General features: G+C 39.8%; 1 long non-coding RNA gene across 3 annotated transcripts; it reads right to left on the bottom strand.

The window, feature by feature from the left end:
* Nucleotides 1–13,043: 13,043 nt before the first annotated feature.
* LOC128875296 (uncharacterized) lies at nucleotides 13,044–38,947 on the bottom strand. Of its 3 annotated transcripts, none has more exons than XR_008456780.1 (3): nucleotides 38,844–38,947; nucleotides 25,703–25,971; nucleotides 13,044–14,052 (listed from the first exon to the last, which is right to left on the bottom strand). It is a non-coding gene; the product is annotated as an uncharacterized LOC128875296 (long non-coding RNA). The 3 variants fall into 3 exon arrangements; XR_008456779.1 differs by lacking the exon at nucleotides 38,844–38,947 and adding an exon at nucleotides 26,332–26,862; XR_008456781.1 differs by lacking the exon at nucleotides 38,844–38,947 and having other exon boundaries at nucleotides 13,044–13,821; nucleotides 13,918–14,052; nucleotides 25,703–26,857.
* Nucleotides 38,948–60,948: the final 22,001 nt, after the last annotated feature.

Raw genomic sequence — 60,948 nt, 5'->3', positions numbered from 1 at the left:
ATTTTCTTGTAACTTAAGCTTTAATGGGATGCAAAATTGAAGTATTAATTTTTAAGTATGAATTATAAGTCTCCTTCCATACAAAATAAGAGATTCTATTAAATAAAAATTCAAGGTCTTTCTGTTCGATATTTCCCTGTAACTATTGTTTTGTATAAAAACAATTTTCCAGCCGTTTCTTGTCAGTCGATTGAAATATTAATTACACTTTAATGTTTCCTGGAATGCTGCATATGAATTTAGCGATTCGTTGAAACGCGTGGGATGCGTAGTAATAAATGAAAGGTTATCAATATCTGAAGTAATAACGTTAATTAGAAAAAATATGCTTTGTTGCCCGTCGATGTCTATAATAAGCTGTAACGAAGCGCCTGCATTTTATTTGTCAATTCTCCGCATTATTGCACATACCATTTCAATTACTCTTCTCATTAAGGCTTGAGAGTTACTCATCTAAAACATATGAACCAATTAATACAGCCTGTCATGGAGCGTAACGGCAATAATTTCGCCGAATTCATTTTATACATCCATATAGAACAATTGAACCCGTACGAATAAAAAGGAGTGGAAATTCAGAGTCCTCATTGTTGGGAATACCACGCGAGATTCCTTTAATATTTTTCACATAAAATCGAAACTCTAGAAATCAGAATATACGCGAAACACAATTTTTTCATTAACGTGATAGAATTTTTATTAGCATAGCGATCGCCATTTGACACATATTAATTTAAGAGGTTTGACTAATTTAGATTTATTCTGAAAACATTATGACGATTGTTATGTGTTAATGATTATAATTTAAGCAGCTAGATAATCATAATATAATTTTGATATCCTCGACTTCACTGTAATTCTTCATTTAACGCTTAACCTATTTCATTTTCTCAAATTCAGTAAAAAATTGCAGATTTCTAGAATACAATCATCAAGTATTTAGCCCGCGGCGTCGCCACTGTGACTCGCCCGCAGCGCCATTAATTCCTCAGCTCGCCGTGCACTCTGAGAACAACAACGCTCACCTTTGCACTCCTCCAAGATACTTTTCAATAGGATGTTTCCATACGCAGACGAGTAGCATCGTACATACAGCAATAATAATTGAAGAGTCATGCCGAGGATAATGAAAATTAATTAATTAAACATTTCGACGGAGCACACTCGGTCGCGTTCCTAGATTGGCTGCACGTCATTCGGGATAAACGTCAAGGTTTGTAAATGCGTATCGCCCGGGGGCGTTTCGCCTTTTCATTTCCAAGAATTACAAGAAATTCGTAAAAAGCACGGCGACGGGAACCCGCATCCACTTCTTACGTTCAGCCGGCTTATCGTTTGGGAGAAAAAGGGGCGAGCCGTCAGCGTGCCGCGTAACGGCGCGGCTCACGTTTCAATTAAGTAAATGAAAATGCTCGGAATCTGTAATTTTCTGTCGGCTGTCAACGAGATCTCGGCGTTCGAATCACGGAATAAACGAGCTTGCAGACGCATGGTGAAACATGAACATTCGAAAAAAGCTGACCAAATCTAAAAACATATTTCAGATTTGCGTAGGAACTCATATTCCAATTTTCTATACATCATTTTCGACGTACCGGCTACACTAAGTTTATTATGAATTTTGTAATGGAACATCGAGTAATGTAAGCCTTAACAAAACACTGTTTACTTAGACGAAAGAAATATTTACAGTTTCAAAGTAACTTCAAACGTGTTTAATATCGATATTTAATCATTTTGGCTGAATTTATACCGTACCCAAGAATCTTTAATTTCCAGAATTTTCTTTTCCCACCAAACGTTTTACGAGTTCGAATATAGTTGCTAGATTCCGGCTCGGATTTTTCCGGCGTAGAAAAGTCTCTTTCCTTTCCATCCAACCTCGAGGCTTCACGATCGATCGAAAATATCGCGGTACGCGCTCGCGTAGCTCATCTAAAATGGTCCTCGATATCCGACATCGGTATGCAATAAACATTGGCCGACGGATACCGAAGAGGCGGCCAACTATTCTCGCAATGTCGACGTAAATCGGCGCTCCGTGCGCTTCGAAGGACGCTTCCAAGGCACGCGAGGGTGTTAGGACGTTTTGGAGATTGGGTGAATATCTCAAAGATGTGTTGGGAATACTCGCGTCTCGCTGGTCGTCTAATTGGACGAGGGATTAAGGTCCTGAGACGGTGGTTCATTGTCAGAAATTGTCTACTCTTCTGCAGACCACGCGCACTTGTAGTGTCTCGCGACGTAGTCGAGCTTCGAGCACGCCGCTACGACTCGATTCAGTAAATTATATGTTGTTGAGTCGTTTGGGGTATGAATCTTTATGCCGTTGTTCCACTTGAACGATCGAAGGAATCGTCGTTCAATACCGTGCAATATGTTGGACCATTATGTCATTGCTCTGTCTGATTAAAGCAAAGTAATGATCACTGAACAGTTGTATGTGGGTTGAACAGTTATGCCCTTATCGCACCTAAAGAATTTGATTTAATATACATATTTTTCATTTGGAGTAATTTGCACGTTGAAACTTTAAGTCATTTTCCTCATTGAAAGATAGCAGAAATATGACAGTTGTCTGAATATTGAACCACGTTTCTCCCACATAACGCGTCAGAGACCATTACCACTCAACAGTCCGTTGCACTTTGAACCTTTACACCCTTATCCCACCTGAAAGATACTTTTATGAAACCTATCACTTGAACGTCATGTATCGACATCGAAACCTTAAGCCCTTCTACTACCTAACTATTGGGTTCATGCACTGATTACCATAACCAGTAACCGTTACTAAAAGAAACGTCTCTAGGCGCTCTTATACATTGAGTGCACGACGACGACGTAAAACACATCTGAAACACTTAGATAAGGTCGCTGTTGTGAAGCATCGAAACAAAGGTGCTCCTTAGCCCACCAAGTGCCAACTTCCAGCCTCGGAAGATACGAAGCAGTCTGTTCTCCAAGGTGTTGTGACTTTTAAACGGATTATGTCTGAGCGAAGTGTGCTGAAAGAATAGGCACACGCGGCGCCTAGCGCGCTGCCTTCGAGCGATAAGGTTTCATTCATAAACACAAAAATATACTCCGCCGACGCGTACCGCCAGCGATGGTTCGTGAGTCGTTGGGCTGCACGGACGTCGGACTTGAGAGGTTAAGTGGGTTCTATGCCGCGAGTTGTGCATACAGGGTGAGACGTTTAAAAAAGGCCACATAAAAATACCAGAATAGTTATGGCACTCCATAACACCTCTATTGGCGGAATTAAACGAATATAACACAATATTTCTAGATAGATGGAAATATTCTGATATTTTCATTGATTTCTACTTTATAATTTACTATATTATAAATTTAATACTTTATTAAATTTATTTAAGTAATTTCTTTTAGCGTTTTCAAATATCGAGTATGTATTAGAAAAACAATAAATTAACAATTTGGAGACTGATTAAAGAAAGACATAATTTTATTTAAAAAACGAAGTGTCTATCGCTCATTTCTCAGATAATTTGTTCCAAAGAGCCTCACCCTGTACACGAGAGCGCGGCTTAACGCGCAAGTAAGAGTATGCGACAATGGCATGAGAATCGTTTACAGCCAACTGTTGCAACGTAACGTGGAACATACTCAAGAAACTTGAAGCGAGTCACTTTTAATAGGACATCGCGTCTAGCAAGTAAACAGAGAAATTTCTGGCCGAAACGGAGGCACGCGTGCGAGAGACCGAATAAAAAACATTTAAACAGCAAATTAACGCACGTACAATAATATAGGATACTTCGGGAGTAGAACGATATTTCAAAGTGGTTAGAATATGCTCAAGGATTTTCAAAGAATTGGAACAATCACTGAATGGATACGATATGCGCTAAATAATAGAATAACGTGGAAGATTGCCGGTAGATTGATACGCTGATTTACTCAAATATTTGTTTTATGTCACGTAAATTTGTACATGATGTTTTACCATCGTTGATTGGGTTTTGAATACATTTCCGTTCAAGCACTTCGTTGCTAAATGTGATCACGACTACTGTTTGCATTGAAATCAATGTAATCAATTTGTCCAAATTTACAAGCTCATCGTTGGCGTTTGATTGCGTTCTAGAAAGATATATATAAAACTTTTTCATTAAATAAACAATATGTCGAACCCGTTGAGACAAATTTAGGAAGTTTATAGTAATCAGTGTTCTGATAATTATAGAATTTTCTACGAGTCGAGCAGGTTTTGATGACAAGAGTGAAAGAAATTACATTTATATTTTCAAAGGCGCAGTAGAATTTGATTTCGTGGATTCATGTGTAACGCATCGAGGGTTTAATTGAACATTAATCATATAACGAGCCGCACTGATGACATCGGAATTCTATTGAATATTATCCATCTATTTCGTAAATTGCTCAATTAATTTCCGAGTTGCATATCGGTTAGGTAAATTTCTGTATACGGTTATTATTTCTAAATTAAACCAGTAATTTGCGAACAATTGAGGTTGCGCTACTATCGCCGTAATAATTCGTGATGATCCACTAGAAACAGAACACCTTAATGTATTTGCTAATGTATAAAATAACGGGTGTCATCAACGAAAATGATATAGTTTTTAGGAATACGTAACATAATAGAAAATAGTTTTTATTTTTTTTTTAAAGAAACATCCTAGCCTCCTTCACAACGCACACCTACGATACTCATACACCAGTACGCGAAGACATGTTGCTAGCGTAGTTACGGTATCATACTAAATTCGACGGTTATTGTTCGAGCCTTAAACGTCGAGGAAGACGTTTAATGTAATATCCAAGCAGTTTCCCTTGCCAAAAGGTAGCGCAACGGAGTATCTCACAGTCGCATTCTATTGCATGACCGACGGAGCTGGCTAACAAGGCGAATACTCTGCAAAGTTGAAATCGAAATTTCATCGAATTCCTGGCGAGGTTAGGTTTCCTATTGCGTTTGATCTGAAACCTCCACCGTTACGGTTATGTTCGAAACGATTGGATGAAACTCGCTTCGCACTATCTGTTGCTACAGCACACAGAGTGTCTCGAAATTGTATATCATAAACTGTATATGGTACTAGAAATTACATAATACTGTTATATCATACACAAATTATCGTCTGATTGGTTGAGTTGTTTTCAGGAAATTTTGACCATTTGTAATTTGAAATCAACGGTGCTGGTTATTTATTTTTATTAAGTAATTATGAATGATTCCCGTTCTGAAAAAACGAACAGTATCTTGAAACCAGTATTTGTTCCTGAGATATCGATTGCGGAAGTTTGCCTGGCAGAGTTGCGACCGAGTACTTGTTTGGCATGTCTGACCATTCTTCCCTGTTTCTACTTACCCTTGTGTTTGCAAACATCTATGGTGTTATGGATCATGTACTTTCCGTCAATTTTGTATCTACTAGTTGGAGCCAGTTGAAATATGATACTGTAACATCAGTTACGTTACCAAACAACGCAAGTAGAAACTACATGACATGATCAGACACGGTAGTCAAATTTTACTGAATCCCAGACGTAACAGACAAATCTTCAAAAATCATTTTCTTGAAAACATACCATCGTATGATACAATTTTATTACATCTGAATCACTTTTATTTTAAAAGCTGGATACAAAATTAATTTTAGATGAGAATTAGGAGTGGCGTGGCAAGGCAAATGGTTCTAGGATATATTACTAGAATTAGCGCCACTTGTATCCAGATAGATTAAGTACTCGGTTAGGTGGAATTATCCGAGGAGACGAAAATTATTTTGCAATTAGTATGCTGTATCAGGCCGCGCTAACAATGTTACCTTACGTTTATTCTTTGTTTAGCTGGCCAATTTATGGCGAATTTATCATTTTTGTTGTAATTTCAAACAGTCGCCGTTCCACATACGTGTTTATTTTCATGTAAAGTAGCAATAAATTAACGAACATTGTTGATCAATAAACTGCGGTAAAATTCATGAAAGGGTTAAATATCAGACAAATTTGAATATTCGATTGCTCTGCTTTAATACAACGTTAATTATTCAGTTAAATGTTATAAAACAATTTTAACTTTTCCTTGTCATGTATTACACAACAATTAATTAGAGGTAGAAACATTTGAAGAAATTTATTTTACTACTTCCAAAGTTTTTTCTTATTAAATTAAACAAATTAAGAAAAAATGAATAATTCCTATGAAAAATATTCACAAAACTACAATCACGGTCTCCTGTGTAAATCGTATGCGGACTGTTAAACGAATGCCTCTAAGAGCCTGTACTTTGCATTTAGATTTCTCCTTCTATTTCTAAACGCCCTGTATATTCCACTGCACACCGCTGCATCCTGCGAACCATTGAGTTCTTGCGCATTTCGCGTTTCCCCTCCGTGTTGTCGTTTCAACGTACGCCCGTTTACATATCTGCTCGGCGTCAAACCTATCGCCAACATCCGTGCTCACCTGAGACAGTATGTTCCACTTCCACGAGAAAACGCATTTTCTCTCGCGGCCACTATCTCCTAACACGTGCTTCCTTACGGACGATAAAAGTGCTTTACGTTGGGGCAGACATTTCAGCAGGACCCGCGACGCCAATAAGTATCACGACTTTATTGATACGTTTATAAGCGCGAGCTTCCAGCCACGCTGGATGCGAGGAAGTGAGATCAGCGTTGCTAATGATAGTAAAGATTCACTGAGTCTATCGTAGTATACCGACAGAGCCTAAGAATCCAAGAGCTTGAGAAATTGAAGAATTGTACAATTGGAAAATTGGATATTTGAAAAATTGGCATCAGTAAGAAGACATCAATATTTCTTTTTACCGTAAATTAACGAACAAAATTCCTGTTCCAAAAATTCTATTCGAGCTAACTTGCTCCCCTTTAAGAGCGACAACGTGAACATTTTTTCATAAATTCCGAGACGGTGCAAAGTCACAGAATGCACGTATAAAGAGTAATTTCTTTTCACTTAATTATCGATGCCCTTATGCGCCCCGAGTGTGACGAATCGATATCTCCAAGGGTGGAATACCGAGGATCTCACTTTTTCATCAAGCGTATCTGATTTGACGGCGCAGTGGAAGCGGCCGCCTTTGATCAGACATCGAGTAGGCACTAATCCCACGCTCTTCCACACTTTTCCGTTAATTAATTCAGGTAATCTACTTTGTTGCTATAAGTACGCCGGGGGAGTTGGAATTCGTTGCAAACGATAAAATAATTTTTTTTTTCCAAAGACCCTACGGAAGAACGTAACGGAGGTTAAATTATAAGTGGCCAGTGGATGTCAAAGGTCGAGATACTTCACCGAAGAGCTAATATAAGTCACCATCGAATTTCACTCAAAGAGATTGCTGTACTATTTCGAATGGCACGGGACGGAAGATCAGAAGTTAATTTGAGCCGACGGGAATATCGGTAAGATATCGAGGACTACTTCACTCAACCATTATTATCCCTTTTTCGGTGGATGCACATAGAACAATGAATATTTTGCTAATGGAAGCTATCATAGGAAACGACGTGGCGTCACGTATTTAAGAATTGTCCTATGACACCTTGAACGTCCTCTTTATTAATCGTGATGACCTTCATATATAATAAATTAACGTGCAGATGTTTTATAGCCAATGAATTTTTGTAAAGTTTATTTATGAAGATGATTTTTTCGTCTTATTTTTGGTCAGAAATATTATAGCTTCACATGTTTTATAGATAGATAAATCAATAAATAAAATACTTGTTACATATCCGGTATTGGCAATCGCCTTATATCGTATTTGGAGTTTATGTTGTCAATAACAGCTTAAAATCCATCAAGACGGCTTAAACTCTGACGTGCATTGTGTCGAGATACTGTTGTCGGCATATACTATATTATTAAAATGTAATCGATCGATGCTGCTGTTGCTTGTCTCCGGCAACCTGTGGTTTATTTGTACCATACACAGTGCTTGTATTATTATTATTATCGTAATAATACGCGCCATTAAAAATTGACGTTGGAATTCCATATGTGCCTTCAATACTGATGACATCTCTGAAATTTAAATGGGTTAGAAGATATTTGGTACAGATATTTAAGATATTCCGGAAACTATTATAGAAATCTTGAATAATTGAAATACTGGAATATTTTATAAAATTCAAATAGTTCTCAAACTCATATCTTTCAAATACGTATTCAACACGTATGTAGACTCTGAAATAATTTATTCGACTTTGTCTCCTTTTTAGACTCTTTAATATTTTTAAAATCTTGAAAGTTTTATAACATTGACAGTTCCTTAAGCCACTGTTGACAGTAAAATTCATTCTTTAGTCTCTATCGTTTTAGAAAGACCTGTAATCATTTCGAGACATTCGATACGTTTAAGAAGATTCAAGACCGTCAAGAGTCTCAAAGAATTCAAGACTCCCAGGAATTTGTTTGAACATTCAATTATGAAAGTTTCGAAATTACTCGAGTCTCGCCACTCGACTCAAGATGTCTTGAAACGGTTTCCACCGCATCGCTAGTCACGGAAACTAATCGAAATTGAGAAATATGGACGTGGTACTCTTTGTTTATTTACGTCGTAGAGCGGGTATAGTGTTTCGCATACGGTCTATTAGAGGTAGTTTGCGCTCGATACAAACAAAGGCGGTAGCGCGAAAAAGTTGCTCGAGCGCATGCAACCGTTAAATTATCGATTGAAATATTTGTGTATCAGCGGAACTTGATGCCCACTGATGCGTGCAGAAACACGGTAACGTCAGCACGTGGTTAGCGCGTGTGGTATACTGATTAACATCTTTTTAGATAACGTGCTCTCAGTGTTCGGATTTATTGACGTAATAATATAAATTTTTATCGGTACAATCATCTAGAGTATCCCACGTATGATTAAACATGCTACATATTTTCCTATGGAAAATTACTACGATAATTTCACATCAAAATATATATTTAAAAAAAATGTAGCGAGAGAATTCAATTTATTTTAACAGAATTAAGAAAATGATTAATAAATTCAAGACTTCCAAGAGTTTCACATTAAAATGCATATTCAACAAAAATGTAGGAAGAGGATTTAATTCATTTTAAATAAAAGTAGAATGTAATTAATAAGACTTTCAGTCACTTAGTGACTGCCAATGAAAGAATATTTTCCAACCAACCTAAAATATGTAACACTCTGCTCTCGTTAATTAAAATGAAAATACTCCTATATACCCAAACGTCTATCAATATTAAAAATATCATTTCGTTTGAGTTGGCTAGGATCCATCATTTAAAACACCATCGGAAATATTATTTTCTTCGAACGCAATCCAGCTCTGTAGACTTACTGCGTATCGGCGATAAGGCAGACCGGACACGCGCGATACGTTATTGCAAATGCCGTAATTGCAAATTCCCCGTCAATCAGCTCGCCAAAAGTGAGCACACGCGCTGCAACGCGGGGCTGGTTGCATCGAGCACGCAATAATTTTATAAAATTTCGTACGTCTCGTTGATTGACGCGCAGTTGAATCGCGAATTACCAACGGGAATATTGCTTCCGATATCGCGCTCGGCCAAAAGCGGGAGCGATATTGAATTCAGACGCGAGGTAAGCGACTTTTTACAACCGAGAATTCCGTTCGATTTATTTGCACTTAAGTTGCGCGAACCGAAACGCCGGCGACGTATTTTCCGCGCGCACCGCGAACAATTTGAATACCTGGAACCGGGCCGGACCGTTTGGAAAAAATGTATTATTTCGGGCTCGCCAGCTCGTAACCGTGTACGGAAAGAACTATTTACGAATGCCGCATACGATATGAAGCGAACAAATGCAAAATAAAAACGTAAAATCAACTTTAATTTAATTCTCATTTGAATACGCCACGGTCGCGCAAGGAATTCCCATTCCACCCATGAGCACTGGCCGATAATTTTAATTAAGTTATGCATAATTTACTTCACCCCGGTACAAGGAAAGAGAATCGTTTCCGTCGGTGTTATTAATGGCGCGGTCAACAACGGTGATTTGCCTTGCTGTGGAACAGGTTAGAAGAAAAATAAGAAGCATTTCTTCTGGAATCTCTGTTCGCTAGGTGTCGAGGCGCTCGAAAATGAAGAGTGCCGCTAGTTCAACGCTGCTTTTAACACATTAACATTTCGAAATTAGGTGGGTTAAAAACTATCCCACCTTTTGCTTGGCTTTATTATTTTATTTAAAGTTTTTCATTCATGTGGCGATACTACTGATGAACTAACGCTAAAAGTACGATAAGTGGAATCAGTCTTCTGTTCACAGACACAGTTCTTCTGTGCAGCTTGAATTTTATATTTCTTTTATAATCGCGTGCCTCAAAGAGTTGATGCATAACTGAACAAATATATTCAAATGTTTTAAGATAGGCCCGAACATTGTCCATAAGGAAAATGTTTAGACTTCAACTCAATTCCTTGCAATTAATTCCTATAATATAATTTTGGAGCAATTCATGCCCTAAAGGATGCAGTTAATTCACTGATTTACCGCGACCTTGTTATTTAGCACAATAATGTTTCTCACTTTACCTGCGATAGCCTAATGCACCCGCAGCAGAACTTATGGCACTAGGGGAGCTGGTTATCAACGCGTTTTTCACATCCAACGGAACCGAAGGACGGCGTAGCCCCGAACAACGGCCACCGATCATTTTCCACTTTCGTTTCGTATTACTGGGCCCGTCTACCGGTTATAAAAAATGATAAGGAAGAACGTCAGCCAGGGTCAGATACAAATTACCGTTGCGTTGGCCGGAGTTGGGTGGAAACTCGTGTTGGGAATTGAGGGCAGCGCGCAGGGAAATTGCTATACGCCTTCTCTCCTCCCACCTACTCCGTCCACCTTACCAAACATTTATCCTCTCTATTTCGGTCCACTACCGTCTCAGGCCGTGCAATAATGTTGCCTGTCTAAATAATATTGGCCGTCGTTAAATACCACAAATAGTGGTCACTTCCTCGCTGAATATTTACGAAGCCATCAAATTCGTTTCAGTACGACGCCGGATAGTTGGTGAAATAATATTGATAGGGGACGCTTTAACCCTGGAACGACAATGAGTGGAAGCATGAGAAGGGACTTCGTCGAGTCCAGCAGTCGGAAAAGTTTTGAAAATACGACAAGAATCGATTTATGCAAAAATATGCACGCTACTATACGAAAGACAAGTGTGCACGTGCAATATCCACGCTTTGTTGATAAATCACTAAACAGCCAGAAATTAATAAGATTCCGAGGCAAATAAGACGTATAGAAATTGAATGCCGAAATAGTTCGATATCATCTAAATTTAAATACTCAATTTTACGTAGCATTGTAAAATATTATATATGGCACGATAAAACGATTGAAAAAATTAATATTAATTCGCATAAAAATAGTATACACCCACGTAATTCGAATGAACCGAATGCATCAATTGCACGAAATATAAACTATAATAAATTCAATCGAAATATTAATTTCCAATACAAGCATACACAAACAAAGATATAAATATTAAATTGTTACGAACTTGTTTCCTCCGAAAATGATAATCTAACGCAATGCATTGCAACGCGTTGCATATTACACCGGCGGTATTGCACCAAAAGGAAAAATGATATCATCAAACGAGAGTCCTCTAGCTGCGGGATCCAACTTTATCCGGTATCAATTTTTTGCATCTACGCTTGGAAGTGAGCTAAAGCTTGACCCAGTTTCTAGAGTCACCCTGTACACGGGGCGTGTTTGCCCGTGTAATAGTATTTGACCAGTGTGTGTTCTCGGGCATCTGACTGTTTGTTTCTGACTCACTGACTGTAACTGATGCGTTCCCAGAGAGTCTCTCCTATGTCTACTTGGCTAACGTGTAGATTTCCTGATTGCTCCATTGAAGATATCGGTAACTGTGCTTCTACCTGATTAATTCCTTATTTCTGCTTCCTTTCGTTCTACCTCTAAATGCTCGTAGAAATCTGATGACTTGGTTCTTTAAAAAAGTTTGAAATACCTTGGAAATATCGAGAAGTTCTTCTATTCAATTCATACACATTTCAAATTAATCCATTTACTGTCAACGACTTTATGACTAAAAAGTTTTTAGTCGAGATTATATTTAATAGCCTAGAGGTTAGGCTTCATAAGACGAAATTACGAACCTTTTTGTTCCTACAGAAATGTTATTAATATATTATCGTATAATATTATTGGAATAAAGGGTTTCTTGAAAGTAGCTGTAATTTTGTTTTCAAGTAATAACGAGCAAACTCCACTCGTGTTTTATTAGAAATAAAAATTCTAAACTTCTTTTTGAACACCTTTTATGATTGAAATTTAATACTCGTGGTGCATACAGGCTTACCGACGCTCCATAAAAATCCCTCGAGCCGCAACACTGGGAATCGCCGCCAATATGGAGGGCACGTCCCGTCACACGTAAGGGTTGAGAAGACAGTCCCAGGGAAGAAGTTCGAAAACTTTCCAACGAAGTCAACCTCACGCGTATAAGTACACAGACATCTCGACAAACACTCATCGCACCCGTCTCAGACACCCACACTTCCCATCCGCACGGTAAATAAAGTTAGTCTATCCGCCACCCTTCATAACTACCCGCACAAGATTAATTTGGCGCGTCAAGTGCACGTAGGAAGTTCGCCAAAGATCGACGCGAATATTGCACGTACCTACAGCGTACATACTTCACGTGCCTTTGCGTTTTTCATTTTTATTTCGTTACGTAAATAGTGTACCGGGAGAAACTACGTACGCGCGCGTGTGGTGGAGAAAAACATTAATCATCCACCGGTGGGGTCATCATTTTGGACTTTTTCTTCCCATGCGGTAAATTAAATTACGGAGACGTCGGTTGGTTTCGTCCAGTTTCGCGAAGCTTTGATTATTTACGGAATGTCGTCTGGCGTCGGCTTCCAAGATATCCGAAGGTCTTAAATGGATAATTTTACTCAATTATGATGGGGACAGGAGTGCATAATTATTCAATCAAATTCAATTTTTCGTTTAGTAATTTAATTATACCGTACATTTGGATTCTAGATTTTTAGAGGCTGTGAATTCTATACTTTATGCAAGGTGGTCTATCAGAATATACATTGATAGCTCGACTTTAATGTTGCGCCTTTTACTTGTTTTTTTTCTATTTTGTTAACATGCCAAGCTATTGGAAAATTTGTCTTGGAACAGTGTGTTGTTAAATGCAATAAAATAAACTTGCTCTACTAAATAACTAACGATACATTTCAAACACAAATCCACCCATAAATTCCAATCTCACAAAGAAGAGCTCCTTCAATAATAATTAAGATGAATCGTAGAAGTGAAAAGTATCACAAAATCTTAAACCTCTCCACAGTTTCGTCAGACAATACTAACGATCGAAATCACGAACAGGCGACTCCTCGGTAAAAGTGGTGGTTACTTCTCCGTTATGAAGTAAGTTCTGAAAAGTATTTTTCAGCACAATAGACTGCTTGAGGATATCTTTAAAGGCGGATAGTTAAAAAGTGCGCCTCGTAGATAAGATGAAAATAGTAATGTGTGCCGCCGTAACGGAACTACCCCCGGCCAACTTTACGTATTGATACTGCAACACCGAGGAAAGTAGGGTGTAACCCTTGGGTTCCTCTGCTGGCTTGGTGTCTCTCCTGCTACCCCATCCTTCTTCCTTCCTTGCGGAGGCTCGACTGCTTCCACTCGCGGCCTTTCCCTTCCTCTCACCCTCGATACCCACCCTCTAGACGGCCTTGTGCTCGGTGTTTACGAGGGTCGAAGATTCGCGATGTAACACCTGGGGCTTATGATTCCGGGCATTATTGCCCGAGTAAATTAACGGTGCGATATTGTTCGCCTCACTCGATGTCTTTGGTTATATCTGACAAATTCCTCTTACCCAGCTTTTCGATTTCAGCCACTCCGTCCGCGCTGCATTTTAACGAAGCGTTCGCCTCTCGGGGTTGCGTCGTCTTCCCTGTTCAACTTGCTACTTAAGCTTCGGTGCTTGAAACGTACGGCTGCCTCGGCTCTCCTGGAACAGAATTTTTAGAACGTAACTTGGAAATATGAATTTTTGATGTATGGATGCATTTACTTCGAAAGATGTATTTAGTGAAATTTCCGTTGAAAAATATTGGGAGAATGGCGAACGACATCAAATTTTTAATTTTTCGTTTGCATGTACCTTTCGCAACAGGATCTTGCATATTATCTCGAACAATACGCGCTGCAATTATTAGTTTCTTTTAAATTAATTGCTCGCGGTGATTTTATGTTGACGTTTGCTTTCTGTTGTTTTTCTTTTTTCACGAGTAACTTTTGTGAAACTGAATTCGAATATACATACATCCACGTCGTTTACATAGTGATACGAAGGCATGCTGAGTTATTGCGTTTCGAGGTAGGTACGCAGCAGAAAGTAAATGTTGCATAATCAGTTTTAAACAAAAGAATAAATAAAAACGGCGAAATATCGCCTGCCGTGGGCGATCCGTATCCATAAAACCGTCAACCGAAACAATGTTTCCCAAACAAAACGTGCAAAACTGTTTACGATCTCGATTCCCTTGCTTTTCTTTCGAACGGAACCCTCGGTTATAATTACGGTAGGATTGAAATATTAACATCTAACAAATACAACCAATTTAACCCTTAAATGACCCAAGTTTCAAATTTTATACCGGACTTCTAAATCGAATTGTACATTTGCAATTGGTTACCATGTTACCATTGCAAATGTACAATTCCAACCTTCATTCCAACAAAAGTTTAAAAAAAAACAAAAATCAGCTGTTAAAATTGTTCAAATAATAAATACATTGATATTTTTCTAAATTTAATTTTGAAAAATCAGACATCTAAGGGTTAAGGTCTAAAATCTTCTTTTTCCCGTGTCTGACACCCATTCATATCGAAAGACAATTCCTGCTTCAAAATTGTCTTAAAATTCGTAATTCTATTACAGAAGTAATCAATTCTTAGACACCGTTGAAGATCACGAACCATATTGTTCCGAACGACTCTAAATTAAACTGTTTGGAAGGCTCCCACGCATTAATTACTTTTTCTCCGAGCCACCGCTGCAACTATTAATACAAAAATTGACACTGATTACACTTCGCAAATTACGTAATCTGCGCGCGCATAGTGTACACGGACATATAGAAATGGTTCGAACGTAGTCAAAAGCGTTGGCTAGAGAGCGTATCGGTTGTCGTTTCCATGAAATTAATTTCCTGCTCCGAGGATGTTCCTGCTCTCTGGAGGACTGTATATATGTATACATATATATATATATGTAGGTAGGTACCGCAGCGAGCTCTGCAAGCACTCAAGATCGCCGTCTAGTTCGCGGTTGAACCGGTAAAGTCAGTGTCTTACGACTCCAACTTGAACTCCCGGATAAAGGGAGGTAAAAGGTGAAGCATGGAAAGAGAGAAGTACTATAATTGAGTACACTTTATTCGTTTGTAATGCACCGTGGTTGGTCGCCAACTCGGACGCGATATGAAAAGAGACCACGAAACAGGGATTTCTACGAACTCGTTTTATTTCCGAACAAAGAAACTCCCGGTACCTTTGCAATCGCGCCTTGCTGTTCCCCGCAGAAATGACGGAATCTGTTATCCGATTGTGTCGCGCCGTCCTTCTCAAAGGGACTATCGTCGTAACCGTGGCGATATAAAAATGTCAGAATGAGGAAACGTTTCGTTTAGAATAGTTTACTTGGTTTTGATCATCCTTTGTTCTCGAGACTGAGTCTTGATTGACCGAATAAGAACAAATTTTTTAACGGCGCTCACGATTCTCGCGAAAAAATGAACAAAAAATGTATAAAACAAAAAGATTTTCATTATTTTTTCATAATCACGAATAGAATTCGATTGTATTAAGACAAAAAGACTAAAATATCCTTAAAAATAATGTACCAATACTTATTGGCCTATAACTTTCAATCCCCGGAATGTTTTCAAACACGTTATCCTACGGACTTCAACATTTTCAATGTTCCAGCCCGAAGACTTCACGCTCCCGCCACATTTGCTCCACCGGTTAGTTGGAATATCCAACTTTGACAGAAAGAATTTATCGACGACCCGAATAACTTAATTCTGAGCTGCCGAACATAAGCCCCGCAGCTTAGGAAGATTCCCCTACTCCGCCTCTATTACCGCAGTACAACACCGGCTGATGTTCTGTTGTGTGTACGCTTCTCACACAAACATAATAGGGGAGAACAAAGCCGCGTAAATGGCTTCACTCGTAAACAGTGCTGTCAGTGGTAACTGATTAAGCAGGTTAAGGCAGTTGTCCGGTAAACAGAAGCTTCAACCTTCCATCCCTCAGTTCGGACAACAAACTCCTCTTCCTAAAATTGCCAACATTTTTGCGGTGTTGATCTTTGTAAAGCACACGATGGGTGTGCCTTCGAATAAAATAGACAAAAGCCTTGAGAATAAAATATCGACCACTCTAGCAGCTCACATGTCTACATCGGTTATCTGATAAGCGAAAGTCCCGCTTCCGAGGGTCCAAATCCAGTAAATCGATCGATTAACTTCCCAACGGAATTAACATCCCGCTTCCCGTCGAATCTAGGAGCGGTTCCAATAATTTCCACGGATGAAGAAGCGGGTGTTAAGGTGGGAACAGATTCGACGTTATCCAGCAAAGCCGCCATTACGAAGTGCTAGGGGAACCCGTAGGTCTGAGGCTTCTCGATCATTGCTAAAAGAAACTTGGCAGACGGGAGCAGCGTCTTCCTCCTCATTTCATTAAATGCTTCTCGAGCGATTTAGCACAACGAGTATCCGAGGCATTTCTGGATTATTCTGGCGGGGGTGGCTACACTCTCTTAAACTTAAGTGGCTCACTTTTCTCGACTTCCCCGCGAACGTGGCACCTCGGATCCTTCTTCTCTCTGTAAACCATCCGAATCCCTGGCGAACCTCATAGGCTGCCTTCGGTGGGTCTCCTTCGTTCATTAGAAATATTGCGTCGCCATCGCTCACCTGGATGGACGCAATCCTTTCCACTTAATCTTCTGTTACAAGCAACCCCTTTGGATCCTGGACCAAATGAAACGAAAGAATATCGTCCACTGGCCAAGCTTCGGCTGAAGATGAAAGTGAGCCATCGTATTTAAACTTGAAATAATTTTTAATAAGTTCAGGACGTGTATCTTGGTGTTTACTGGCTTCTTCAAGTTGAAGCGAGTGAAGATTGATATGGAGTCTTGGATGCTAATTGAAATTTAGTTAGAAAAGCAGAAATGAAAGTGTCGTTTCTGATAGTTTTGAAGAGCACCAGTTTTTATGGCTATACCAAGAGAATTTTCACCAAATAATAATTCGTTAATTAATAACAAAGACATGAATTAATACTCTCCCCCTATATTTCACATTCAAGACGTCGTTTGAACTTTTAACAAAGACACTGAACCATGAAAAACTTTACCAGTATTCAACATAACTCCACTCTATTGTTAATACTATTTCACGATAATCTCGCTTCGGTATCGTCTAACTTTCGCGACTCGGAATTGTAGAGTTTTGCGCTGCGCTTCGAATGCTCAATTACCGAAGTTAATAAGATTCCGAGTTTAAAGTTTCCTTAGCTTTTCGTCGGACATCTGCTATGTGACGCAAATACTAACACAAGGGCATCGAGTGGGGAAACGTCCGACTAGAAATTCGCGCGAACAGTCGTTACATCTTGCTCGTTGAAAGACGTAAATTTATGCTTCCGGTCCGCGAGGTGCTTAGAGGAGTTCGGAAACTTAAGCAATTTTAACTTCGGTAACGCCACCCCGCTCTGTTATCCTCCCGAGCTAATATTGCCCGCTAACTGACCACGAGTATTTTTCGTTGGTGGAAGTGTTACTGCCAGCCTCTCGGATTTATTTCGGCGCCAACTCAGGAAATTGAAATTAATGCACGTCAGAGAAAAGTGTATTCACGCTTTTCGTAAATTTAAAATTGATACCGTCAGTTCCGTAAGTATTCGTACTGTGTCTTTTGAAGAAATTTCTCTAAATTAAATGATAGATTTCGTGTTTCCAAATAAATGTTCTTTTTTTATTAATATATACATGAATAAACTTTACGCTTGCATGTATCCATAATGAAAAATTTATTTGGAAACATCAAAACTATTGTTTAATTTACCAAAACATAGAGGGTATGAATACTTATGGGACTGATTGTAGATCGACTTTAATTTAAAAGTAGAATTCTGAACAATGATGATATCGTAATTTATTAAAAGATATTCAAACCTACTCCTCGTATCCGTTCCAAAATTATCCCAGACACTGAAGTTCCAGGACGATTCGAACTCGAAGCTTCAGAATTCATTTGCATTGCTCTTTGGTACGTTGCTAACGAAGTCATCCATCATGATTAGAGGAAGCCCGCAATCAAAACTGGATCTGTAAGCCCCAGCGACTGTTGTCATGGATACACGCTGGTGTCTATCAAAACCTGAGAATTAAAACCCGAGACCCGTACCTTCCCATCGCTGTTCCAGAATCGATATGGACACAGGTGATCCATGTCTAGGATTCAGCTGATTTAACGTTGAAATTAGAGGACGATTGGAATTCGAAGACCTGAAACTCATTTGCAGTACTCTTTGGTACGACGTTAACAAAATCATCCATCATGATTCGAGGAAGCCCGCAATCAAAACTGGATTTGTAAGCCGTGGTAACCGTTGTCATGAACCTACATCACAATCAACGGAGTCCTATCGCCTCAAGCTCATTACGTCCCGCAGATCGCATCTACAGACTGGAAAAGCACAACCCATTAGGCCTACTAAATAGACACTTCACGAGCAATCTCCCGTCATAGCGGGGCCATTCATGTCGCATTGCATATTCGGCGCAGATATATCGTTGCGCCGCTACAGATACGCGCAAATGGGTCCCTGAAGAATGAATGGTGTGAATTACAAGCCCAGGATGGACCTCATCGTAGACGTCCCGTGGGCATCTATAAAGAATTTATATTATTGCGCTGACTGGATTGTTGGGAACTGAGAAGAGTGCAGAAGAAATACGGGATAGAACTTCCTCTATGGAAGCACTGTTAAAATGTAACTTGTAACTGAACTCGGTTTGCAACTTTGTTGATTTTTACGTTTTTGAGAATTGTGGTCGGATATTCGGGCCAAAACTGATTATCACGAGCCTGGCCCGTGGCGTACCGTTTGGTTCACTGAGACGTCGAGGCCTCTGGTGAGACCTCGATCATCATAGATTATTCATCAGATCACGACCAAGGGGGATTTCCATTCCCCGTTCTTTAATAGTGATAAAATGTTCTCCATGTGAGTGGACAATGTACGCGCTCCTAACTCAACAAACCTATTCGGCGGCGATATCACGAGGATTAACAGTCAGTCCCATTCTAACTTCGTTTAGTAGCAAATAGCCTCGTCTCAACTTCGCGTAATAATAGTAATCCCACTTAAAACTTGGTTTGATAGCATTAGACCCCGCAGTAACATGATTCTTCATACAGAGTCGTTACCACCGAGCACGCAGAATGCTTCCCTTCGAAGAATCAACGTTTAATCCTCTATGAATAATCGAGGTCTAGGGCACTCGAGCAATTCGAAGGATCGCTCAAAATAATTAGAAAACTCGCGGTCAGTGGACGCGTGTGTTTTATCGGTTTAGTGATCAGGATTATGCGAATGGGCCAGGTGTTGACTGAAAGACCGATTAGTTGGCCTCGGGTAGCCTAAGCTCTTTCTGAGATGTTAAGTGAGAACTGATTAACTTAGGGGAATCTGATTGCTCGCGATGGCTTCGGTGATCGACTGCTAATTTAAATCGCACTCCTGGAAACCTAATTGCTTCCAGAGGTTCCGGATTAACGACTGGTTAGAGACTGATTAAAGGCTCGTTACTTTCCAAGTTTCTAACTGATGACTGCTACGACTGAACGCCAATGATACTTCGATTCTAATTCTATCTATGCTCTTCACGAATTCTCCAGTCTTCGATAGAAGTTTGCACTATGAATTTCATTCAGATCCATTCCTAAAGATTGTTCATAATCAATTCCTTCTTTATGTTTTTGGAAACTCGGCGAACAAAAACGTAGAAAACATAAATCTTGTTAATTAAAGATAAACCTCACCAGCAACAGCTTCTGTAAAGGACAGTCATCTATTACACTTTATTAGTAGAGTTTTAGAGATTGAGGTATATCAATAAGTAATATCCCTTTCAGACCTGAATTATTTTCTTTTCTCCTACTAATGTAATTTCATTTTTAGGATTAACTTGGACTGAAATCAGTATAGACAAAATTAAAAATAAAATCTTAATCGTGTAGTTTTCGAGAAAAACTGGCCCTTCTTCATCTCCACAAGTGGCATTAGCCCTAAACGATAGTGTCGGCAATTGTTCGATTTTGTTTCCTCAATTGTGGACGCCAGGCCTGAAAGGGATATTAACCCGTGTATCCTTTTGATCCAAACGTGTGAGGAATGATAGCTGAACATCTTCGAAGAGTTATCCCCGAGGAGGGTCTTTTACTTTCAGTGAGTGACTATCAGACGCCAAGACCCTTAAAAAATGAACCCACGGTTAGTAACTCGATACTCGATGACATGGACCAACCTAGACTGATCCCCTTAACGCGCTCAGGCTCTTAACGTACTGGTGTACAAAAAATATACAGAACCATCTCCGGTTTCTTGGCTCCCGCCATCAGGTCTTGGTTTCGTGGTGCGTGTCAGCAGGTATCAAAATCACAAGGTCCTAGGCCTAGTTTTGGGGATCTTTTCACCTGAAGATCAGGTGAAATTAGATTGTCCATTCCCTTCATTCAGTCGTAATCGCCAAAGGAGCAGCATGGTCAGCGACTGCGGACACGTTAAAGCAGTAAGATCAAAGGTTTCGTGCATCAGCCCCAAGCGCGAACAATCCTTAAGTCTCAGTCAGGTTTCCCAGAATGGGAGAATTAAACAGTTCGCGAGTACATTCGACGCTGAATTAGATCCCAGCCACGCTTACAAACGACGTCCTCGAATTTCGAATGGATTTTTTGCCGGTACCTCGTGCCGTTGGAAATTAGACTGCTTATTCCCTTATGGCTGTAATTGTCAAAGGAGTAACGCGACGTCTGGGTTGAAATAGACCTCGAACCGTCTTCGTATCAAATGCGTACAGTAACTACATGGTTTTGCTGGAGATTGTGTCAAGTAAACAAGAACAATACAGAGTAATACCGACATACTGTTATTAATTATAAACAGCTTGCAGTGCTGAATAAGGAGGGTTGGAGAAAGCGGATAAAATTGAAATCGTGGTGAAATGCAGTCGCTGCATGTTCCGGATGTATTGTAATACTGCTTTCAGTTGAAGGAAGGAATCGATTATTTATATACAGTATATGTACTATTATAATCTTATACAGTAACATTTATTCTTATTTCTAAAAATTTTATTACTATTTCACAGCCGGTCACTCGCGACGAAGGATTCTTCGAAGATGAGCGAGTTCCTTTCAAATATGATACAATCGATCACGGAAGGCTTACAAAAGAAATCACGAATCAATTTTAAGCGGCAACCAGAACTTTCATTTCACCAGCGGAAACTGATTTGAAAATTTAATTTTATCTCGAAATGTTTACCCCAGGTCGCGCAACACTCGCGTGCAAAATTATGCGCTGTTGATTTCCGGGGCTCGTTACTGGTTTTATGCGCCATCATTAATCCCTCTGCGGATAATTAACGTTACGCGGCAGATTCGCGCGTGGTGAACCGAAAAAAATAGTAAACTCTATGGAATTCTCAGCAGTTTGCGGTATTTTCATAGAGTGATCAAGAATTACAAACGATTCAATTTACATCGACAGCGGGGGCTTAAGGGGACTTGATTAAATAGAGAATGATTCCGTGATGCCTCGATTGTCAGATATGTTATTATTCAACATTTCCATTAATCGATTCATCAAAAATATATTTAATGACAACGAGCTCCGACAGAATGCAATTATGATTTTCGTTTGACTGTTTATAAATACAAGATAAATCGCACAACTCATGGCGTACGAATATTTTTGAAGTTAATGTAATAGCATCACTTAAATGAAACAGTTTAAATATTATTAAGACTGCAACCGTTGCATTTTTAAATTTTATATGTAAATATAAGTAGATACAAGAAGTAAGTTTATAAATACAAGATAAATCGTATAATTCATGATGCATCAATTTTCTTGAAATTAATGTAATTATATCGCTTAAATTATAAAGTTTAAATGTCATTAAAACTGCAACCGTTACTTTTGAAAATATATAGAACCGCCTAACATACACAGAAGCAATTGAAACCATACCAATACCCTTAAAAACAGTCTAAAAACATATCCAGATTAATAACAATTTATTCCTTTGGTGAGGTGTTCTCCAAGAGATTTATTTATAGAGGGGCTCCGCGAAAGGGTGAAGTTCAAGAACCGCAGCGCCAACAGCATCAAAGGTTTCGCGCAACAGCCCCGAGCGCGAACAATCCTTAAGTTTCCGGCGCAGTCAGTGCTCGCAGAATGGTAGAATTGAACAGTTCGCAAGTAGATTTGACACTGAATTATATTCCAAACTTCGGGTGCAAACGATTCGCCGCGATTCCGAAGTTTTCCACTGTTTTCGTTTAGAATTCTACGTAGTAACGATACCCCCCACCGGTCGGAAAAGTTGTCATAAATTGCAGACAATTTCCTCCGAGCCTGTGACCATCTCCCCTATCGCTACCCGTGTTACCATTGCGCCACGGTGCTAGGAAAAGAGGCGAGAAGAGAACAGCGAGGAAGATAAACGCCGAGACAAAGACGAACAGAGAAACAACAGCGTTGGTAAACAGAGAGGGACGGAATAAAAATATGAGAGAGAATAATACCGAGTCGGGGGAAGTGGTCACAGCGTAAGAGAAAATTGTCTGCGACTTATGACCCTTCCCGCGACGCCATAACTACGCGGCGTAACTGTACAGTGTTACGCAAGAATGATATCCAGGAAGACTGTCATAAGTTATACACCGTTGTCCCGCGGTTCTTCGATAAATCCTCCTATCCGTGTCTTTTAATGGGGAGATAAATAGAATTCCAGGAATCGGCCGCGAGACAAAGACGAAGCGAAAAGAACCCGCGGTAATCTGACGAGTGATTGTTCGTGTAAGTGATAATGATGATTCCGCGCGATACCATAACTCTCTTCAGGTTGGCTGAGTACTTTATATGGGAGGGTGACGTCGATACGCTTTGTGTTTTCTTGCGTCTTTCAGGGAGATGAGTTGTCAGGGATTAATCTTTCAAGGATTAACTGTAGATATTTAAGGATGGAAGAGAATAATGCTGATCGTGCTGAGCACGTTTTCTAACAAATACGAGGTATCATTCATGAAGTCTAGCAACTTCTTGTGAATGAAGGCTTGCAAATGCTTGCCTTTGTAGGGATGCGGTCTTGCAGAGTCTGCAAAGGTGTTGCTCAGGTGCGCTAGAGGTCTGTTTAAGATGAACACTTTCTGTAACCACCTCGCTTAAGGCTTTCATTGGCGGTTTTCCTTGGAACAGGGACTGAGCACTATAGTTTCTGTGTCCCCCACAAATCCTTCTAACCCTTGCCTCATTCCACCACTTCTTCTATTAAAATCACAAACCTTCAAAGCAACTGCATGCACTTCTACACACCGTTGGAGAAATTTGGTAGGTTCTTAAGTCTGATCTAGCGAATAATTAGGCATTCCTCCTAGTTAGCAACATCGCTTTACAGGAACAGCCTATAGCTCAAACCTCAAGAGAGTTCCTCCTACATCATATTACTTGGACCTAAAACTCGAAGATGGAACGTGGTTAGTTTAACGAGAGGATTCCTTCAGCGATGCTGGCGATATTTAAATAAGCTTGTCGATAATAACAGAGTTTGAAGCGCTAAAGATAATACTCGACATTAGAATTTCTACCTGATTAACCTCTGTGTTTCTGAGCCAGTATTAGTTGGTCGCGAGTATAAGCTGATAAAATCGTCAAAGTTTCTGGAGTGATCGCGCGGCAAGTCTTTTCTCAAGAAGAGGACGTTTCATCGACGAAGTAGAGAACCCGCAAGAGAAGACTGCAAGAAAGAGATTCTCAAGACACAGGAATGAAATCAGGCGGAAGAGCGACGGTTTGTCATGGCCAACTCTATTTCTATGATGGAAAAGGCGACGGTCTTTCCAAATGGGTGAACATCGCGGTGGCGTGACGATTAATACCTGGGACAGATGTCATGAAGATAAACGTGTACGGTTACTTTGAAGGATCATTCTTCGGGACCCTCTCCTTGGAACCCTACCTTTTATAGATTTTTCTTCAGTACCGATTTTTAAACCTGGACCCTGCAAAATTTCATGTTCCTACAGAAAAGTATATATAGTAGAAATCGTTACATCACACTGGTCATTACGTAATGAACCGGAATGAGGGGTAGCTGAGACGACTCTGAACCACAATTTCCTTCGCAGAAATGTCGAATGGTGCTTCGTTTTTGCAAAGGAAATTGTGGTTCAGAATCGTCTCGGCTATCCCCTATTTGCGGTTCTTACACTAATTCTGGGACACCCTCTATACATATACCGTGCGGCTACTCGCCTCGAGACGAAAGGAGGAAACATAAGGTCAAACTCGTGTCGACTGAACGATGCAAGAATACAAATTCTATATATGGAGAACGAAAAGAAGACGAATAGAGTCCGTGACGTTTTATTTTTTCGAAGTTGTCCGATTCACGTACACGCTGTTGTAGATCGTGTGCTCTACCTCTAACTCGAAGCTTAACCGCGATAGAGAGTTCCTCCACCTAACTGGGCAAATATGCTAATAGAAATCTGAACAGTCTCCGTAATGAGGAAAATTCAAATCTAGGCCAGAAGGCCATAATTTAGCACGTCCTCGCACCCAACAGAACTCTGCTGGAATCAACAAACTCGCCAATTTGAATACAGTCTATATCCAGCGCGATATGTCTCAATCCTTCACCCCCTGCGACCCATTATTCTGCAATACTAATAGCGTTCGACCGATACAGTGGACGTCTGGCGGAATTACGTCGGAGTCCATACGTTAACTGATGAAAAAGTTTTAATACCCGTCCCGACTCCCGACGGCGCACTATATTTCCATGAACTTATTGTCGAGCCGCGAAACTCCGCTTTTTGCGGGACACGTGTTGCCTGATGTATTCCAGGAGCTCGGAAACTTATTTGCCCCGGAGACTACGCGCCGCATTTCATAATGCGTCGGTATATTCCCGGCGGATCCGTAACGTCGCCGGAGAATCAAAATAAAGGCGGTCGCCGGGTTCCCGACCTCGCCAGCCCCATCCACCCACTTTGCATCCCTTGTTCTTTGAGCTTTCCAACGATTCGGTATACATAAATCTGCCATTTCGTTGGCGGGTTCGAGTATCCTCCATCTTTGCCAGCCTTTTACTTGAAGCTGGAACTCGAAGATGGAACGTGGTTAGCCTAACGAGAGGATTCCTCCAACGACGCAGGCGATATTTAAATAAGCTTGTGGATAATGATGAAGTTCGAAGTGGCGAAGATGATAAATAGGTTTCAGTGATTGTCTACCCTCTCTTCCTTTAGGTTAGCCGTACATTGATTTCGTTTATAAAAATTCACCTTTCCTAGGAGCTCCCCGTGTTGTGAATCGGTTCGTCCATGACTCTCCACTTTATATAGTAGCTCTTGATGTCAGCAATACTCCACTTCGTCAACGAAACTCTAATAACAAAATATTCTGTGCTTCGTATCCGCTCAGAACCCCCCTTGGGACATCGTTCTCGCGTACTCTATTCGCAGTATCCTTTCCCCTTGTTTACAGTTCGGTCCATCAATGACGGAGGCTGATCCGAGCCTGAAGGCGGAAGGGGATGGTGGATAGTCTGGATCTGGAACAGCATTATTAAAACTTCAGAAAAAAACCTCCTACCTAACGCGTAAGGGTTAGAACGACGTTGTATTAAACTTGGACAGTAGAGAAAATTTTGTTTTTATACATATTTAATTTTCCTCTATTATTTTTGTTTTTTTTTACTTTCATTTATAACAGCACTATAATCTGGCCCAGTTACAAGGATCATCCTGTATAGCGTTTCGCCATGAATATTTCTATTCAGCTCGTAGCGTGCTTGGGTTGCAAATTAGTATTCCTAAATTTGCCACTTCGATGGGAACGGGAAACAAGGGATGACAGTGGATAGTTTGTTTCAGAGAGAGCGTAATCAAAAGCTACGGAAAGTCGTTTCTACCTTAATATTGACGTGTGGTTAGAAATCCATATTGGATTGTGATGTTTCTGCCAGATGCCCCCTCTCGTTGCCTGTCCCTTTGATAAGAATTGTTTAATGGTCGTCGCGAGTTTGCATTGGAGCTGGGTCTGCGTTACGATATTGATTAAAATTGTATTGACAGTGCTAAATAAATGTGTCGTTTCGTTCGACGTTATCGGTCGTAATGTAGATTTCAAATGGAAAATGATTTACGAGCGATGGTGGAAGTTCTGTGATTTTCACCGTTTGCGTTTCAGTATACAGGAATGATTACTTCGACGCCGTATTGGTAAAAAAATTTATGATTTACATATTATTGCTGGAGTAACATTAAGCAATGTATATTTTAATAATTTTTGGGAGAAATAAGAGGTGCCCAATCCCAGGAATATCTGCCTGCCTTTCAAGTTCCGACAGTTTGGGTTCGACAAGCAACTTCAAGAGTCCAAAAGAATTACTTTAAGAGAAACTGAATGAAAATGTACACAAACAAAAACTTGCCACAGTGTGTATATGTGTCATTGTACAACTGAATTCTATGAAAATGGATAGATACAGCTGAGGAAATATTTAAAACTTCGAGCACAATAAAATGTATTTTCTTGCAATTCCATTGAAAACTACAGCAGTATATTTAATTACCGTGAAAAAGATCAGTCAGGTCAAAACGACCTAGTTGTAATTTCGGAGAAATGAATGAATTATTAACATTTCGGGGGCTTTAGCGGAAATGAAGAATAGTAACCTTTCATTACTCGAACTCATTCTGAATGATTGAAAGCTTTAGAACGAAAATAATACGTTTTCAGTTACACAGTTGCAAATGGGTCAGTTCGCCCCCTCTAGCCTTCTAGAATTAAAGAGTCATTAGTAAAGGGAAATGATGAAAGTGCGCCTGAGAAAATTAAGTGGGCGAGTAGAAATGAGGCAAGAGAGATGCTAAAAGACACAAAGAGTACTTGGAACTTTTTAAGAGAAAGGAAACGTAATCGCAATCATTCCAGATGATGTATAGAAATTTTTAAATAATTCAGTTAACTGAATATTAATGCTAACAAAAAAATATTAAAAACATTTTGATAAAATACTAAAATGTTATTTTTTAATATATTGGAGTTTATTTTGTTTTTGAATTTATTTAATTTGAGGGACTGTAATGGATTAACATATTAAATATGAAATTAATTAACATTCAAAACATTATTATTAATTATTACCATTATTATAATTAGACAATTATGAAATAATATAATAAAGATAGACCTGAAAATGATTATTTTAGAATATCAATTTTCCCGATGGTATAATTTACCGACGTTAAACTAACAATTTGTTTGGTCGGCGCAGTTCCAGCTCCGCGTTCCGCGTCCCTAGCAAATCATCGGTTAGTTGCGTTTGGGAAGATGGAAGCGACCATGGTTATTTCGCTTTGTGCCTCTTATTAATCACATTTGCCACGGATCTCACGGTACTGTGCATAAATGTACGATTCAGCACGCGTGTATATTTCCCACAATGTGATACCACACCGGTTCGCGGTTACTTCATATTCACGCACCTAGTGTCGAAATGTGAGTAGAGTTAGCGCTCGCGCGCGCAAGTTCCTCTGCCTACGTATACGTACATGTATGAAGAGAGAACGGACTGAAAGTAATTTTATGGTGTGAGTGGACAACTTATTATTAAAATTAACAAACCGTACGTATTGATGATTAATTCGTAACCAGACTGCACGCTTCACGGATTCATGTTTTCTGAAGTATTCATATTTATGGAGTAAATACGTATTGTTAGATGTAATCCGAAAAATGAAAATTTGTATTTTATCATACGTCCTTTCATTTAAATTTATCTTCTTTTTTTGGTGTTCTGTGTAACATGAATAAATGTCTGAATAGTATTCTTTGGTGATATTATGCAATCCTTGAGTACAAACAGGTATTTAAAAGGCTAAAATTAATTTTCTAAAAAAGACTTTTGAATACATTTCACACGCATGCATTTATTAGGCAAGAAAATTGCATAAAACAGTAATAAGAATAATTTGAAAGAATGATACGAGAGAAAATAATATTTCGTTTTTGTGTTAATTCCAACAACTGTATCAAAGGGTTGAACGTTACGAGAGGAAGACTCGCACGTATGCTCTGTGACTAATTTAATTTTAAATACGTCGAATCGATACGATTTATATTTTTTCTCTATAGAAGTAAAAAGCGTACTTCCTACAAATTCTGTCTCCATTTAAAACACACGGCCATTCAAATAAATTGAATTAAATGTACAAATTTAATCTACCTCCATTGAGAGAGTATTAGGGTTCTATTATTATTATTGAAAAGTTGGTAGATTAATCACGAACGTTCAAATATGTGACTGAATTGTTTCAGAATGTAAAAATAAAGAATGCAATAATAGTCTCCATTGTAAGCTACCACGCAGTTTCAATACAATACAAAACAATACAAACAAATGACATTATCCTTTGTATAAAAATATAAATTATATATTCGAAGGTAGCATTACGATTGACATTAAATTACAAATGACATTATCCTTTGTATAAAAATATAAATTATATATTCGAAGGTAGCATTACGATTGACATTAAATTACCGTAAACATCGATAAAATTCAACTCTATAGAAATCTTGCGAAGCACAAAATTAATACATCACATTCCAGTCGTCATTAAGACCTCATTAACGTAAAATAATATACACAAATAAATTCCCCTGTCTCTGGAAGCTTGATAAAATACTTCTGAGATACATTACGTATACACGAATATTCGTGTCCCTTGAAAATGTTGCTTCAAAAGGAAAACTGCGTTCAAAACTTATTAAAATTTAGATGACGCGTCATTTCTGTTTTTAGCATCCTCGTTACACGACCCTTTCGATTTTTCAGGTACGCGCGACACTTTTCGCTAATGCACGCATCAACCCTCGGCTTCGAACGCTTTCGTCGCGACTCGCGTTGCCATTTTCGTCGATCGATTAATCGTCGTTGATACGAATCGGTTCGTAATCGACGTAAATCTGCAGCTACGAATAAATAAATCGGCCGTCCTCTCGACGTGGATTTCCCAGCTATCGATTTACGACGATTTCGGCTGCGAAACGTTGCGTCGCGGTTTAAAAGTGATAACGACGGGGCAATTGCATCGATTGCAATTAATTATGATCTAAATTATTTGAACGGAACGTTTACTCCGTCGATTGTGCGTCGCACAGGCGTGTAACCCGACTAAATTCGATTCGGAGCCCGGCGTCCCGTTATAACATCCAATGATATCCGTGCCCAGCTCTTTATTACATCGGACATTAATGATCATTATCGCGTGGCTTTTTTATTCCCGTGTCCACGTTTGATAACACGTGTACGTCGCGATGAAAATTGTATCGAATGAAGCTGGCCAATTAAAATGGGGTCTACGGGAGCGAGGATTCGTATCGTGGACAATTTTATGGGGTCCTCTGGTCTGCAGACATCGCGAGTAATTTAGTAATATTTTTTAAGAGAATTTAAATGAATATAAAATAAAGGAACTGTTGAATAGGAAATTGATTTCCTGAAAGCAATGAGACTAATTTTATTTTTTAATATTCGGAGCATTAGAAAAGAAAGCTTGCCAGTGAATATATCTATACATTTAATTTTGTTAGAAGAGATAGAAGAAACAGTTAGCGAGCTTTTTTCGAAAATCAATTGCGTTAAAACATTATGCCAATGATTGATGAAATTCTTCCATTTTATTGATCCGTCTGGAAATCTAGCATTCCTTCACAACGATGATATTATGTCAAGTGACAGCAAGCGGTATAATCGTTAACCGTCGTTAAACTCGGTCTGAAGCTAGGGGAATGAAGTTTCTTAAGTGCAATAAGCACGACAGGCGTGAGAAGCTTTGAACAGGTGACTGGATTTTGACGCTGTGCGTATTAACCATAGATGGCATCTGCTTTATAGCGGAATCCCTCAATTGTTCAACCGTCAACGAGGCTGACGAACTAGACAGGGAATATAAACCTGATCACATCCAGACTTAATAATATTTCAATGCTTCTCCCACGTATTAAGCTATTCATAAGTAACCAGGGAACGATCAATTGAAAAACAAATATAATTCATGCAACAAATAATTGTAAAATAAAATCAGTTTCATTGCTTGCAAGAAACAATTTCAAATTTCAAAACAATTTCACAATCAGAAGTAATTGGTATAATAATTAATATAATACACGATCGACTATTCGGTTCAATTATAAAGATATCTGTACACAATATATTGGAAGAAGCCTGCTAAATGGATGGCCTTTTCACCGATACCACCGCCCCTATTAACACAATAAATCAACCCATTTAACTCGTCGTTCAAACTGAAAATCCATTACAATCAAACGGTCTAATCGATGAGTTTATAAACTCCTAGTCGAGATCGGTCCCGTTGTTCCAGCCCATTCAAATGGTTGTCGATTCAAATCCAGTAAACAGCATACATACACTCGCTTAACAAATTTCGTGCAAACAATAACTAGTATTCCGAGTTCCAGGGATGGGGAAAATTGTATTCGAGTAATAGATAACGAGTACAATCGACGCCATAGCAATTTACTTGTGACGTTCGTTCAATTGAACAGTCAAATTTGGCTGCGTATTTTATTCGTTTGAATTATTTGCTCGTTACTCGACGATTTTATCCACGTAAAATGACTGATCTTCTTTAAAATCAGCTATAAATTCCATGAAGTGAAATTAAAATAATTGTGATTACTATTTTGTTTATTATTAAAAATTATTTTGTATTAGTTTTGATCATTTTAAACGAACGCACGTTTAACCAAACATTGGAATATTACTTTTAGACATAACAGATCGGGGTGATTTTCTCATTGTTCTGTAAAATACAATTATCGCAACAAAGTTGTCAAATAATTGAAATCAGGCCCATTATTATATTGTTGGACTGTCTAATTTGACTTCGACTAATTTGGTCAACGAACTTTCCCTAAGAAGGAAGCGAAGAATTTAATATGTACTGCCCGCTAGAGCTGTCTCAATCAACGTACGAACGAATCTCTCCAATGGGATTAATCGATTCGGTCAGCCATAATCCTCGACAAATCGCTTGCTTTAAGATAATTCTATGAGATGAATCGGATCAGAGTCTGTCGTCCAAGAGAAAGGGTACACGCCGCTAATCCTCGCCAGTGAATAATGCATTCGCTGGCCATTAAACAAATGAAATAACAGTGCACCGTGGATAAACCGACATAAATTATTTCAAGATGTCATCTTCTACAATCCGGTTCGACGTTGCTCTACCGTGATCGGGAACGATTTAAAATTCCGTTTCATTCGACTTTCAATGTTTCCTGAAATATACGTTCCACTTTTCTGCTGTTCATAATTAATCAAGAGAAACACTTTAAAAAAAAAATGCTAATACTGGAAAATTTTTTGCTGACCATACCGAGTGTCTAATATAATTGTTTGTTACATATATTAAAAGTATACATCTGAAAACTTCGTAGTTTTTGATTAAAATAAAAAAAAAAAGATGGAAATTCTTTGGGGTACTGTACTTTTGAAACAATAAATGAATTTAAAGAATGACTTGAATAGCCCTGTCTCAAATAACGTGTAACTAACAATAAAAACACGCTTATTCGATGAATTTTCAAAATCCATATTGTAGACACTGAAAAGTGGTATAAAAAAGTATCGACTCAAATTTTGGCCTGCTCTGTATGATGTAAATATTACGGGTCATAATTAGATAACGTTTACCTGTTTAAAAATAATTATCTTATTGGCGAGGAAAAATTGGTATCACTTGCATTCCAAGTTATAAACGCACCGATCCTCAACTTCCACAAATTACACTTAATTAAATCGCACTACCGCGAGCCACCAAATTAAAGATTCACGTTTCGAACCAGCCAGGGAGACCCCCGACGCATTTGTCATCGCGTGGGAGCTAACGTAGCCATGTATGCAACTTGTCCCGCGACAAGAAAATCTGCGAAGACGCGATGACAGACTCGGAGTCGACGTTCCCAGTGGGTCGTGGCACGTTGCCAGAAAGATTTATGAAAAGAAATACTCGTAAATTATAAACACAGCTCATTCGTGAAACATGATGTCACCGTGGCACGCGGGAGCCGGTTTTGATACACGACGCGCAAACAGAGCGTGGTCCCGCAGCTGCTGCGAATCTGGACGACGTTTAATATCTATCGTCGTGGTCAAACCATAACGCAGAAAAACTCGTTCGCGCTGGACCGGAAATTAGGACGTATCTCTGTTTCGGTCTCTATCTTACCGAGCTCGCGCTGCTAATAGACTTTCACGGGACGTCCGACCAGTTATATCCTACCACCCCCTCTTCAACCCATTCGCTTTTGACCCTATCGTTCCGAGTCGTAAATCAGTTTCGCGTTAGCGTGTAATGTTTTTATTTTTTGCCAAGTCCCTCGTTCAGATTCCGATACCGTGCGCCTGTGTCTCGCGTTTGTTTTTGTGCTGTTCTTGAGCTGCGAACGCACGATTTATTCGCGAATGAATAAACAGGTAGTCCAGTAAATTGTAGAGCTTAGGAGGGAGCGGTGATCGCTACGGAAAAAAGAAGAAAGACACGGTCGTGGAGATACTGTACTTAACGGAGGATCTGCATTTCTGAAGGCTGTATTTTCAATCTGTGTTCTAGGTGAGTCTAGTTAATTGTAATTAACCGTTCGAACGAGTAATCAATTGATTAAAAACGTAATTGGTTTATACGTCACACTGTTGCGATATAATCATCTAGTTCAGCGCATTGTGTATTCATTCGCTTCGTTTCCGAACGAGGTGCTTAGTATAATTGTCCTATTGAAAATAATACAGCGAGTGTCGCCAATGTTCGACGTGAGCGTGTTTTGCGGCAAATTATTAAACAACGCATCGGCGTGTGTTTGCGAACATTCGTTGCGCCATTAACGGAATCGATAGTCCCAACGCCATTCTATCCCGTACACGACTAACCTAAACTATTAAATGTTTGCTATTGTGTTATGTTCGCGTGGTAAATTTCGACGGTGATTTTCACTAAAATATCGACGAAATGTAATGAACGCAGCTTAGAAGAATTTTACAATAAAAAATAAAAAAATATCCCCAATAAAATAAATATCCCCTCTGGCTTCTCTATCTTCGATTTCACTCGCTGAAAATCGATTTGTCAAATTCACGTACTGTAGACTGTTGAAATGTGTCTGCTACCACCTGACACGGTGGCATAAAAGCTCCTTAAGCTCCGCGAGAGTAAAACGTTGCGGGTTCTTCCGGTTGAACATCAGTTTTCCAAGGATTTTTATTTGCAACTGACGCGAATCGTGAATACAGTTTGAGCGAGTATCACGCGAAAACTTAATCAGAACAGATAGGTGCGAGTGACTTTTACTTACGACTTACGAAGACCGCTGATACGGAGTTCCAGACTTTGAGCTGACTCATGGCAAATCAAGAATACTTCGTCCAGAAATCTTGCAAGTTTGCGAAGTTCTCAAAGAACTGCTCCTCGATTTAAAATTAAACATCATCTATGTAGATGCTAACAAGCCTTGATGAAAATTACATCCAAATGATATAGACTAGCACGAGGGAATGATGTGAGTAAGAATTATGTATTGTAAAAATATACAGAGTAGACTGACTGTATACTGACGTCATTGCAGAAAATAATTACAACACTTACAAAACTTATGGAGTAACTCGATATACAATTGTCAGAATTGAGTGTTTCTTTAGTGAGAAAGCTTCGTTTAATGGATAATCCTATTTTAAACTACTAAAGTAACCTAAACCATTAGGTACCATTGCAGAACATGTGTTATTAAATTACTATGAAACATGTCCCTAATCAGGCTACTCGAGTCCCTTGGATGCCAAAGTGAACCATTAAGTTATGAATGTTTTATAAGACTACAAGGTTACCACGGGTCCCTAAGTGGACTAATTTAAGTGTCATGAGTGCACACGTGAATCATTCAATATCACTATCAATCACTCCCAACGAGTTCTTAATTAGACACGTTTTGAGTGTATCGGTGTTTAGCTGAATCTCTGGGGTGACATGAGTGTCAAATTGAACTATTAGCGGGTCATGAATATCTTATTAGATTACAGTTGGATTACAGGCCACTAATTACAGCACGTAAGTATCATGGGAGCTTACTAGCGCCATTAGGATGTCGTGAGTGTCTTATTGGATTACTATAGAATTACAAATCCCTAACTGAACCAATTAAGTGTCATCCATACATAGTTGGACCGTTGGGACCTCTTGAGTGTTTTATTGGGCTGCTACATGGTCACAGATTCCTCGGTGGATCACTTAAGCGTCGTGGATGGATAGTTAAACCATTGTGATGCCCCGAATCTCTATTCGGGGCTGTTTTCAATGAATTGAAAATGTAAAATAAAACCTAGTTATTATCATCTTCAGCGAAAAGAAATAACAAATGAAACTGATAAGTAGACTACAGATTTGATTCATTCATCGCACTTTTGCCTACACAAGCTCGTGATTATATACTGTTAAAAAGAAAAAAAGAGATTTTCCCTCCCTGGAAAATCTCACTCGATAAATTATTTTCTTTCTGCCTGATAGCACTCTGTATTCTCGCGAAACGTGCTTTTTTCACGCTCTGTCCTCGACGTTTCCAAGAGTGATAAATGTCAAGCAGGTTTAAGGACCGTCGATTCCAATCGGCAGGAAGTTTCGAAGCGATGATTGTTCAATGGCATATCAATGGCTCGTACGTTCGTTGTAAAACCTATCCAGAGCTCGGGCACGTTTCCCTCTCTCCCTCTCTCTTTTCGCGTTGACGTTTAATTTTCCTCCAAGCTACGATGACAGATTTACTCCCCGGCTCCGTAGAGAGCAGTCTAGACACAGAAATTTGTGTCTTGCGTGTGATGTTGTTGAATGTTTCCAACGGCGCAGCTACGCGAATACACGACGACTGTTCAACGCGGCGATGAGGGAATTACGTATTACGATAGACAATTCCTAGCAAAGTTTTCGGATATCGGTACCCGCAGACTTACGGCGGAAGTTGGCGCTGATCGTTCCGTGAAACTTCCAAATACGAACGGGGTCTTAGCAAATTTCTGCGATTAAATAATGTAACGCTCTACTATTTAGTAAACGAGATCCTTCGATTTCAAAAGATGCGTAAAAAAGTAGACAAGATAAAATGTCCAGTGCAGATATGTTAAAAATGAAATTAACTGTAGGCAGAGGACTCTAAACAGTGGAAAGATAAATTATTTTAAAAAATATATAGTGTTAAATGGATCCTTCCAAGTCGATTACAACAGTATTTAATAATTCTTTCCTGCGATAAAATCCCATTATTTCCTGTAGGAACTATCGAATAATGAAATTCTTCTTGTCAGTCTCATCGCTAATCATTCGTAATTATTCGACTATTTGTTTTTCTTTTTGGAACAGGTGCATCGTTGCGGCGCGTATCGGCGGCCATAAATTTCCTCGGATATGCGCGTAAATTAACCGCTAAAGAGACGTTTACGCACTTGTTGCGCTAAGTCCGCCGCGTGCGCGTGCTTTTTTTCCCCCGTGATATTCGCGCGTCTTTACGGTCGTCAATTCATCGGATTAAATAAGACAAATTGCGCTCAGTGCACGCCCCGTCGATGAGGATGATTCGTTGGGCAAACGTCATGCCACGGGTGACGTATGAATATGTATCAACGCAAATTCTTCGTCTAGCGGAGGCTCTCCATGAAATACCACGATGGAATTACCTCCATATCCGAATCCGAGTGCATGGGTTCGTCTCGAACGAGACGTAGTCCAGTCACTTGGGATTTGATTATGGAAATATTTCTATGAAGCTAATTTTTCGCGCGCACTATTATGTAGTTGTCACAGAGATGCGTAGATCACATTCGAAGATATCGATTAATGCTTTGTTTGTTACAGATGATCGAGGAAAAGATTATTTAACTTTTTTATGTAAAATTTAACCGTCTATGTATGTGGTGTATTTGTAACTATGCACCTCTTCAACGAAATCACTTATTTGTAATCGCGAAAATTCCTATGCCTACGTGAAAGATACATGAACACATGCACGAAGTATGAGATTGTTACGATTAATGATATTCTCAGGAAAAAGAAAAACATCTCGAATGCCACGTAATCTTTAACGTTGTAAGGTACAGGGAGTTGAATTTCACCAACCATGATGGAAATAAATCTAGTTCGCGAAGCTCTCCGCGTAGCAAACTCTAAAATAAGCAAGTTGCACATGGGCGTGCATGTTGAGTGACGTGATTGCTACGCGACGGGAGTTTGTAAAATGAAAATACGGAGCGCATCGGGAGGAGCAGCAAGAAAGTGGAAACCCGCGACGCAATGTATCTTTAATCCTCAAGGTTGCGAAGCAATCTTTCCTCTGAAAAATCGAAATGGAGCACCTGTAATTTTACATTACTTTTGGTAACAGTAGCCTCACTCAAATTTTAGAAGACCCGAGGTTCGTTCGTTGTAAATTAACGAAAAAATGTTAAAGATTTGAAAATTCATCGAATTTAATAAGTAAATTTTGAAGATTGTAAAAGCACCTAAATCTACGCTTATCGGGTCTTCTTTTATTGAATTAAAATAGAAATAAAAGGGAAATAAATCTCTGATGCAGTGAACACTCCAACACATTGACCGTCACTCAATGACGACAGAGCTTTTCACTAAAGCACTAAAAAAATTAATTTCTTAAGCGTCGAAGAAAACACACAAATACCACGACAAATGCTCGATTATGCAGTTCCCAATCGCCTAGAGACTAGCACTAAGTGCTTTAAAGATGCACCCCAAATAATAGGTGCTATAAGCGCCCCGATTGCTCAGAAATCCGCAAATGGTGCTAGCTTATTATTAAAAATGTACAATCCACAGGTTCCAGTGCTGGAATCATTCTTCGCATTAATTCTCGGGGGCGGATAAATGAAAATTTGACCGAGCGAAATCTGAACGCGTTCAGCCGTAGGCGGTAGAGCCGTGCGTCGCTTCAATCCATTAATAAGGTCGATCAGCATATTGCGCCTGCCGCGCGAGGAGAGCTTCGTACAATGGTGAGCGTACATCGTCATTGGCACGTGAGCGCGATTCGTCGCATAATCGCCACGTCGTACACAACGTTTGAATATGCAAATCTGCGAACGCGCGCGCATTATACGCGCGGTTCGCTCTAAATTCGGTCGGCGAGTTGTACTGTAATTAATAATCATGGCTGGCGATGTGTACAATGTACGACGATCGACGAACCGACTGCCACCGGGAACTGTTAGGCTATTGGATGGTATTAGAAGAAATTCATTCAAAATTTAGAGGTATTTTAAAATTTCGTGCTCCGTTCGAACTCGGTGCTTCGTTGGAATTCTTTTTGTTCGAAAGTGAGAGGAGAAAGGACGTCAACTTTTTCGGTTGTATTTAGTGACTTGTAAGGGTGTCAAGAGAATTTGAAGAATTAAATCGACGGATATTTCAATAATTACCTACGCAATCACCCTTACGGAAAATTCTTACCAGGCGATCGCGTCGCTTCTTCCAGGCCAGCGTTATAAAACCCAAAAAATTGCTCCTAAATTATTCACTTACACCCGTCGCGGTAATTGCTGGACGGGCCTCTAAACGTTCCGGCTCCGCGGTACACGTGTAATGAGCGTGTCTCCCTGGATGAATATAATGTCTCCTCGGAAATTTCTCTCTTGACGGAGAATTACCGTGAAAAGCGGAGGGGGAAATTGCCTCGCTCCCGACGTTTCGGTAGTTTGAGATGTGGTTAGTTTCAATGCTTTTATCTCCGTGCGTTCGCGAATGATGAACTTTATAGAAGAGACCGGAAATACTACTGCGTCGCGTGGGATGTAATATGTTACGCGCATCACAATCCAATTCAATCCTGCGTGACCGGCGAACAAAGGGGCGCTGATTCCACGGTCGAGGTTCAATTTCAATCAGTTTTGTTCGAAACTAATCCAACAAGAATTGGACTAGGCAAGCTTTCGCCAGTCGTGCTCTACCAGTGGGATGCACTGTGATTTAATTGTGTCTTGTGTTATGTGTTTTGTGTGAACACCATTCAGAAACATTTTCTATATAGAGAATAATAACAAAGTCCAATTAACTATATTCGAATACGAATATAGTTATATATTCCCATTCGAAAAGGAAAATTTTGTATCATTTTGATTATGTTTTCTGATTGTTTAGACGCTTAGTTCCCAACACTGCTGTATCCCCCACACGCGTTCCCCATTAATAATTAATAATACTTCTCAAGCGCTGTACTTCCTGTTGAATTATTCCGAAAACCAACCCCCCCTCCACAGCAACGCTCGCATTCTCTACTAATTATTTGTAGTACACTACGAAATTTCCCTGGTTCCGTTTAAAAGGCCAGAGAGTATACACCACCAACCTGAACGCAGCTTTGCATCGCGGTTTTATCTACCCCGTTGTCGACCTCTCTGTCTGACGCGTATCCCCGTCCACATTTTTTAATTTTCAAAATGGCTCGCCTCTTCCCTCGAAAGCAGCTTAAATTTCACCTTTTATCTCGTATTTTTGATATTTCATACTCGTGTTGCTCGCGAGAGCGCGGTCGAAAAACTAAATTAGCGCTGAGGTGAGTCTAGACGTTCGATAAATGCATAACTGTCGAGCGTGTAATAAATAACTCCACGCCATTTGCCGCTAATCTCCTCTTTAGCGTGGCGCGAGATTGCAAACAAGATTTGACGAAACAACTTCTGAATGCGATAACTTATTTACACTAGAGTTGTCGTATAACATACGAGGTTGCGTCGCTTATCTCCGATGCCCGTGGGATGCGAGCAACCTAGGTCCGACGCTTCCCACTGGCTATCCGGTCGAGAGGACGTGCAAAAAGCTGTGGCCGAACTTTAGATAGACGAAATTCACATCAAAGCGGACAAGAAGTGTTTGATAAACAAAAATTCTCTGCTCCCCGGTTATAAGACGCTGCGTTTAGCGAGGTATCGTTTTTACCAGTGGGACACGTACGATATTTATTATCTTTTATACATGAATTGAGACCATGAGAACCAGAATAGCCTATCCAATAATATTAGGTTGTCCAGAAAGTTCGTGCCAATTTCTAAGACAACTTCAAAGGCATATAATATATATACATGTATTTATTGAATTACATAGGTGCCATTTTGTTCCGCACTGTTCAACCTTTTAAGGGATGTATACATGTTATTTGTTTTCATCCATTTCGATATATTCAGACCTGTATCACCTACCAAAAATCGACATGGACTTTCCGGACAACCCAATATATTTATATACAGAGTTTTATTATTATTTACCTAGTGACGAGTCGTAACAAAAATGATTATGGCAGGAATATGAAGATTTTCATTTTAAGGAAACGGTACGAGTGAAAAATAATATACAAACAAACTTCCTTATGTATAAATTAATATGTAGATCGTCTATCGTAAACGATTCATGTGTAAAAGTAAAGAATATTTCAAGTATACTATTAGTAGGGACAAGACATATGCATTGTATATGGAAATTATGGCTTCGCAGTGTGCACGATAACGATGGAAATGCAGCATGTTCTTTTATCGTGCTTAATCCAGTTGGCAGCTCTTGATACAGTTAAAGTGCAGTTTCTAATCCTGACCTCAGTGTACCAAACCAACCCTGAATTACACACCTGTCATCCATGTCTGTTACGAATTTACTGATTCGATTCCTCTGGTATATCAACTGGTACGCTGTATGCTAGCAGATTATTCATGTACAGGCAATCAGGCAAGCCTATATACGTCCACCTAATTCTGTATGAAAGCTAAAGTAGGGATACACATTGCCATAGGATTGTTTATATTTACACCAGAGAACCGACAATATTACAACTACGAAAATAGTAACAGTGTAAATAACACTGTAAATAATAAACAAGTTATACCGTAACTACTACAAGGTCCTAAAGGATACTATAGCTTCATTGTAAATTAATTCATTCAATCATCAATCCTCCGAATTGTTTTAAAACTTAATTATATTTATAAATAGGCAATATTTTTAATTAAAATTCAATTGGCAATTAACCGATTATGAACAAGTATTCCGAAGGTATCGCGACATCCTCTCCAAGGGCGCCTACAGTGCGACTATCCTCAAGAGGGTGTGCAATGGTATCCGTCCTATGTTCGAACTTTGGCAACTCCTACCTCGGTTGTCTCGTAACAACTAATTTCTGTCCCGTTCTGCGGAAGCTCGTGGGTTCATGACGTGTCTGTTTCCTATTGAGAATGACGGGAGCGGAAATTTCAAACTTTGAATAATAAACCGCAATTTCTCCCATCAATATATTGCTTACTACTGGCTGAGTGTTTATAGCGACTTAAAAATTCAATCGAATTTCAAATTACAAGTGAATTGAATTCCATGTTTATACCGAGCATGTTCGTGTGTGAATGAGTTCACTATCTGGAGTTTACCCGTCACGTTTAGAATTCCTTAATTTCATAGTTTCGTAAAGTAAAGCTACTCTTTGTTATTAACTTTTGTTATAAAGTAATGCTACAACGTTTAATTTATCATAATATTGAAAATAATTTCTTTTCTCAGTTCTCAACCAAGAGACAGTCTTATCGATTACCAATCCCGATTATTCGCCACGATTATCAATTAATTAATATCGCTGCCAACCAAAAGAATTCGTTCGAAATGGCTGTGGACGGCGTCAAGGATTTTTCACGGCGAGCCCGTGGGTCACAACACCCATTATGAATTCCTGTGCAACCGCGGGGAACTTAATCGCTTGCAACATGCATGCTATCACGTACGTCTCGTTGCTTAAATCCGAACGTGCCGTTTCGCATTCATCCGCGTCCCACTCCTTTCGCTCGGGAAATTATATCGTTAATAACTGCGACTCGATGAAAAGCTTTTCGAGTTCGATCGATCGCCGACCGCGAAATGAACGTTAATTTAAATAATTGCGCGCCGTACGGTGGTCGCAAATACGACCGTTGGAAAGGTAAACGTTGCGTTCTAGAAGCCCGTTGGACAAAAGTCTTCACAGTTCAAGTATTTCATATTAATTACGAATTACAATTGTTATTTGCGAGGCTTCGATGAATGGTCGTACTTTCGACGCGTTTAGCGGCGAATATACATTTCGCTTTCCGTAATTTTATCCACTCAATTTCCAAATGCGATATTATTCGTGGGTTATACTTTCGGGTTAATCGTGTGATTGATGTTTATAGAACATCGTGTTGATTGCATCGAACGACATCATAGTCGAATTATGAATATGTTGTAATGGCAGTTTCGTAAAAATAATTTCAGTTCTGGTACCTGTTTTAATATGACACTTTAGGTTTGTATAATTTTAAATATTTTATATCTAAGTACAAAGTTTCTGAACCTAACTTGAGGAAACAATGCAAGAAAAAACAAATGCAAATAATACTTCTTGAATTAGCGCAAAAATGGTTCCATTATGTAAAAGTACGTTGTATGTTTCGTTAATAAAAAAGTGAAAGGAATTCAGTCCTCGAGTTTGAAATTTTGAACAGTACACCCACTCTTCTAGGCTGTACTACTAGCACTTATACCGTAATTTGTGCCGTCGAGTAGTCTTACAGCTGATTATTCACACACTGAACTTTACATTTCATCGAATTACTCTGAGACCGGTTGTTAGCATTACGCGGAAGCCAGAACTCTCCGTCTACATTAAATATCTGGGGCTGGAACTTCGGAGCCTTAACGTTAAAAGTCCTTTTAAAAGTGTTTACCAAAGTTTCGAAATCCATGCCTCGACGAATGAGGAAAAGTTACGATGACACAGATTAAGTTTCGCAGAGTAAATTTAAAGAACGTCATTTAAGTAGGTACAGCGAGGTATAGTTTCGAACTTGACTAATTCTAACGTGAAGCTCCAATACACGCGGTTTGTTTGAATAATTTTGGCTACAGCTATGACGATTTAAGCACTCTATAAAAAACAAAATATTTATTTTGGTTATCTTCTACAGAAAATGACTCTACAGAAAACAAAATATTTATTTTGGTTCTCTTCCATTTACATTAGAAACGTTCGATCCTCTAATTGGTTAAATATTGATTTATTTTGCGAACGTTCCTTAAATAACAATCCCAGAGTGTATACAGCGAGAAACGTTAAATGGAAAATGTTTAGTTTCACGAGCAGTAGCAAAACTGGTCATTTTCGAGCATCGCCTTTTGTACAATTGAAAGTCAACGTTCTTTGATTCCAGCCGAGCAATTGTTTCACGACGAATTCTTCCGACTGGCGTTTCTGACGAGTGAAACGCACCGCTGCTCCCTGTCGTGGCGAACCGTTAAGATAAATACCACAGATACAAGAATGGCGCTGGCTAGACGTACAACGTTCATCCGTCCATATTGCTCAGCTATTTCCGGAATTTGCATCTCTGGCTCGGCTCGCTCCGCAGTATTGCTTCGTACACCCACCGAGTATCCGGAAGAACCCTTCGTTTAGCGTGGAAACATATTCTCACGTCTCAATATACGTTCAGTTCCCGTTAGCGAGCGCGTTTGTCACGTCGCCCGTCTTCTGTTAAACGTATCTGGCAATAGTTACCAGTTACGTATACGAATGACGATTCGAATTCTATCGTGCGAAATCAGTGCGGACGTTCAATGGTATGCATTGAATAATTAACATCAATTTCTGCGTACACGTCGAATTTTTTGAGGTGGAATAGGTATCCTTACTGCTTCCATGATCAAGATCCTATCGCAAGAAATTGCTCGTTCTAATATTCAAAACAGTCCACTCGCGTGTTCTCTACACCCGATAATTCGATAATAAAAGAGGAAGTTGATCTTTGCATCTTCCTTGCGTCAGATTACATCACTCTTGAAGCCAAGCGTCGGGTTCAAGTACTCCTGTCCACCAAGAAAAATGAACAAATTCTCCAGGGGCTCAATGTTGAACGCCGCACCCTGTATTTTCATCATTCGCCGTTCATCATCAGCAAACAGCAAAATCTCTCACGGGCTCATTCGTTCACGGGCTCATTCGTTCGCGGCCCCAACGGGGTACATAACGCAACAGCGGCCGACGTTTCGCCGTAGAATAAAGAACGGAGTCCCACTTAAACGGCATGTTTCCACAAGAAAGGAAACTGTAATGTTTACGGTCCTGTTACGTTATAACGTCAAACGACTGGCAAAGTTTCGAGCATCCACCGCTCGTCGGAACAACGCCCACAGTCATAATGTGGGAAACCATCAACGGTAGCGCGTACTGGCGCGCTCACGTCCATTCGTTTCGAGCATTTTTCCAACCGACGACTTTCCGTGGGAGTCGTTTGAAACGTGTCTCCTGCTTGCTCCGCGCCGCTCCCGGGAAAAAGGGATCGCTTCTCTTTTATTCGCCTGCTCGCCGATAACGCGGCAGAATGTCAGAGAACGTTTGCGAATATTCCCCTGCTCCCGTCCTCGTTAAGAATATTACACGGGAAACGGTTCGGCGGACGGAGTGGATGTGACCGAGATTATACGGGCATTCCGAATACTCGTATCATCGCATTACTCGAATATACGATCGATAAAGTCGGGATAATCGGTAACGGAGTCGAGCACTGTCCAATTGCGGGTTGGAAGTCTGACCAGCTGGTTAGAGTCACACTTTCTACAAGCATTTCAAGAAATTGTGGTAGTATAATTCCATTTTTCAGCAACGGACGACTTTGTCGTGTGGCGAATGCGGTATTTATTCGTTAAGAGCTCGTTTATTAGTCGATACGAGCTCTTAGCGTAGCTGAGCAATCTCTTTCTATAAGTATACTCTGAGAAACAGAAGCAGTGCAGCCTTTCGTTCCTTAGCAAGTGATGCTTTTCTGTATAGGAAATGCAGTATTTATTTGTGAAAAGCACGCTGGGGAACGGCGAGAGCTCTTAGCGTGGATAGAACGATCCTTTTGCAAGTATAGTTCGAGAAACAGAAGCAGTATAGTTGAATCTTTCGTCCTCTAGGTTCAGATGTGTTCATTTATTGCAAATACATTATACAATCGTTAAGAGCGTTATCAGAAATAGTGCGAGCTCTTAGCGTAGAGCATTTTTTAATGTAGAACTACGACTTGCACATTGATAGTAATATTCCACGTCACGAAAATGTTAGGTTGTCTGGAAAGTCCACGTCGATTTTTGGTCGAAAACAATATACATCCCTTAAAAGGTGGAAAGGCCGAGGAACAAAATGGTACCTATGTAATTCAATAAATATATATCAAAATTCAAAATGCGCCTTTGAATTTTCCTTAAAAATTGACACGAACTTTCTGGACAACCCAATAGTATACGATTAAGACCTGTTCCCAAGGTTTTACTCGAGAATTCCACTTTAAGAAAACCCTAGAACTTTTCCCAATTTAAAGAACTACGTTCCAAGCCCCCAAAAGTATAAAATATGTCCTTTTAAACAGCACGATGGTTCAGAGCCACTAAAATGCTAACAAGATGATGCTTTGAAATACTATTAATCGAAGTGGATCCTGACGTCCCCGTTACTCGTTCGTTCCTCCATGGTGGATGGCAACCGTTCCTCGGCGTAACAAGTCCCGCGGTATCAAAGTTTTCACGAGTGTCGTTCGTTTATTACGCGAAGTTCACGGGAAGTCTTCGCTTCTTGGAAACGTCTGGGACATACTATTTTCATGCGCTTTTATTGCGACCGCTTGAATTGCTCTCCCAACGCGATATAATTCATGGCGAAGCAGTATCGTTCTTGCTGGAATTCCCGCCATTCGACCCGCACCTCGTCCCCTCCCCTACGGCGTGCGAAAATAATTGATTCCAGCGAGTGAAACTGCACGTTACGGAAATGTGAAACTACGCGTTAATTATGCATCGATTAAACGACACTGGCATTTACCGATGGTAAGATACCTCGTTGGAAGGTATGCTTTACACGATTTTTCTAAAATTGCATTTCCTTTGTGGCGGTACATCTCGTAATTTAGTTCTTTATTGGCCAGTTGCAAAGTTTCGTTAATCTCTTCATTTTCCTTTCTTTTCAAAAATTTCATTTCCTTCGTGGTGGTACATTTCCTAATTTAGCTAAATTTAATAATATACGTAGTTCTTTATGATCGGTTGTAAAGTTTTATTAATCCACGACCTCTTCGTCTTTCTTAATTACGAAACGATTCAAATGTTCACATCCACAAACGATCTTGAGCTTATGCAGCACCAAATTTACCAGACCTAACTCGAACAAAGCCTCGGCTTTGAAATAAATCACTTTCCGTATCCTGCCCAACTTAAAGTCCTCTCTTCCGAGCCACACGGCGCAAAATCGCAGAGCGTCGCGAATGCCAGCAGTCAAAGCGTCTGGAACGTCAAATGCAAAAATGAAAGGAACATAATCGACAGGGGCATAAGCTCTGCCGTGCGTCGGTTGAACTTCCTCCTCCGTCGACGGAACGGCATCCTCTCGGCTGTCAACAAATCCGCGGCCGCGTTTCCTCTCGTTTTACCCGATTCCTGAATAAAAAGCCTCGCATAAAGGCGACTTTATTTAACGAACGCGGCAAGTGTGCCCCCATTATCCCGTTTTGTTCCGCTTGGCCCCTTACAATGAGAAGTTCCGCCATAAAAGGAACACGCATCGCGGCAGGTTCTCATTCAGACACCCTTTAAATTTTTAGATAACCACCGAGTGGTTCATAATCCAGCAGCATGTCGTGCCTATCGTACCGGAGCATGGAAGATAAATAGCGCTGGGGGACAATGCCGTCCCCAGGTGCATTACGTTGGTCGTTCTCTTTCACGCGCAGGTGTATTTGGAATTTGCATCTCCAGGACAACCGCCGTGGCTATAGCGACGCTCGGAACCCTTAACAGACTCCTGGGGAGTGCCGGGGTTCGCAGCTACCTCTACGTTCGACAACGCTTTACGCTCGAATCGGAAATGTTTGCCTAGAATACACGCGAAACGATCCTCCATTCAAATTCAGGCCCATTGTTCAATCCACGTCGAATAATCGCGGTTTTTTACATTGCACGCAGGAGAAGGAAGCGTTTATAGTTATTGTGAATCTCGCAACACCTGAACAGCTACAATTAATCGAGTTTAAGGTGATACCTAGCTAGTTATCAATTTTTTATATAGATTTAATTCTTTTAAGTAGTACCGACATTTGGATGCTACGCTACAGATCTAGTAGTCTCACTGTCTGGTTTCATCTCCATCATCTTCAATCTCGCCATGTCAAGGATCCTATTCATACCGTTAAGCTGCAGGCCTAGTAGCATGCTAAATAAATAGTAAGCAACCATCCTGAATTTAAGTGAACAGTAGTTCTCGTCATCCTTCCGAAGCCTTGCTTCTTCTGAACTCCTGCTAACAATGTAGGGTTAGGCAATCTCTGCCGCTCACTACTCAGGTGACTTCCTCAGGGCTCTTATCAACCTCGTTGAGGTACACGTTCCGGACTCTAACAAACAGGTGGTAGAAATTATCTGGTTCGCTGACCTACTAGTGTCCAATCGTTGATCCACGTATCAGCGATCACGATCCACTTATCAGTCTCCGATAGCAGAAGATCAATCAATCTCTGAGAGTAATCTCTAAGATTAATCTGGCTCTATCCGAAGCATTCAAATACCGCCAATTGGGTGAACAATCAAGAGCTGGTTACACGATTCAATTGAGAGTGATGATAAGAGCTTGAACACTTCCGACGATTCTTGCTGATCACTGACAAATTGGAGCTCGAGCGAAGACTGATTGCTTCAAAAGATATCGGCTGATTCACGATACCAGGTTAACAGCACTTAACAACTCCGAGAACTAATTTGTCGATGTTTCTTATAGGTTCGGTGACATCCGTTCAATTTTCTGATGACGATACGAAGGCACTATTTGTCTTCTGCTCTCTGTAGTGAACGGAGCTAATAAGGGAAATCAGCCAAGTGTCTGCAATCGATATTGTCCTACTAGTATGTCACGTTGAGTACTGCTCGGAATACCCGTGAGAAGTATAGCATTTACAACGCTATCCTAAATCAGTTTCTTTTTGAGTCCATCTTCTTATTCTTCCCCTTGCACATTCTCAAAAATAAATTTGTATCCTACCCTCCAGCAACTAATTTTTATCTATTCATTTCCAATGGCGAGGAAAGCTGAAATCATGAACACTGAACGATACCTCGATATCATCTTCCACCAAGGATATTTCGTGCTTCTATTAAAGGTACGCTGTTTGTGAATTGCAAATTTCTTGGACCAGAATGGTTGATGATTAGCAAACGTGTCGTAGGCCCGCTAACAGCATGCGCTAACAACTCGAACGGATAATAGGCACTCTTGGGACCAGGATATCGTTGACTTCGGTCTCCCGCGTTTTGCCGAAGAGAAAGAGTTCATTCGGTTTTATCCAGGCCATAAACGCGTATTTACCCTGGCGTGGAGGTTTTTTCTTTTCGACTCGGTGGACATTTTTTGTTAAAACCTTATCAATTTACTCTGTATCGCGATTGTAACTGCGAGTGAGATTTTTGCGGCAAGGCAAGAAAGAAAATTAAAAAGAGCGTGCGTGTTGACGATGCAAATGTTTACGTAACAAGAAAGGATAAAAATACGGTGACCTGCATCGTACACTTGGCTGGGCTTAATAACAGATATTCGCGGCGAAATGTGGATGTTTCAGAAAAAACAACGTGACTCGATCAAAGTTGCTGATATTAGTTGAAGCCAATTTTTAAGAAGATTTTGCTTCGGTAGCTTAGAGTTCTTCTAACAACATAGATTAGGTCATCAAAATTGTACAAGTACTCACTGGATGTCATTAGAGAAACTATCATTAGAGAAACGATGTGAAGTGTATTGAAAGAGATCACTGACTAATTATGATATATAATTATGTATACTTTTTCAATATCACTATCACTATTATTCTTAAACGTCGTTACTATCCATACATGGAAATATATATTATAGTACGTAGTGTATATAAATAGGACATGTATATGTCTAGTAGGCGAGGAGTAGCGCAGATTGCGGTTATAAGACCTGACCTCAATTATCACACGTTTCTGAAGCCCATGGAACTATTTAAGCCAACTGAACTTGCCATGATGGAGTATGTGAAGAATATAGAAGAAAGTTTCAATGAAAGTAAGAAGACTTTCATAAGAGCAGCACACCAAGTTCGCTAATGAGATGGAAAAAAGAATTAGAAAACTGAAACTGCTTCACCTGTATTTTCTAACTGCTTGCATATAATGAAAAATATGTGGCGGCGGTAAGCTCGAAGAAACCAAGCACGAGCAAGACGATGATCGATCTAATCTTTCAATGATTAAGCTCGTTTTAATATACATATCAAGAAAATATTTCCAAGACGAAGGTCTCAGAAGATATTAAATTCTGATGTAACCGTGTCATTACCTTTAATTTCCATCCTCTCGCCTCTCCGTGCTTCCCTCATCTACAATATTTTAATAAAAATGTCTTTCATCGATCTATTTCACTGCTGTTCCTCCGAATATTCATAAAACAGGAGTCTGTTTCGAGATTTTTAACAACACGCCCGTTAATTAAATTTACAACATTTTTCAACGAAATATTTTTCAGAATATCCCGAATACTTTTCAGACATTCAGATTCTACATTTTCCAAGTTACACGGGAAAATATGAAAAACTCCATTGCGGGTATTGTGGTAATATTAAAATCCAACCTTGTATTATTTTTGTTCTTACAAGAGAAACATAGTGATATACTTAATTATATAATTAGAATTGAAATGGCTACTCCGCAAGTTAGGATTAAAATTGATTTAATATTTCTATTTTAACATGAATCATTCCTATTTCGGAATCATTTTCGTCATTTAGTCCTAACCTAGATTAATTCACTGTTCACTTATTCATTCTATAATATAAATTCAATTTTCTATTCCAAGAATACCTAACCGGAACCCACTTCACGTTTATTTATTATTCAAATTTTTCACCTGGATAAGAACGAGGTTAAGATAATGTTTCGCTCATCGATCTACGATAAAAAAAAAAGATGTTCACTGCATCCAGGTGGATGCACAAAAGGGTTAACAACTCTATTAAACTGTTTATTCAGTGTTTGGTGCTCAAAGTGTTTCGTTTACGAGCAACCGCTTCTTTTATTCAAGTCGCGTTCGAAATGGTTTCACCTTCCATAGAAAGACTTCCGAGTCAGGAAGCGTCCTGCGTTCCCGTAACAGTGTCTAATTCAATTCGGAAGCGCATATGCCAATTGTTCGTCGAGAGGCGCGCTGACATACTGATACCAAGTTGGGAAATGTTCCAGTATCGACCGCTTTACTTACGAAACTGTGTTAATATACACAGTGTTCCATTAATCGTGTGAATTTCCAATACCTCCACTTCGATTAAACAATCATTCACCTATCGAAAATTTAAATAACGATCTTTCGATGATTTTACATTTACGGATAGTACTATTAAACAAATTCTACGATTAACGATACTACGGCTTTCGAATAAATTCAAGAAAGAAAAATCGACATTGAATTATTTCCCAATCCCCAAGCAGAGTTTGCAATTACATTACCAATAGCAACAGAGGAATTTAAAGTTCTCGCGATAAAGGGGACACCCTCTATACAACCACGAACCACCGCCGGAGGAAACTTCATTACCTCGAAGTTAGACCGCTCTGTGAATTTGGCCCGTGATTGCGACAAACGTAACATTCGGCTAATAGTTTCCTCGACGAGAATACTTTCCCCAGCCCACGTGTTTTCTCTGTACGATCCGGTTTCAGAAACCATTGTACAGTTGAATTGAAATCAATGCTATCCAATCGCAACAGTAGAAGTTCCAGGAGAATTTGTTAACGGTTTCACTGCAGGATGATCTTTACTGGAAAGGAGCGCGTCGCTCCAACAGTAAAATTAAAAAGAAAATGTTATCTTATAGTACGAAAGTTGAATACCTAACCGGAACCCACTTCACGTTTATTTATTATTCAAATTTTTCACCCGGATAAGAACGAGGTTAAGATAATGTTTCGCAAAAATCGACATCATCGATTAAATTGGAGTATCTTATACTCCACTTTACAAAACGAAACTTTTTTACATCTATAGTTTACTCATCCAACGTTTAGTATCAAAAATAAAAATGAAAACCTTAAAAATCCACTTTCCTGAAATTCAACTAAATTTTAAAATATAAACCGCGGTAACTTGGGCAAACATTAATTAATACGAATTAATACTAACAAATTGATTCAAACCCTTTTTACGTGAGATAATTTCTCCCCCGCCTAAACCAATGCTTCCAACGAAACGTCGTACAGTTTCTGCTACGAAAGCGAACTTTCCTTCTTCAATAGATCAAATATTGACGGCGTCGAACCTAAAACTTCTCTCCGTCGTTCCCATTCGAGTAATTAAACAAATACAGAACGGGCACGCTACACAGTCGGCACAGATGACCCAGTTGATTCACCGAGGATAACACACACGTAGAAATTTTTAATTATGCGTGCCGTTCGTTTTAACCAAACCTTTTTGTGCTCCGAAGAGCAAAGAGACGTTGGATTGGAAAATATTTCCCCTTAGAGACCGTCGACACAGAGCGCCTCATTAAAAAAGGGAAGTAATCTGGCGTGCTCAAATGTGTGTCATTAAAACATTGGGAACGTGTTCAGACTTCGCTCACTTATTAATCGCCGTATGGCGAAGAATAATCCTTGCGAGCGTTCGTTGTCCGTACCATTCGCGAATTAGAACCAGACGAAACACAGTTAAGAGGTTTAATATATACTATAGAACGTACGAGAAAATAGAAATAGTTATTACTTCGAATTTACTTTCACTTTAATTAAGTATACCTACTGCGAAACAAAGTAACAAATCGGTACTGGAGTACACTCTATCAGTAAGACTCGATAATGTAGACCACTTGTATCGGTACAGGTTCTACAGGTCTGGTAATGTAGAACACTCTATCGATAAATCCTGCGATCGCTACTATTATCCGTAACAACTCTATTACCAGAGTGCCTAAAGTTTCACCTAAAGCAACATGTACTCCAACACCCTGCGCAGATAGAGCCCTCCTGTTGCAAGGGTTAACACCATTCCCAATATCGATGCGACACATTTTCACACGTGCCGATCGTGTGACACGAGAACGCGAGCCACGAGAGGTGAAAACGAAAAACCGCGGCGAGAAATCAGAATTTACACAGTACACAGGTGTCATTGTATTATTTGCACGGGTGAAATCGTTGCCGCGGTCGAGCAGGGGCGAGAAAATTTCGAACGGTGTCAAAACAATGCGCACAAAATACGACAAAAAAAAATAGAATGAGAGAGAGAGAGAGGGGAGAGAGACGAAGTTCGTTTCTGAAATAATTCTATATACCCCGTGTGCCCCGTGGCGTGTACAAACGAGCGCGTGTTTAACGTGCTCGAACAAAAGAGGCAAACAGGGAGGCCACGGGGGCGGTCTACGAGCGGTTCGTTCCCTCATTTATTCGCGACTCGGTGTGCAAAACGTGGCTGGGGCGACGGGTAAGAATATACAATTATCTCTTAATCGCTGAACACGCGGATCCGTGGCGCGGGCGATGAATCGTCGCCGTTGCTGCTGCTGCACGAAAGTTAAGAAAATAGAATTGATCGCGATGCACACGCTCGCATCCCTCGTTATTCCCAAATAAACCGTGCACGAAAACGCTCCCGTCGTTTCATTGGCGATACACGTCGCGCGAAATTGAATCAAAGATACGAAAAGATGCAAGCTGAAATGCTCGATGGAGATTGTGCACGGCAGAGTAGGGGGTCGGGGGTTTGGGGATGGCGGCGGGTACCTTTCGAACTCGACGTTTCGAAACAGTTCGGTAGCTTCGCGCTCCGAGTCGGTTTGATATACTTTCATCGAGATTGTTTGATATATCATTCGGATTCCTATCGCGGTTTGATTTGTTGCGCCTATAGGGAAGAAATATAGTTTTGCGGACCGTGGACAAAGAAATGTTTGCCGTGACAGGTATAATTGAAGGGAGGGCCGGGAGGGGTGCATTGAATCTGAAAGTTCTGGAAGTTCGTTAAATTCGAATGTTCGAGTCGGTAATACAGGGCACTTGATCGATAAAGCTGGGCGTTCTGCTGGTGAGGTGGGGGCGTCCCGTTGATAAATGCTGCTTCGTGAAACGAAGTATTATTTGAAAAATAAATCATACATTTTTAAACGTAGTTGTACAGATCGTTTCGACGATGAATTCTACAAATCGACACTTGAATTAATAGGACGAAGCTCATTTATTATGAATAAATAAAAGAGCGCAGAGTAATTTTAAAGTAGTTATGGCGAACGAGTAAAAACTTACGTAACCTGTTCAATGGAATGAAAGTTATAAATAAACAGTCACATGATTCGTCATCTATTATTTGAATAAATTTGCACCTGTCTCTTTCACGTTACGACTTTCGATCGCCAGCCGATTAATTAATCACACAAAATTAGTCTGGCCAACCATGACGGATAATCACTCAGCGACAGTTCATCAGGAACGATTCGCGAGAGCCGTTAACGTTTCGCGTTAACGCGTGAGCACGTGCGACACGATATACACATGGCTGCCCGCCGCCGGCTGGCAGGGTGTGAAAAAGCTATTCAGAACTCAGCCAGACTCGCGACACTTTGCGAGAACCTCTTTACGCTACGAGCATTATATTTCCACCGTCTTAGTAGAGCGGCGAGCAAACACGCGACTCCCTCATTTAACGTGCGCTTGTTAATTAGCGTTAGAGGAAGGCGAGGGAGGCGTAACGCAGCGTTTCTTGTAAGTTCAGTCGAGGTAAGCTCGGTTAAGGAGGCACTCTTTTCTAGAACTCGGAAAAAATTGATTTGTTTTCTGTATTTCTGTTGACGTTGCATCTGCTGAGATGCAGATCCTTGGCAGTGACGGCGACACAAGTACAAATATAGTTTCAACCCGTAGCTGGAACATTTACTGATAACACATGTTCACGTGGTATTTAATAATATCGAGCACAAATATTTATTTGGTAGCAAATGTTATACTTTGGAGCATTTGGGGGAAAGTGCTGAACAATTGTGTTATTATATTTATGATAATATCGAAAGTTTCATCTTAGTATTTGAATATTTCCCAATAAACAGGAGTACCTCGTCAAAATAGAATTTCGATAACCTGGAGAACAGAAATCACAATCCTCGCCATTAAATTTATCCTTTAATGGCGAGGATTGTGATTTCTGTTTTAACACCACCCCTACCATCATTCTGAATAAAAATCAATTTTCAGTGAAAATAAAAATGTTTTCCCACTCTATAAACAATATATAACCCCATCCTAGAAGAACAATTTTTTCGAATGAGTAGTTCCGTTGCAATTAATTTTCAAATCAGAATAATTCACGTGCCCAGCCCGCGTGTTAATCTCTTAACGCGGTGCGCATGAAGCGAGCATTCGAGTCGCGGCTGAAGAATGCTCGCTCGCATTTTAACCGCTCCAGGCGTCACGTATCGATACGTCGCTCACGAAAGGGTCCGATAAGCGATCAAGACGAGGGACGATTCTCTCTCTGGCACCCGTGAACCTGGTCACGCTATCGCGTTCGTCGTTACGCCGCGCGAAATCGAAACGGTCGATGGTACGAAAAATGAAAAAAAAGAAAAATTGGAGGGGGGGATATAGGTGGAAAAAGCACGGGAGAAAATATTGCGTAGATAGCCAAACAACGAGAAACGAAATGTGTAAACTGTTGCGGGACAGGAATCAAAATGTAATTGAGTTCTATACCCGGAGGCTCGTGCATCGGAATGAAAGGTGTCAGAGCTCGACGAGCGTAGGTGATAACCAAAGGGGAATCAAACTCGTTCAAAAATTGTATTCGAAATGTTTGTTTCTGGCCACGCTGACGCGCTCTTCTGATTACTGGTGGTTTCCGTTCAGGGGACTTTTTAAATTGCTACTCTTGTACGGGGTGGCGCGAACAATTTATTAGTCTTTGGTTTCTTAGTGATGAAAAGAATGTGTCGAGAATGTGTTTTGCATATTTTATCGTCGAGGATAAACAAGAGGAATTCTTTAGTTGGTGTCGATAATTATAGAATTCTAGAGTAAACAGTTTGTCATGAACTACATTTACATATTCAGTAAATTGTCGAAAATGTCATTAATGTCGGATACAAACTAACACTGACGAAAGTATATCGTTCCACGGATTCATAATTCATCTGTTTCAACCGCGCCACCCAGTACCTTCGCGCATTTCTCTAGCTCTCATTACACTGAATGTCTTTCATTCGAAATATTTTTAATAACAACGCTTCCATTAAAAGTCACAAAGAAGTGAAGTATTAAATTGCTAGCAAGAATTTTAATTTCATTCGCGAAACAAGCAACGGTGTAATTACTCTTTTTATCGCGACAGAGTTTTTTTCCTTCGTGCTTTATTAAACGTAAAGCGGAATTCACTGAATGTGCATACAACTTGTGTGAGCGCGAGAAACAGAAACCAATAGGATTATGTCACTGTAATAAAATGTAAATGCCTGCAGAGAAGGAGGTTGGGAATTGATTAAAATCACTATGAACACCAAGGTACTTGGAATTGTTCGTTTACCCAAATTGTTATCGAATAAGAGCCCACTCCATACACTGTCAAATCTATCGTGTGGAAAAAAGAGGCTCGAATGAAAGATTGTGGCAAACATTTTTCACTTATTTTTCGAATAAAGGATTACCTCTTCTATACCAGAAATAACAGGATACCGTGTAGAATCCCGCGATAGGTGGGGATTCTCGCCTTTGATCCGCAAAACGTGGCGCACGTCATGCTTCCCGGGGGTTAGCTGAAAAACTGCGGAATTAACTTGACCACATATTCCTGAAAAACACGGATCAACCCGCGCAGAGGTATTTAAACCGCGCGAAGCTCCCAAAATCTATGGTATAAACTGTTACTACGGTAAACGGTTCGATTCGCGCCTTCGACCAGAAATGATGCGAGTAACAATACGATATCGACAATAATACGTTTATTTCTGTCTCCTCGGCTTACCAATACTTCGATTCTTCCAGCGTGACAAAAATTGTTTTATAATGTTGATTGTATCCTTAAAATATATTCTCTTGTCATACTTGTTTTAAAAGACAATCATTTAACTTTTTTTAAATTGTAATATAAAATGTTTTAAAGTAATATCTTCATTAAATTTTTGTTGATAACATACACTTTTACGATTCATTTTAATTCCCACAAAAAAAAAAAACAACATTCGTGGTACTTTTTTTTTCGCTCTTACAATTTTATTTTTTACTTAAAACTACAACAGTTACTAAATGTAAAATAAATTTGAGAAATATTTCTATGTAGTTTCCATGATCAAATTTGCTTCCTACAAGAATATAAGAATAGTATTGTCCACCTGTGATCGAATTACAGAGCACCGCCAGGGTGTGAACGCTAACCCAAGTAGGAACAGTGGGACATGGTCAGACACGTCTGCCAAGTCGTATCCAATTTCACTTGTTCCGGGGTAATATATTCAAAATCAATTTCCACGAAAACCAAGCCTTGTTCCAGACATTTTTCCACGAAAAATAATTCCGTACTCAAACATAAATCCTTCTAGTTTGGTAATTTTAGTATCGAGTCAACCGAAATTCAAAAAAAAAAATCGATACGCGGCACACTTCAACGAACATTTTAGACTTTCCCCTTAGGCTATATTCGAAACATAAAAACAAGATATTACAAAAAGTTGCAAAAGTAATCGGTACAAAGGTACACATGTCAATAACAAGCTCGAATGCTTTCAATTTAAGGAATCGAGGCGTGAAACATTTTTTTAAATTCAGTTTCATGTGATACGCATCCTAATTCCTGCGTTTTTAATCGAACTTGAAAATTCGTGCGTTTAATATCTACATTTTCCGTAAATGTTCTGTACCATGTTCACCATAACTGTAAAAATGAGATCCATTATTTTCTGAACCTCTGTTAATTAACACATGCAAGGGATGGCCGCTGACGGAGGCAGCGAGCTATGATTGGGAATAAGAAGCGACGGAGAAAAACCGTCGCTTGTCGTTAATGACGCTCATTATCGCATTTCGCGGAAGTTTTCATTATCACTCCCGAACGTTAATCTAGGCGACGTGTAATCCCCGGACGATTAACAAGTCACGTTTTCGTGCAATTTTAACGTGGAAAATGGGAAAAACCAGCGTTAATGAATGAGCACGTAGAGCAACTGTCAGTCGACTTATTTTTATCCCTATTATTTGCTTCGTTAGTATCGTTTTCTTTTTATCTACATTGTTATACGCGAAAGTCCGACTGGCTAACAATGCAACTTTCCATGAAGGGAAATATTTCTACTATACCTAGAATTTCATTGAAAGGGGGCAACCACTAGTGGAAATGTATGAAAATTGATTTTTTTTTCTGTCAAAAGTATAAATTACGCATGCAGAACGAATATTATATTATATATTAATTTTAAACAATTTTAAAATCACTAACTCCTTTCAGTATAAAGAAATTCTCGTTTTTTAAATTTGAAACTGTTTGTTCTTTATTTCATTTAATTTTGTCGTTTTACTTTGATTTCACTCTTCTGGTTCTATTCTGGGTTATTGTCAACGTGGTAAACACGAATAGTGAAGAAAGCCTCTTCCAATGAATACGCTCTGAGCATCTTTAATTAAATTTAATTAGAAATTTTCCGGTGAATACATGACGATTAAATTATTGATGATTTTACAAAACCTTTGAAGCTGTGCATCAAAGTAAACAATACATTCTGAGAATTTCCGCTAAGAATTATTGCTAACGAGATTGTCTTATATATCGTTTCAAAATATTGATTACTTGTTTCGTTGTTTCATAATGAAGTACCATCATCCTATAAAGCGAGTTTATTATTCATTTCTCAGAAAGGTTTCCCGATAAATGCAACCAGAACCAGCATTTTCATCGTATTCCATTGAATAGCAATATCTTTTAGGAAAAACATGTATACGTTGCATCTTGGATGATGATATTCTCCAAACATTAATATCATAACGGAGTAGTACTTCTCGGTAAATTGGTTGGAGTGATCGAAGCAGAAACCTGATTTTTTACCGAAATCATTTCGAATAATTCTAACACGAGCACATTCGAAAAAATTTTCTCTAAAAATTCCTCCATAAATATAACCCTACTTCACGCTACATAAAAATCAATACTCGCACAGCTGAATTCACGATCATAAATAGTCAGTATCACGGAGACTCGAACCAGCAATTGCATTTTCCGAGGCAATCAGCAATAAGTCTGAAAAACGTTCGATCGAGAAAAAGGCAAACATTCGTACGGGCTTCGTCCTCAAATATACATATATATCCCGATCCGGCAGATATTCTCCAGACACTAATATCATAATGGAGGGGAAACAAAGCATCGATAACGCCAGGCAACGAGTCAGCTTTGGTTTCCGTTGAGAGCCAATCGCCGCGGGACTGCATTGTTTGCTGTAAAAATTTCAAGGAATACATATGAACGAACCCAACGGCGAGCAAACAGAACAGAAGGTCAGACCGGTTCGCTGGCAACGAGATGGCCGTGGTAAAATTCGCTGCCGTGATTTTAAACGAACACGATCGACCGCCGCAAACCGAGTGCTTTCGGCCCGTGCCTCCTGCGAGAGTTAAATAGGTGGCTCTTGCAAATTGCGTGCCGTATAAACCGAGCGTAAGGGGTAGCCAGCCGCCAGTCGGGGCTCTAAAGGTCTTTTAATTACTCGTTGCTCGCTGTCACGCGAACCGTCGATCCTCGCCAGCGGTCACGTAATCGACTCCGTCGCAAACCAAATAAGAGATGCCATTAAAGTTCTAAACATCGACCATCGATCCCTGGATCGCTTCAGCAGCGAGTCAAAGAAATCTGATATTCGAAGAAAATTTTCTCGCGATGGGTTTAATCGGATTGTGTAACGATTGAGCAATTAAGTAGTTGATTAAAATTGTAGATATGTAAATTTGTGGTTTCCTTTGGTATGGAGTCTTGAGCGAAGTGTCCCGTAACTCATTATCTCTAACTCAAAGCGTAACAGTCCAACAATCCAGTAGCTCTAGAGTCCAATGATATAATATCTCAGTGATCCAATATCCTAATATTCCAGTAGTCAAATAGGCCAGGTTGTCTAATACTTAAAGGATCTAACAACCCAGTAGTAAAAGCTATGAAGAGTCCAGGGATTAAAAATCAAGACAAAGTGTGAAAGAGTAAAGTGCAAAGAACGGAAAGCAAAGGGAAAACACCTTTTACTTCAGGAGTAAAAAGTGAGCAGCAAAATGCGAAGAGGAAATATTGAAGAGTGAACGGAAAAGGTTCAAAGGCAAAGACTCTAGACGAAACTATGGATTCAACATCGACTGCATTCAAACGTAGTTTCGACTACTCCCTAAATTCCTTTATTTTATTGTTTAAAGAAGAGCTTCATGTTCATACACCGCCATGTAGATGGCTCTGCGATATTACTCCTCGAGATTAATTTGTCGTCCCAAATGTCTGACTTGAGCCGGCACACACGTTTCCAATGTTGGTCCACGTAACCAAGTATTGAGATACCACGCTGTTCAAATGGTGGCGATGTTATTCTGCGAACCGCGCAGCAGGCGACCTAATCCTACCGTCTATTTGTCGACTTATTAAGGCAAAGGCTCGTTATGATGACGTGTCAGGCTAGACAGTAAGAATTCAAGTTGAATTCCAACAATGGACGTCTCGCGAGAATTCTGCAGCCACGAGTAAAAGGCCAACTGAGTTTGCTAATCCTCGCGAATTCATAGGTTGATTTCGAAATTATTGCAAATTCACATTCATATAGTTTTAGATCAAGACTTGAGATTTAAATAAAAGTACAATCAGTCCCACAAGTATCAGTACCTATTTTATTTATTTGTCTATTGAAGAAATTTGTCTAAATTAAATGATAGGTCTGACGTTTCCAAATCAATGTTTCATTATAAATATGTACATGAATAAACTTTACACATGTACATATTTATAACGAAAAATTTATTTGGGATCATGACATGTGTCATTTAATTTAGACAAACTTCATCAATGGACATAGGAAGGTACGAATATTTATGAGACTGACAGTATATTTTACACATCTACATATTATGCACATAAGTGCATGAAAATCCGCAGGGTGTCGATCACACATGTGAATTACTACGGATCCCGGCGAGGTGTTCGATACGACTTTGAAACTGTCGTACATTCGCTGCAAATTTCATACCCAAAATAACGAACAATGACATGAGACATGTTCCATTCGACATCGAACTGGTCGCCATCGATAATATTGGATTTAGGATCTTTGAGCTGGCATGTTGCACACGTGCTGTTAGAGGCCACTGACTTGGATAGGGTATACAAAGCAAGTTTATACCAAAGGACCCTAATTAGAGGAAATCAGTTCGCTAATTGGGATCTGCTACAGTCAGTTCTGGCACATGACCATCTGTTGATTTGGAGATGGGATGATCCGTCAATGGTTATTCAAGAGAAGGGTCCCCGATCAAAAAAGCTGATCAAAACTCGGTCCCCTACACACAGATATGCCATTAATTTCCTTAAAGCTTGCGAAACGGTACATACGTACTACAAATACCGTGATAATCAAAGAGGGAACTACACAAATCCTGGGGAATTTATTCCGTCAAAGATCGAGTGCTGTGTTTAGATTCGAAACAGTTGCTTATCGATCGAATGCTTCGGGCATCCAGATTGCGGTGAGGCGAGACTTTTAAGGGCCACTCGAGCGGCGTTTCGAGTGTAACGACATCGCCCATCGAGGGAAAGAAATTGTTTCCAAGAATCTCTGCAACAGTTCGATTATGCCGGGTCGAAAGACTCGATGTTTCCCCGATCAGAAAATAAAATATTCGAGATGCTAAGACAAGGTGGTCGCTTGGATCTCTCGAGTCCGGTCACGATCGCATCGGCGTAACATGTTGGCCACGCAGAACGCATAAAGACGATTTGTCCGTAAGATTTCTCGTGCCATCAATGCGCCGGAAGGGATGATCCTTAGGTGTCCCTTCTCCATTTCTTTGTCTCTCAAAAAGGTCAACAACAAATGAGATTACGAGTTGCCGTTCCAAAAGCGTTATTGGAATGCGGGGACCGATGCCCTCGTACGGGAACGGAAGACGTCGTCGGGACGTAATCCAAACTCGATTCTCAACGACTCAGGATATCCTGGATCGAACGTCCGAACAGCCACCAGCCCGGGTCACGAGTAGTCCGAACCGTAAACGGATTGCAATTATTGAAAATCGAGCAAACGCTGAGGTCGAGGAAAAATCGAATCGCGTCACGATCCAAAAATTTCAACGAAAAGAGACCCTTCAAGTGAAAGAGGATCGCTCGACGTCGAAAGCATCCTGATGCCGGGTTATGGCGAAGAGTTCCCCATTGGAGAGAT

This window comes from Hylaeus volcanicus, chromosome 4 (assembly GCF_026283585.1).
Source record: "Hylaeus volcanicus isolate JK05 chromosome 4, UHH_iyHylVolc1.0_haploid, whole genome shotgun sequence".
Classification (NCBI taxonomy): domain Eukaryota; kingdom Metazoa; phylum Arthropoda; class Insecta; order Hymenoptera; family Colletidae; genus Hylaeus; species Hylaeus volcanicus.
The sequence above is the reverse complement of the archived record's forward strand: the minus strand, read 5'-3'. Positions and strand labels throughout refer to the sequence as shown.